A 72,089-nucleotide genomic window follows, 5' to 3' on the forward strand; every position below is an offset into this window, starting at 1 on the left:
AGTAAGCCTGGGGAGACCAACGCCTTGGCCCCATAAAGCCCTTTTCCTAAACAGCTGGCCACAGCTGCCCAGAGCTAAGCCTTGCGGTAAATTGGCCCAGAGCCCTGAAAACTGAGGGGCTGGGGCATGGGGACCCGAGGAGGGGAGGAACAAAAGATGCTCCTGGAGGCTGAAAAGAGCCTGCTCATCCCACCGCCCCCTGGCTGTGGGGCCACGCCCCTCATGCCTCCGTGTCCCCGGCTGTGAAGCACACAAAGCCCCCTCCCCTGACATTGTACAGTGACGGGACTGTGCTTGTCAGACAGCCAAGGTCAAGGTCTGGCGTGGGCGGGTCCCACGCAAAAGTCCCGCCCAGAAAGCCCTTCCCAGCCTCTCCTACGGCATCACCCGCCCCTCCCCCCACACACCTCCCCCCCCACCCCTGGCCCCAGGAGCATGCACACCCGTCTGCCTCCTCGTCCCCGTGCTCCCTGGACAAAGTACCAAGTGCCAGTGCCTTCACGGGGGCTGTGTCTGACTGAGAGCCAGGCTATTGGCAGCTCAGTCAATGTCCCCTGAGATGGCCGCTCAGGCAGGGGGACGCTTTTCCAGGTTTGCTGCAGGTAGGTTTTATTTTGACGTCATTTACCGAAATTCTCCCAACAGGTTACGGCAGAAGAGCAAGAACGAAGTGGCAGGTCTCCATGTGCTCGCAGGCCAAGCCCTGGATGCGGAGAGAATAAACGGCTCTCGAGCATCTTTCCTGCTGATGGCAGAAAAACATCAGTTTCTGATGGCTCAGGGTCATCAGGTTTAAACTGTCACCTTTGGAGACGTACCCAGTCGGATCAGAGATTTTCCCCTTTCCTTCTCCAGGAAAGGTGTGAGGAATCTAGAGGAAGAGGAGCAGATCATTCTGACTTCAGGGAAGGATGGGTCCAGCCCACAACCATCCTCAGCACCTACTGGCCTCGGTCAGCTTCTGGCTTTGTTTTTGTTGCCGGGTATCTGAGGCCAGGGGCTGCCTTGTTCCTGGGCTCCCCATTCACAAGGTCCTCCTAGGTTCAGGAGGTTCTCCTGAGTCCCGAAGCACTCTGTCAGCAGCCCCCCACCCCTCAGGATTGCAGGTCCTACCAGAAGCTCTCTAGACAGATGCCACTGTGCAGGCGTGTGGGACAGTGAGGCAGGGAGACCCCTTGCTCAGCCGCTCTTGGTGCAATCAGCGCGGCCTTGCTCTCACCCCTCACGTTCCCCCAGGGCTGTTCTAGCTGCTCCCCCGCAAAGCTGATCAGGGAGGGCCGGGGAGATCCTCTGGGTGGGCAACTGCCCAGCTAAAACCCAGGTTTTACAATAGTAAGTGAGAAGGAAGAAAAGTATGTCTGCCGCAGTGGCGCCATAAGGGTGACATTCTCTATTTGCTCCATTATCTAGAAGACAAATGAGACCCTGCGTGGGGGGACAGTGTATCTAGGCTTACAGTCAGAAAGCAGGGGAGCCAGGAATCCCCTCAAATCCTGTACTTCTTGCTATGTCACCGTCCATTACACCCCCTCCCGGTGTCCCCAGCGTACCCCACATCTTCCCTGTGCATCGCGTGGTCCCCCTCCTCTACTGACTCAATGTCCCTATTAACGTCAGTTAGGAGAAAGTGACCCCAGATGGAGCCACAAGCACCCAATGGGCAGAAAATGAAATGGAAAATCCTGTCGGTCCTTCTGACGGTTAAAGTAAAATTTTATGTGAGCAATACACTCTTGCTCTGATTACCATGCAGTATAATTGTATTCTGGTTTTTCTGGGCCCACTGAACCCCCTGCTTTTTTAAGTGTTCAAATGCTCTGCTTGCCAAGATAAGTGATTATAATTGACAGGGCATTGTCAATCTATAGCAAAGCTGATTTCATTAAGCATGCCAAGGGCCAGCTCTGGGGGCAGGTAGCTGAGTGGAGAGGGGTTTTGATCTCACTCTCTCCCTCTGGTACAGTCCACACTGGCACCAAAGGCTGGAGGGCAAGAGAACAAAGGGAATGTTATGTCTCTGAATTCAAATCTTTCCCTTTGAAATGAGGCAGCCAGAATGGCCAATAAAACTGTGGAAATGGATTTCTGGCTGCATTTGATGTTAAGCCTTTAGTGTCAAGCGCCTGGTCTATCGGTTCTGTGTTCGTGCCCCATCCTTTCTTTATTCCCTTTGCTCCCCTTGTATCCCCCCTTCTCTGGATGGCCTTGTGGGGAATTTGTCCTTTCATAAATAATTTCTTAAAGTTGCCGGATAGGCAGTTGCATCCCATTGCTGCTTTGACGTGAAAAGAACAAATTAAGTCTTAAAAGAATGGTGACTTGCTCTGTGTCAGTAATAGAGCTAGTCTCATATAGATTGACTAAGACCAGAATTCTCCTGCTTCAGTCTTAAATTCTCTGTTTATTACTGCATCTCTGTGAACAGAGTTGCCATCCTTTTACACTGAGTCATCATAATCCCCATACCATCACTTTCCACCTAGAAAAGACAGTTGGAGAGAAAGTCCAAGGTTTAGAGGCTCCTCCCTCGTCATCTGTAACAGGATATCTGTGACAAGGCGCCGAGCTTTCAACTTGAGTGGTTAGCCTAGTCCTTAATTCAGAGGGAAGGATGCGGCCCATCCGTGGCGCCATCCCCGCCGTCATCCTGAGCTGTTTTCAGGCTGGGGGAGGTGATGAAAACAGAGCTTTGAGTACCCAGACCATAGTCAGTTTCTGGGATCCCAGTGAACCAGAGTGTAGCCTCACCCACCCTACTTACATCCCTCAGTGGGATCAAACTAATCGACCCCTTTTACACAGTGGTTTGTGGTTCCTGGTAAGAGGAAGGACCCGGTAAAAGTGAAGAGAAGAGCAAATGAGATGTGGAATTTGAAAAACTGGTTTCCAATCCTGATGCTGACTCTTACTGGGTAATCTTGGGTCACTTACTTCTCCTGCGGCTCAGACATCTGGCTGTAAAAATGAGAGCCGTAATTCTTCCCCTATCCTGAGTTCTAAGTGAGGCTGGATATAAAAGCCTTGTTTAAACTCCAAACTATCATACAAATGAGGGCCAGCATCATTGCAAGAATATATCCATTAGCATCATTCGATCTTCATGACAGGTTAGAAAGGACCAGAACACCTTGCAGCAGCCACAGAGCCAGTCAGAGTTCCATCCCAGGAATAGAACCAGTCAGGTATGCTGGAAGTCATGAAGAACTCTAGGTAAAATGTACACAACATCTTCTTAAATGCTCTAAACAGCTGGTAAGGTAATAGGAAGTTAGGTCAAAATCTAAGTGGGAGTTAGAGAAAGAAGACCTGAAAAGTCACTGTTGTCCTGAGGACATTTGGTATACCTGGATAACTGGATCTTAGTTTTTCAGAGCCTTGGAGGATACAAGGGACATAAAATAAAAACCAGAACCTATTCAAGGTGGGGAATCCAAGAGAAGACCTTCTTTATGGAAAGTCAGAGTCTCAAAGGGTACAAGGGTGAACTAGATGGAAACACACATACACACGGGACATAGTCCTGGTGCTGAGCAGAGAAGCCTTTAGATGGTCAATTGGGGACCTTTAACACAGCCACAGCCTCCCTCTCTAGCTTCATCTTCCTTTACTATCTGCTTAATCGTCACCCCTGAGCTGCTGTGACACACTTCCCCATCTCTGCTGGCCATTTCCTACCCCTCCCCTGCTGTACCTTCCATTGGCTGAACATTCTGTGGCAAGAATTTTCACCAGATACCCCTCTCCACATGCATGTCCCTTCTTAGCCATACACCCCGGCTTCACTCCACATCAGTTAAATCCCTTCTAAAAATACTCCTGAAAAAAATCAACCTTTGCCTGCTTAGGTGTTGGAATTTCTTTCCAAAATAATAATAATAATAAAAGTTTGATTTTAATTGTAAGCACATCTTCTAGAAATAGCTTCTACACTTTTAAGGACCGTAACCATGTCTAGGAGAAGGGAGTGGTCATGGAGAGGGGGTATCATCTGGGGGCACCAACCCCTGGCCCAGCTTCTTTCTTTGCTCTCCTTGGTATGGTGATTGTTTTGACCCATTTCACAGGTGTGACCAGCATCAGACCCTCTATGGCCCTTCTCCTTTCATAGAGAACCTCAGATACCAAAAAAAAAGAAAGATGACCTGGTCCAATCCTTGAGTGTTGCCTTGGCCTCACCCAGACCCAGAGGATCAGGACCAGGTCTGAGGCCACACAGCACACCAGCAGATGACCTGTGAGGTCCCAGTCTTCCAACTTGCAGCCAGGCCCCCTGGCCACATCACACCATAGCCAGCGGGAAGGGCTCTCCCCAGCCTTTGTGCTTGTTCCCAGGCAGTACCTTCTTTGCTGTCGTGGCATCCCTAGAAGGTGGGCAGGGCAGCCTTTATTCTGTCCTTTTACAGAGGAGAACAAAAGACTGGCAGCGAAGTTACCCAGCCAAGGCAGGAGAGGATTGATGAGAGAAGAAACGTGGATATGAGAAAGTGAGCTCAGAGTCTAACGATGGTCTCCCTCGGGCGAACTTAGAGAAATGCAAGTTGCAGTAAATTGGACCTTAAATTGACTTTTGACAGTGGAGCTCTGCTTCCCAGACTCAAGTCCACTCAGTGTCTGGACAAGATGGGTCACAGATTCGATAAAGCAAATTGAGTTAGGTTTATAGGAAAGGACCTCCCTGTTGCTGGACTGATGGGACATCAATGGGGAAGAAGAAAGGATGGAGGGGAGGAGGATAGAAGTACTTTACGCTTCAGCCCAGACGAAAAATTGGTCCTGAGATTTTGAAAACATCATTTAGGATTAGAGGGGTCTGTAAGTTCAAAGCTTTCAACTCATCTGATTTTTGTTTTTAAGATGTGAGGATTTAAATTCACCCTCAGAGAAAGAGATGATTTTATTTTGTGAAAAACAACACCCAATGAATTCTTTCAGATATGAAACAGAGGCCCACAGGTGATATAACAATATCTGTGAACCACACTATTCTATATTCAATTCAACATGTATTTATTGAGCACCAACTGTATGCCAGACACCATTCTAGGCTTGGGACTGCAGTAATGAATAAAACAGACAAAAATTCTTTTCCTCATGGAGAAGGCAGGTGATAAATACCAGCAAATAGGTTTTATAATATATATTAGGTGTTAAAAGCTGTGGAGAAAAACAAGGAAGGAGGTCAGGGAGTCCTTGGGTAGGTGTCAATTCAAGTATAGTCTTCAGAGACGGTCTACTGAGAAGCTATCATTTGAACAAAGACTTACAGAAAACCTTCAGGTAAAGAATAATTCAGGCATGGAGAACTGCAAGTGCAAAGCCCTGAGGCAAGTGAGGGAAGGAGGGAACTTGGAGATGAGGTTCAATGGTAGGACCTTGGGAGGATGAAGATGGAGAATAAATGCCACATGTGTCACACTTGATGTTAGTCAAGTCTGAATGATGAAGATACCCAAGTCAAGTGGGGATTGACGGGATTGCCCTCAACAAGCAGAGAGTGAGGCCATTCCTGAGAAGGGTGGGGTCTTCCTGGAGAGAGTGGACATTTCCTCTCTCCTTCACTTTGGGAAAAGATCAGTCATAAGAAGAGGAAAGAAGAGCAAGAGATCCAGGCCTACGCTGGAGGGGAGCTGGGCCTTGAAGAGGTAGACAGAGGGCATACACTGATTCCTCAGATGGACAGAGGAACACCCACCCAGTGGGGTATCTGAGATGACCCCAGGACAAGGCAGCAAGAGGAAAGGGCCTTGTAGGGAACCTGAGGATGATGTCAGCCTGCAGATGCCCATTCAAGGGTGCCTGCACATTATTCCCCATGTTATTCTTCCCTCCCATTATCTCTGGACTTCAGGAAATTCAGAAATTTCTACCTCTGCTTGCCTAGGGGGAATCTGTTTCAGAACTGGGCCACAGGGAGCCTTGCACAGAGCCAGCAGAGAGATACAGAGCATAGGTCTGGGCCACACTGGCTACAGTGCCCAGAGGCCACTGGCACAGGCTTGGGGAGTATGGAAGCCATTTCCACAAACTTTAGGGGGACTCAGATAAAAGACAGGAGTCCTTTTGCCAGGCTGGAGAAGGCAGGTATATTCAAAAAAAAAAAGAAAAAAGCATAAACCTGCAAGGGTTAGGAAAAGAGCATCAGCAGAGAGTCAATGAACTTCTACAAGATGGAAGGAGAGAGAGGAGGAGTGAAAAAAAGAATCAAAGCAGAAGAAACCACACTCCAGAACACTCATGGAGGGGCTTTTGGCAGAGGAGAGAGAAGATGGACTTAGGAGCTTTGGACAGGCTCAGGATCAGAAACATCATGTAAGAAAAAGCAGGTGTGAGAAGTGGGGTTGAAAACAGAAGATGAATTGAACTCTTTATTTGCCCATCCACACAGAGAAAAAAAATAGCCAATATCTACTCCCATTTTTTTTAATGGATAAATTTTCTTTAAAGCAATTAAATGGGAAGAACTAGGAGTGCTGGTATAAGCACCAGTACCTGAGAGCAAAGACCTCTAGATTTGGGGAATAGGCACCCCCCTATTAACATTCAGCCCTCTGACCTGTCACCTCAGACAGAAGCTTGATTGTCAATGAGTTTTGTCCAAATACACTGAGTCCCTGATTGGTTTTCTAGTATCTCATTTGTTTACTTATATGATTAACCAAGGATCATCAGACATTTTAGAGAAATTAAACATAAAAGAGAGACCAAAATTTTTTTTAAAAAATGAAAAACTGACTTTGGAGGAAACAAAGATAATTCAGAGAAAATAAACTTGTCTTCTCAGAGATATGCAAGAACATTGCATTCATAAGGAAAGAACAGAATGCTACATAAAAGGAACAATCATATAGTAAAAAAGAGTTCTGGGAACTTAAATATATGACATCAAAAAAGGAAGAAAATTCAATAAAAATGTTGGAAGGTAACATTGAGGAAATCTTCTAGAATGCAGAACAAAAATTCTATGAAATGGAAATACAAGAGCAAAGTAAAGAGGAGAGGCATAGAAGAGCAATTTAAGAGATTTAGCATTGAACAAATAAAAGTTCTAGGAAGACAAGGTGGTTAAAACAAAGGTGAGAAGAAATTTTCCAAAAAATAATAATAATGCAAGAAATTTTCCAGAGGTAAAGGATAAAAATCTTCAGAATAATCAAGTCCCTTGAGTGATCAGTACAATGAATACTCTAAAATATTCATAACTATATCATTATTAAATTTTAGGAGCTCCATAGATAAAGAGAAAATCTCCAAATTATCCAGGGGTCATCTTCAAAAGAAAGGGAATAAAACCAATATTATATTTTTCATTAGCACAACTAGATCTAAGAACACACTGGTGAAATTCCTCCAAAGTTCTAAGAGAAGATAAGTGTCAACTGAGACTTTCATATTTTGCTAAACTATGACTAAAGGGTAGTCATAGAATAATGACATTATCAGACATATAAATATTTATAGGGAAGTTTATCAAAGTTATGCTCATGAAATGGAAGGGAGTAAAAAAAAAAAAAAAAAAAGATGCATAGGACATAGTATTCAACCCAGGAAAGTGTCTGGTCGGCAGCTCTATGGAACCTAAAGTAACTGGCCTGGCTTAGAGCAGAAGAAGAGAGGGGAGGAAGGAGGGGGTCATCTGTAAAAATGAGGTAGATTCCAGGAATTTGAATAGATTCTTGAGAACTTGAAACACCTCAAGGAGGTAATAAATACAAACAAAGCAAGAAAATAAAGGAACCAAAGCTGATAAACACAAACCAAGCAAGAAAACAAAAGAACCTATTAGAAACTTTAAAAAAGAAAATGAACAGTAATCATAGTAATAATCCTAGTACTCTTGGCTATGAGGTGAACGATATTTTACTCTTGGCTATGAGGTGAACGATATTTATGGTCACAGTAAAGTAAACATGATTTGCTTCATGGATGTTCCACTTCTGGAATCAACCTGTGGAGAAAGCTTGGTAGACTGTAATTTACAAAACAAAAAATAAATTTTATCTATCTTAACATGATAAAAGTGAAAGTACAGTTGTTAGAAATGAGAAGCAGAAGAGAGGAAAGTGGGAGAGGAGGTCCTAAGAGAGGTTGAAGCATCATACACTCATCTCATAAATTGTGAGTCAAATGTTACTGTAGGTCACTGAAGGAATAAAAACTATGTACGTGCGATTTAAACTAATAAAGAAACTAAAAGATTGTGTGTGTGTGTTTTTGTGTGTGTGTATAAAATGAGTAGGGGGACAGAGATGTGGGTGATGGTCCAAATGAACAAATTCTTTTGTTATGGGAGGGCCCTGATATATGATATCTAAACTTGATCAATCAAAAATAACATCACTTTCATATATATTTATATATATATATCTTATATATATTATATATATATATATATATATGTATATAGACACAAGGTAAAACAAAAGCAAACAAGCAGAAATAGTTAACAGAATTAAAAGTGATTTACTCAGGAGAAAAAGGAATCCCCAGCAACCGGGTAGGACGTGGGGCTTGAGGGGAGTGAAGGGGGAGAAGAAGTGGAGGTGGGATGGGACCGGCACCCCTGAGGGGTGGCTGGGGGAGGGGAAGGGATCCCATGCCCAAAGGGGGAAATTGGGGGACCACTGGGAGGGCAGAAGATCAAAAGGGAAAGTTGCCAGGTTTCCCCTGCCCTCTTGGGCCCCCGGGAGCCTGCTGAGATCCCAGGCCTGATCCTGTGCCCACCAAGGCCCCCTCCAGCCGGGAGGATCCTGAGGGAGTGGGAGGGAGGGAAGGGGGAGCAAAAGTAAAGGCCGGACCTCTGGGACCAGCACCCCTGAGGGGCGACACGGGGAGAGGAGGAGTTCCTACACCCAGCAGGACCCATCCATCTTTAGGGGCCCAGCAGGAATGGGGGAGACCCTGGGGGAGACATGGGAGGACACAGAGGAACAGAAGGGAATGCAGGCAGTGCATTCCCTGTCCACTTAAGCACCAGGGAGCCTGTTGGGCTCCCGGGCCTAATCCTCTGCCCTCGGAGCCTCCCTCTTGCAATGCAGAGCCCAAGCCCCGCCCCTGCACCCCACTCAGGGCCCCACCTCTACACTCGGAGACCCCATCTGAGACCCCCTCCAATGCCCAGGGCCTAAACCCCACCCACACACTCTCACCCAAGACCTTACCTCCAAACTCTGGAACTCCACACTCCAGAGGCAGCCCTTTGCATGTGCTGCCTCTCCACTTCTGGGCAGGTCCTAAGCAGAGGCCCTGTCCATGCTTGAGTGCCCCACCTAGAACCCTCCTCAAGGCCTTTAACGGGTGCCTGGGTTCTGAGCCTAGGCCCTGCCCCACGTTCAAACGTTCCACCCACCCACCTAGGTCACGCCCCACCCGAAACCCTGCCTAAGTTTCGTCTCCACCTAAACTCCGCCCACACCATAGGCAAGGGTTTTGTTTATTTTTTTTCTTTTTTCCTCTTTTATATTGGGGTTCTGTTTTACCTTGTTGTTGATTCATTTATACTTTTATTTTTTCTAATAAATCTTTTAATTTTCTAATTTTATTTTATTCTTTATACTTTGTTATTGTTCTGCACCTTTTGGCTTGTTCCCACCACCCCCCCTTTTTTTTCTTTTTTCTGGTGAGGTTTTGTTTTACCTTATTGCAGCTGTTTCAATTATATTTTTATTTTTCCTAATATATTTTTTATCTTTCTAATTTTATTTTGCTTTTTATTCATTGTTATTGTACAGCTCCTTTTTTCTTTTTTTTTTTTTCTTCTTTTTTTTGCCTCACCACATGGCTTGCAGGATCTTGGTTCCCAGGCCAGAGGTCAGGCCCAAGCTCCTTTGGTGGGAGCTCCAACTCCAAACCACTGTACTAACAGAGAACCTCAGACCCAGGGAAAATTAATCAGAGTGAGGCCTCCCAGAGGTCCTCATCTCAATAGCAAGACCCGACTCTATCCAACCACCTGCAAACTCCAGTGCTGGATGCCTCAGGCCAAACAACCAGTAAGACAGGAATACAGTCCCACCCATCAAAAAAAAAAAAAAATGAAGCAACAAAAAAATATGTTACAGACGAAGGAGCAAGGTAAAAACCTACAAGACCAAATAAATGAAGACAAAATAGGCAACCTTCATGAAAAAGAATTCAGAGTAATGATAGTAAAGATGAAACAAAATCTCAGAAACAGAATGGGCAAAATACAAGAAACATTTAACAAGGATCTAGAAGAACTAAAGAGCAAACAGTGATAAACAACACAATAACTCAAATTAAAAATACTTTAGAAGGAACCAATAGCAGAATAACTGAGGCAGAAGAACGGATAAGTGACCTGGAAGATAAAATAGTGGAAATAACTACCACAGAGCAGAATAAAGGAAAAAGAATGAAAAGAATTGAGGTCAATCTCAGAGATCTCTGAGACAACATTAAACACAATAACATTCGAATTATAAGGGTCCCAGAAGAAGAGAAAAAGAAAGGGTGTAAGAAAATATTTGAAGAGATTATACTCAAAAACTTCACTAACATGGAAAAGGAAAGAGCCAGTCAAGTCCAGGAAAAGCAGAGAGTCCCATACAGGATAAACCCAAAGAGAAACACACCGAGACACATATTAATCAAACTATCAAAAATTAAATACAAAGAAAAAACTACTAAAAGCAGCAAGGGAAAAGCAACAAATAACATACAAGGGAATCCCCATAAGGTTAACAGCTGATCTTTCAGCAGAAACTCTGCAAGCCAGAAGGGAGTGGCAGGACATATATAAAATGATGAAAGGGGAAAACATACAACCAAGATTACTCTACCCAGCAAGGATCTCCTTCAGATTCGATGGAGAAATCAAAAGCTTTACAGACAAGCAAAAGCTACAAGAATTCAGCACCAGGAAACCATCTTTACAACAAATGCTAAAGAAACTTCCCTAAGCGGGAAACACAAGAGAAGAAAAAGCCACAGAAACAAACCCAAATCAATTAAGAAAATGGTAATAGGAACATACATATCAATAATCACCTTGAATGTAAATGGATTAAATGCTCCAACCAAAAGACACAGACTGGCTGAATGGATACAAAAACAAGACCCTCATATATGCTGTCTACAAGTAACCCACTTCAGACCTAGGGACACATACAGACTGAAAGTGAGGGGATGGAAAAGGATACTCCATGCAAATGGAAATCACAAGAAAGCTGGAGTAGTAATACTCATATCAGATAAAACAGACTTTAAAATAAAGACTATTACAAGAGATAAGGAAGGACACTACATAATGATCAAGGGATCAATCCAATAAGAAGATATAACAACTATAAATATTTATGCACCTAACATAGGAGCACCTCAATACATAAGGCAAATGCTAACAGCCATAAAAGGAGAAATCAACAGTAACACAGTAAGAGTGGGGGACTTTAATACTTTACTTACACCAATAGACAGATCATCCGGACAGAAAATAAATAAGAACACACAAGCTTTAAATGGCACAATAGACCAGATAGAGTTAATTGAGATTCTTAGGACATTTCACCCGAAAGCAGAAGAATACACTTTCTTCTCAAGTGCACACAGAACATTCTCCAGAATAGATCACATCTTGGGTCACAAATCAAGCCTTGGAAAATTTAAGAAAATTGAAATCGTATCAAGCATCTTTTACAACCACAATGCTATGAGATTGGAAATCAATTACAGGGAAAAAAAGAACAGTAAAAAACACAAATACATGGAAGCTAAACAGTGCACTGCTAAATAATCAAGAGATCACTGAAGAAATCAAAGAGAAAATGAAAAATACCTAGAAACAAATGACAAGGAAAACACGACAATCCAAAACCTATGAGATGCAGCAAAAGAAGTCCTAAGAGGGAATTCCATAGCAATTCATGCTCACCTCAAGAAACAAGAAAAATCTCACAAAAACAATCTAACCTTACACCTAAAGCAACTAGAAAAAGAAGAACAAAGAAAAGCCAAAGTTAGTAGAAGGAAAGAAATCATAAAATCAGAGCAGAAATATGAAATAGAAACAAAGAAAACAATAGCAAAGATCAATAAAACTAAAAGGTGGTTCTTTGAGAAGATAAACAAAATTGATAAACCTTTAGCCAAACTCATCAAGAAAAAAAGGGAGAGGACTCAAATCAATAAAATTAGAAATGAAAAAGGACAGATTACAACTGACACCACAGAAATACAAAAGATCATAAGAGACAACTACAAGCAACTATATGCCAATAAAATGGAAATCCTGGAAAAAAGGGACAAATTCTTGGAAAAGTACAACCTTCCAAGACTGAACCAGGAAGAATTAGAAAATATAAACAGACCCGTCACAGGCAATGAAATTGAAACTGTAATTTAAAATCTTCCAACAAACAAAAGTCCAGGACTAGAAGCCTTCACAGGGGAATTCTATCAAACATTTTCAGAGGAGTTTGCACCTATCCTTCTCAAGCTCTTCCAAAAAATTGTAGAGAGAGGAACACTCCCAAAAACGTTCTATGAATCCACCACCACTCTGATACCAAAACCAGACAAAGATATCACAAAAGAAGAAAATTATAGACCAATATCACTGATTAACATAGGTGCAAAAATCCTCAATAAACTACTAGCAAACAGAATCCAACAACACATTAAAAGGATCATACACCATGATCAAGTGGGATTTATCCCAGGGATGCAAGGATTCTTCAATATACACAAAACAATCAATGTGATACACCATATTAACAAATTGAAGAATAAAAACCATAAGATTATCTCAATAGATGCAGAAAAAGCTTTTCACAAAATTCAACACCCATTTATGATAAAACTTTCCAGAAAGTGGGCATAGAGAGAACCTACCTCAACATAATGAAAGCCACATATGACAAAACCACAGCAAACATCACTCTCAATGGTGAAAAACTGAAAGCATTTCCTCTAAGATCAGGAACACGACAAGGGTGTCCATTCTGGCCACAGTTATTCAACATAGTATTGGAAGTCCTAGCCACAGCAATCAGAGAAGAAAAAGCAATAAAAGGAATACAAATTGGAAAAGAAGAAGTAAAACTGTCACTGTTTGTGGATGACATGACACTATACATAGAAAATCTTAAAGATGCCACCTGAAAACTAGTAGAACTAATCAAAGAACTTGGTAAGGTTGCAGGATACAAAGTAACTGCACAGAAATCTCTGGCATTCCTATACACTAACAACAAAAGATCAGAAAGAGAAATTAAGGAAACAATCCCATTTACCACTGCAACAAAAAGAATAAAATACCTAGGAATAAACCTACCTAAGGAGGCAAAAGACTTGTACTTGGAGAACTATAAAACACTGATGAAAGAAATCAAAGATAACCAACAGATGGAGAGATATACCATGCTCCTGGATTGGAAGAATCAGTATTCTAAAAATGACTATACTACCCAAAGCATTCTACAGGTTCAATTCAATCCCTATCAAATTACCAATGGCATTTTTCACAGAACTAGAACAAGAAATTTTACAATTTGTATGGAAACACAAAAGATCCTGAGTAACAAAAGTAATCTTAAGAAAGAAAATGGAGCGGGAGGAATCAGGCTCCCTGACTTCAGACTGTACTACAAAGCTACAGTAATCCAGACAGTATGGTACTGGCACAGAAACAGAAATATAGATCAATGGAACAGGATAGAAAGCCCAGAGACAAACCCACACACATATGGTCACCTTATCTTTGAAAAAGGAGGCAAGAATATACAATGGAGAAAAGACAGCCTCTTTAATAAGGGGTGCTGGGAAAACTGGACAGCTACATGTAAAAGAATGAAATTAGAACACACTCTAACACCATACACAAAAATAAACTCAAAATGGATTAAAGACCTAAATGTAAGGCCAGACACTATGAAACTCTTAGAGGAAAACATAGGCAGAACACTCTATGACATAAATCACAGCAAGATCCTTTTTGACCCACCTCCTAGAGTAAGGGAAATAAAAACAAAAATAAACAAATGGGACCTAATGAAACTTAAAAGCTTTTGCACAGCAAAGGAAACCATAAACAAGATGAAAAGACAACCCTCAGAATGAGGGTAAATATTTGCAAATGAAGCAACACACAAAGGATTAATCTCCAAAATATACAAGCAGCTCATGCAGCTCAATATCACAAAAACAAACAACCCAATCCAAAAATGGGCAGAAGACCTAAACAGACATTTCTCCAAAGAAGACATACCGATGGCCAACAAACACATGAAAAAATGCTCAACATCACTAATCATTACAGAAATGCAAATCAAAACCACAATGAGGTTATCATCTCACACCAGTCAGAATGGCCATCATCAAAAAATCTACAAACAATAAATGCTGGAGATGGTAGGGAGAAAAGGGAACCCTCCTACACTGTTGGTGAGAATGTAAATTGATACAGCCACTATGGAGAACAGTATGGAGGTTCCTTAAAATCTAAAAATAGAACTACCATATGACCCAGCAATCCCACTACTGGGCATATACCCTGAGAAAACCATAATTCAAAAAGATACATGTACCGCAATATTCACTGAAGCACTATTTACAATAGCCAGGACATGGAAGCAACCTAAATGCCCATCAACAGATGAATGGATAAAGAAGATGTGACACATATATACAATGGAATATTTCTCAGCCATAAAATGGAACAAAATTGAGTTATTTGTAGTGAGGTGGATGGACCTAGAATCTGTCATACAGAGTGAAGTAAGTCAGAAATAGAAAAACAAATACCGTATGCTAATGCATATATATGGAATTTAAAAAGGCGGTACTGATGAACACAGTGGCAGGGAAAGAATAAAGATACAGCCATAGAGAACAGACTTGAAGTCACGGGGTGGGGGTGGGCAGCTGGGATGAGGTGAGAGAGTAGCATTGACATATATACACGACCAAATGTAAAATGGATGGCTAGTAGGAAGCTGCTGCATAGCACAGGGAGATCAGCTTGATGCTCTGTGATGACCTAGAGGGGTGCGATAGGGTGGGAAGGAGGCTCAAGAGGGAGGAGATATGGGTATATATGTATACATATAGCTGATTCACTTTGTTGTACAGCAGAAACTAACACACCATTGTAAAGCATTTATACTCCAAAAAAGATGTGAAAAAAAGAAATATATCTCTACTGTATGATTTTTTAAAATACGAATTTAATAAATATTTTCAGATATTTTTTAACTTATTTTGACTTCATGTTTTAATGTGAGATTGGGATGTACCAATTTCATATATGATTCTTGAGATGTTCTTAGTTTGTTGTTGCTGCTGCGGTCTATCACTTTCATCTAGAAATGATTTTAAACTAAAATCTATACGCCTCTGTTTCACTTCATTCATAAATCAAACCCAGAAAGCAAGTTTTAAGTGAGTAAAACCACTAAGGATTCATTCACCTATCATTTATTGGTTTATTGAGTGCCTATAAGAAAAAGGCTATTTTTAATTCTGCTAAGGCTGCCAAACTCCATTTCTATCCTTAAGGTAACATATGGGATTCTTCCCCAACAGAAGCCCACAAAGGAAAGATGCAGAGTCCAGGTGGCTTTCCACACACCCTCACCCACTCCTGGGTTTTAATCCACTATTTATGGAAAGGACTGAAGTCAGGATGTTGGGAATTTTAGACCCAGATGTTTCATTTTCTCTACTTGTATCACCTAGGCAAGTCATCTCTCTGATCAGGACCTCTTTCAAATATAAAATAACAGGGTTTGGAATGGTTGGGATCTGAAACATCAGACATTGTTACCCTGAGCTAACTGGTTAACCCCAGCAGCAGTGGAGTAGTCAATGGGAGGTAGTCTGACCCTGGAGGCAGAAGAGGCCAACTGGTGTTATTAAAGAGGACTGTTTAGGCACCAAAGCACAGCCTGCAGAATGCACCTGAGGAATCACGTGGCAGCCTGTGAAGCAATCCCATTTGGGGGAAAGATCGAAGGCCTGGGGGTCTAGAGACCCAGGGTTTTGTTCCAGCTCTGCCAAAACGTGGCTAGATGATCTTGAACAAGTCACTACAGCTCTGTGGACCTAAGTGTCCTCACCTGGAAGATTAAAGCATTCAAGTAGACAATCCCTAAAGTCCCTTCCAGCTCTGACATGCTCATTCCATGATTGCATGACCACCAAATTAAATTAAAATCAGACCTTTTGCTTCACGCCGTGTGTTGGCGAAGACAGGTAACACGCCCATGTGTACATGAAAAAACCTCCAACAGCGGATCGCTCAGCTTCTTGTTTTTGTTGGGATTTTATTTTTTATCCTTTCCTGAGCTTATCAGCCCATGATCAAGGGCTCCTTCTCCAATGCAGGTGCTTATCTTCCCGCTGAGGCCAAGGGCGCATCTTAGTAACTTGCAGTGTGTGAGGCAATGCGGGCGTTTCTGCCACTGTTAAGCCACCACCTCTGGCTACAATAAGGCGTTGCCTGATAAACAGACTTGCTACATACTCATCTGCCTGGGAAGGAGAGAAATTTCCTGCCAGCCCTCTCCTGCCAAGGTCTGCACTGGCCGTGTGCAGGAAGAGTCTGATGTTGGGGCCATCTAAGATGCTGCCCAATTTGGGGAAAAGATGGATGAGAGAGATGGCTCTGGTATGGTGGGCTTCCTAGGCACCTGAACCCAGGGCCTGAAGGGTCCTTGAAGGAATGCCAGAGGTAAGAATAGAAACCCACTAGCTGGGAGAGTGGGGGTCTCCTGGAAAACCAAGGCTGGGCTGGGCTTGGTATCGATGTGTCAGGGAGAAATGGCCTCGAGATCTGGCTATTTCTAAAGCCCTGGATGACTCATTCTTTCAAGGAAAATTTCCTAAGATCTGATATTCACTTAGCATGGAGGAAACAGATGAATTAATATATAGGTCCTTCCCATCAAAGGGCTCCCAGTCTGGTTGTGAGAGGAAATGGGTAAATAAAGTAAGTAATTGCAGTACTTTTAACACCTACTGTGCATAGGCACCATTCTCAGTACCAGAGAAATTTAAGTGAAAGATGTCTGATCCCTCAAAGCTTAAATCACCAACTTCCTTCTGATCAACTTCCTGGGGTAAGGACCACAGTTTGCAGAGTGCTTCCCACAGACTGGTCTCCATGCTGGGTGCTCTTCATGTTTCATCTGGAGCCATCCAAATGGTCCAGTGAGGTAGTGATTACAACTCCTACTTCACATATGTGGAAACCAAGGTCAGAGAGGCTGGGAGACTTTACCTGCACCTCTCAAACAGCACGTGCCTGGGGTGAGGGTGGGCCCAGGTCTGTGGGTCTCCAAAGCCTGACTTCCTTTTACGATAATGTTCTGCCACAGCTCAGCCTTTCCCAAGTCCAGAAACGTCATCTTTCCCACACTTGCTCTCAGCGCTCCTTCTCCTTTACTCCCTTGCTCAGGGAAGGGCATCACCTTTTCAGTCAGTATAGGGTAGGTTGTGCTGCAGTAACAAACAACTAAATATCCATGACTTAAAGCAAGGATTTATTCCCCACTTACTCTCCATGGCAACATAGGTAGGTTGGTGGTTCGGCCCGACATCATCACTCAGGTCTCCAGGTTGGTGGAGTTTGCATCTCAAGGTATGTTTCCCTGATCACCAGTGAAGGAGACGTGAAGAGCTGGAGGACATCCCATCAGCTATTAAATACTCTAACCCAGAAGTGACATATGTCAGTTTCACTCACAACTCATTGACCAGAACTAATCACATGGCCACAATTAACCGCAGGAAAGGAGACTGGATATTGACTAGCAATAGGGATGTCTGCCAATATCATTGCTCACCCAGGTCCCCAAGGGTGAAACCCTAGTCTCCCAGGATTGCTGAATTTTTTTCTCCCTTAGGCACGAAGTAGGGGAAACAGACCCAACTGTGGAATCCCACAGACTTACAGAAGTTGTGGGACCTTGCTACTTAACTTCTGTGGACCTCTGATGTCTTATTTGTAAAACAGGGGCAATACTGTAATGCCTTTATCACAGAGTTATGGTGAAAATTTACAAGCTAAAGCATGTAAGACATGCTTGATAACCACTAGGTTTCCCTTCCCACCCACACCTACCATCATGCTCCCATATAAGTCTTCCATCCTCTACTCTCAAGTCTCCATGACTGGCATCTCTCACCAGCGCTACTGCAACATTCACTGGTCCCTCTGCCTTGAACTGCATTCCATCCTCCACCCTGGCTGCCTGGTGATCTTCCTAAACCCCAAATCTCACTTTGTTGTTTCCCTGCTCTTGATTCTTTTATGGTTCCTTGCAGCATTCATGACATAGTCATACCCCAATCTATCTTTCTAGCCTCTTGATGTCCCCACATACTCCCCATCCTCCATACACATTGGACCATTTCCCATCCCCTGAAACTTCCCTCATCTTTTATACATGCACATCTTTAACCAATGATGCCTTCTACTTGGAGTGGCTTTTTACCTACCTCATCTGACAAACTCCTATTCATACTTCAAAAGTCAGCTCACATGTCACCACCCAGATGAAGGCTTTCACAGATACACCAACAGAGTTAATTTTCTTTCACCTGCTGTTAGCCTGAAATTGCACCATCAGCATTCCATTGAGTCAAGCCAAAGTTTCTTCATTCATTTCTCTTTCATAATGGCACAGACAGCAGACCAAACCCTGACTTTGACTTCAGGGCTTTTTTCAAGCTTGCTTTATAATCTTAGAAATGTCATCTCCCATTTGCAACTATCCCCTCTTGGAGGGATTCGCCACTTGGGGAGCTGCTACAGAAATATCTTGACCTCTTCATGATCACCATCTGCCCTGGGCTTTTTCCATCTGACGATCCATCCGTTCCCAAAGTAACAGAGACTGGGAATGACCTCACCCTTCAAGAGGGACCCCTCCTTCTCCACTCCTTGGGTGACTTTCCCATTGTAGACCCACTATATCCTGAGCTGTCACAGAAAGCACAGCATTGCCATGACAAAAGTTATACACATAAAGAGAGCAACATAAGAGGGGACAGGGGGGAGTTATTCCATCCCAAACAAACCCCATAATGGACACAAGAGTTTTCATCCTTATACCCTTAAGTGTGGGGACAGCCGAGGCTGTGGTAGAACTTCACATTTATCCACACAATTCTTTGGCAAGTTGTCTTCAACAGATAAGACATGTGAGGCACAGAATGGTAACATGACTCACACAGGGTCCTCCTGTAATTTCAAGTCCTGGGCAGAAACAAGCCACAAAGAGTCCTTCTGGTTTCTAGTTCATTGCTCAGAAATTCATGGAAAGGCAAGCCATGCAGCTTGATCATAATCCATGAGTGTGTGGGCAATTAAGAAGTGACAGGAGAGTGCAAAGGAGTCTTCTTAGCCGCAGGAAAATGATCAACCTCCATCAACAAGAACAGATCCCCCAAAACACACCACGAAGGGAAATAAAAATGGGTTCCTGATGGTCCTGTACAATATGGTACAAGATACTATTTATGTAAATATGTAAAGAAAGGCTTAGTCACAAAAACAATACTACATATTGTGTGTGTGTGTGTGTGTGTAATTTTTGTGGCTTGGAAGGAAGGACCTCAAACTTATAATAATGGCTACTTTTGTGGAAAAGGGAATGGACCAGGATGGGAGTAGTGGTCATGGGAGACAGCTGGAGATTTATCTAAACAGTTCTAATAGTTTTTAAAGTGTCTGCTGGCAGACTCTTTCAGCTATACTCCTAGAAAAGGAACTGAAACAAATATGAAAAAACGGCAAATGGTTAATTTGGGGTTTTAGGAATGTAAAGTGACTGTAATATTTTTTCAAAAAAAAAACACTCTCAAAGAATTCTGAGTTCAGATCCCGTCTATGCTGCTAACAAGCTATGAGACTGTCAGTGATCCCCTTACCCTCTGTGTGCCTGTTTCCTCACTGCCGTCTGCAGGGATTGGGTGGCTCCCAGGTCTTAGCCCTCTGAGCTCTGCACACAGGCGGGTCAGATCCCTGCCTAATCAGTTGTCTTTTTCCAGCCAGATTGAAATTAAGCCATGTTTTAGTTTAATTTTTTGTGATGTTTCATGTGGAAAAGGTATCAGTTGTGCACAGGCTAAAGGCAAGAAAAAAAGGAAGGAAAGAGATGGGAGAAGAAACAATCAACTCCAGATTCATGGTGAGAGGCAGCCATGGGGTCCTGCAGACTCCGCCTCTCTTCTACTTGTGTGTGCGTATCTGCATGTGCACATGCGCACGCACACACATCACATGGCGGGGCTGTAGAAGTGACAACCACCAGCCTGCTTCTGCGGAATGACCCCCAGGGATGAGATGTCTCCATCCAGGGACCAGTTCAGCCCATTGGCAAGAACCTCCCTCTAGAGCCATACATCCCAGGACCTCCAGCTCCTATCACCCAGGGTGATATGCAGAGAGGATCACATGTCCCATCCACTGGAGTCCACACAGTGTAGGCCACTCCAATCTACCTATTTCCATGCCACCTCCCAGTGAGGTTGGACTAAAAACCCTCACTTGCATGAAATACTCTGAGACAGCTGTAGTCTGATTGGATCCCAGGGGCCACCAGCCAGAGAGGAAGAAGTGAGGCTGGACTCCTACTCCTAGTAATAATGAAAAGCAGAAATCTGCCCCGTGTGGCTGGTATTGGGCTGAGCACACCACATGCTTTTTCTCACTAGTTCCCCATCAGCCCAATGCCATAGGCAGAAAAACCACAGTTTGGAGTGATCTGCCCAATATACACCCTGCCAGGCCAGCAGCCCGGCCCAAGTTCAAAGCTCTTTGCCCTGGAAGATGTCCCCACATCTCTGCAGTGCAGCAAGTTTGGAAGCCATGTGGGGATGGGTCCCAAGCCCTCTTTGTCGCATTCACACCATTTCCATTTAGAACGTTCTCAACTGTTCGAGGCAATAAGCAGCAACAATTCAGCCATCAAGATGCTTGTAGGAGGAAGAAAGGCCACTTTGGGGTCATCAAGAGAGCTGTGCAATCTCTTGCCTTCTTTGTCTGTAAATTGGCACAAGGATGCCCACCTGGTGGTGCTCCAGGGAGGATCAGGTGAGACAGCAAGCGAGAAGATGCTCAGTAAATTCCTCCCACTTCGGGTCAACCTGGTAACAGTTACAGTGGCCCTGACCCGTTCTCTCCTGGTGGCTGAGCCAGACCGCGTGTTCCAATGAGAAGCAAACTTGATGACCTGACCCTGGCTGCCTCAGGTCTAGCTGTGCCTGCAGAGTTGCAGGATGTGGTCAGCTCAACAGCAAGGCATGTAGAAAAGAGCTTCCCAGAGGCCTTTGCAGCAAAGCCGCAAGTTGGGGAGATAATTTGTTGCCTTTGCTGTCTTTTCATAAGGCTGCCTCTTAAGGCTACCAAAAGGAAAAAAAAAAAAAAAGTCATGTTCTTCCAAAATGCAATTCCTTCTCATGAAAGGGTAAGCATGGAAATTATTAGGTCTAAGAGACAATCTCCTTTGCCAACTATGAAATCTCACCAGGACATTGGACGGTCTGCCCAGAGAGAAGAATCTGAACTCCTTTATGAGAGCACCAGGCAGTCCTTTCGGTATTAGTAAAACATACCTCATCCAGTCAAGGAGCAAAACCAAAACAGCTTAGAAGAGCTGCTCGGACATCAAACCCATCTTACAAAATAGGACTTTGATGAGTTCCATGTAAACGAATCCAAAACATGTGATTTAAAGGTCCTCAAAGCAGAGGAGGCTTGGAAATGGGTAGAACTGTCCTTTATAAAACCACACTTGGGGCCGTACCAAACACAAACGTTTGAAAGGTTTGTAACTATGGTCTGGAGACCCAGCCATTAATTCTGCAGCTCAGAGTGGACTCTGGTTGACTATAGGAAAAGCTAATGAAATCCACAGATGAAGCCCTGCTGGCATGACCCACCCATCTGCTCAGGTGTCTGCAAAGGGAAGTGGCACCGACACCACCTCTCACACCACACCTTACTTCCTCTTTCTTGTCATTCCCAAATCAGTGTGGCTTTGGAGCAAAGGATTCCTAAGTGACAGGGAGGGTAGGCTGCATGCTGTCTTCACTAAGCCTCTGCCGTGTGTCATTAAGGTCATACCTCCTCTCGTCTCTGGTTCTTCCTTCAAGACCAGGACTCATATCATAGCTGGGCGGCCAGGAAGGAGGGGCTGGAGCCCAGAGCTTTTGAAAAATAGCCAAGATAGGTAGTGGGAATGGGACCAGAGAGGGAAGTGACAGGAGACAGGCACAGAGTCACAGCCTCATTCTCAGGAGGCTCAGGACAGTGAGCAGGACTCCTGTCGGGGAGCAGACCTTGTCTCTGAAGCCTAAGCAGAGAGAGAGATGGAGAAGACAAGAGTCCAGATGTTAATGTATACACAGTCCAGTTCGCTGGGAAATAGACTTCGAGATTCTGAGAGTTGTATTCAGGAGTGCCCTTGGGAGCAACATGTCGGGAGGGGTAGAAAAAGAGTTGAGGAAAGCAAGACTGGACAGAGGGAAAAGTTGAATTGTGGTTCAGTTATAAGGGGAGCAGATGCTGATCCCATAGGAAATTCTAGATCTAAGATGGACCTTCAGAGATGGTCCAGTTGCAGGCACAGGTGCTGGGCTTTTGTACCCTGGCATTATCCAGTCATCCATCAGGATGAGGGTGTGTAACCTTGGCCAAGGAAGCTTTTTGAGGCTGAGGGCAACGTCCAGAGTGGAATGATATAGCCAACACTCCAAACATCTGAGAAGGCTATTGCTCCTGCCCTGAACTGGGATCTCGGTCACTCACCACAGCATCTACTACAGTCCATCCCATGTGCCACCTGGACCCACTAGTTTCATGCACTAAGTTCACTCTATCTGGGAATAGCTGTTCCAGGATTCTGGTTGGTCTCTTTTTCCTGGGAAAAATGATAAGAGGAAGGTTATGGGACGAACTACAGCTGCTGCTGCTGCCCAGGTATCGTAGCCACATCTAATACCCCTCATTCCATCCTCTGCTATGTGTCCTGTATGCTGTGATTGTTGGCCAGCATCTCTCTGGGTCCAGGTGGCTGACTTGAGATGAACCATCTCATTTCACCAGCAGTAAAATCTAACTTAAGGAAGCAAGGGAAGTAGGACTGGACAGAGGGAGATGCTGAATTCTGATGAGTCCCACTCCATCCTAATTAGGGAGCTGACCCTGGCATAGCATATCTGCAGGCTTTGAGGGTTCAACTTCTTCTGAACACTCTGCCGCTCTTATAATTAAGACCTGGGCACAGCAAAGGAAACCGTAAACAAAGCAAAAAGACAGCCCTCGGAATGGGAGAAAATATTTGCAAAAGAAGCAACTGACAAGGGATTAATCTCCAAAATATACAAACAGCTCATGCAGCTCAATATCAAAAAAACAAACAACTCAATCAAAAAATGGGTGGAAGACCTAAATAGACATTTCACCAAAGAAGAAAATCAGATGACCATCAAACACATGAAAAAATGCTCAACATCACTAATTATTAGAGAAATGCAAATCAAAACTACAATGAGGTATTACCTCACAACGGTCAGAATGGCCATCATCAAAAAATCTACAAACAATAAATGCTGGAGAAGGTGTGGAGAAAAGGGAACCCTCCTACACTGTTGGTGGGAATGTAAATTGGTACAGCTACTATGAAGAACAGTATGGAGGTTCCTTAAAAAACTAAAAACAGAGCTACCATATGACCCAGCAATCCCACTCCTAGGCATATATCCGGAGAAAACCATAATTGAAAAAATGTATGCACCCCGATGTTCATTGCGGCACTATTTACAATATCCAGGACACGGAAGCAACCTAAATGTCCAATGACAGATGAATGGATAAAGAAGATGTGGTACATATATACAGTAGAATATTACTCAGCCATAAAAAGGAATGAAATCTGCAGAGATGTGGATGGACCTAGAGATTGTCATACAGAATGAAGTCAGTCAGAAAGAGAAAAACAAATATCATATAATATTGCTTGTATGTAGAATCTAGAAAAATGGTACAGATGAACTTATTACCAAAGCAGAAATAGAGTCACAGACGTAGAGAACAAACTTATGGTTACCAAGGGGGAAGGGAGGGTGGGACGAATTGGGAGATTGGGATTGACATATATACACTACTATGTATAAAAAAGATAACTAATGAGAACCCACGGTATAGCACAGGGAACTCTACTCAATGATCTGTGGTGACCTAAATGGGAAGGAAATCCAGAAAAGAGGGGACATATATGTACATATAACTGATTGAATTTGCCATACAGCAAAAATTAACACAACAAGTAAAGCACCTATACTCCAGTATAAATTAAAAAAAAAAAAAAAAAAAAAAAAAGACCTGGGCCTGATCCTCAACTTGTCTACCCTCCAGGAGGATGAGTCTCTTTATAAGTTTCCCTCTGGCCATCACACCTAGCCTTTAACTGATGCTTAGTCACCGGGCTATAGCCGTGCCTTGTCTCTCTGTAATGCAGTGGTTGCCCCCAGCAATAAGCATCCAGTTCCACAGTACTTCTAATTACTATCCCCTCCCTCCTCACCTGAGAAATTGCACCTGCCAGGGCCTCCTTTTCTCTAATATCCCATCCCATTTCACCACCAACAAAAGGATTGACAATTGCCATACTGCAGCATGCCAGCGGCTATCCACATAGAACCTACAACCAGTGATGGGGTCTTCACTGCCAGTCTGCAAGCAGGAGATGCAGCTCCAAAATCCTATTCTAGAGTCCATGTCCTAGGACAACTTCATTAACACTGGTTAATGGGTTCCCAGGTAACAGACCCTGGAATGAGATCTACATGCTGGCAGTTTATTGAGAAAGGCTGAGCAGAGGGAGAAGTTGAACTGTGATGCAGTCACAGTAAAGTTCTCAGCCCACCCCATGGGTTATCCTACTCTGAACCTGGGATAACCCATCAGAGATGTCCTGAATTGAGATGAGGGGGCCAGGCCTTTATATCTCCAATCACAGTCACTATATTGGACCTATTGGAGGAGAGAGTCACTCTGGGCTAGGCAGCTTCCTTCAGGCAAGAGCAATTCCCAGAAAGGGATACAGTTCTGAGCCAGCCCAGGCCAATAACCCCGGTAGCTAGGAAATGAATTCCTTGGTCCTAAAAGTGTCCACATGTCATGAACCACAATATCCACTACAGGGTCTGTCCTCCCCGGGAGACAAGAGGAAATTCATCACCACACAATCAAGTATGAAATTTCAAGCCATGTGAGGTGCTATGATGGGTTTGTGCATCAAGGTACATGGAGCTCCATGCACTCATCGGAACCTCTGAGCTCATCTGGAGGGTTAGGGAGGACTTCCCCATGGAAGAGGACTTGAGCTGATAGACTCCCCAGGAATGAGTAGGCAAGGGGTCAGTGAACACAGGAGGGGGCAAAGCCATCCAGCAGAAGATGGCCAGGTGTGAGCAAAAGGTGACGTGCGGGCGGGAGGGAGGTACTGATGAATCACAATAAGGTCAGGGTAGCTGGGCTGAGAGCAAGGGGGACCCTAGCCTGAGATAAGCCAGGTCCAGCAATGCCTGGGGAGCCACAGTAGGGACTTTGTTCTTTATCTAAAGAGCTACTGAGGATGCATTGAAGGGTTGGAGAGGAGCATCAGCCTGAGGACCCAGCACACAGGTCCCTCAGGTGGGATTTCCTACTCGAGTACCAGCCCCTAGAGATCTCAATACTTGGAAATGTGGATCCATGTGTGGTCAGTGCTGTCTGCTCTAGACATAATATGACCCGGCCTGAAATGGCTCAGGACATGGTTAGGGGAGGGGTCAGTAGAGAAAACTGGTCAGGAAAACAGCCCGGAGTAAGACCTGGCTGGTGTTAAAGGAACATGTGAAAGATTGGGGAGCAATAACCACGGAGGTCAGGCTGAGTCCTGGCTACGGTGGGGGCAGCGCCATGGAGGGTGGGCTGCTTTGGGGCAGAACAGGCCCAGGTGGCTTCCGGGCAAAAGTGGCTGTGGAGAAAGGCACTGGCGGGAAGAGGGTGCTGCATGGAGTGCCCCGTTCCGGGAAGTGGATTCCGTAGAGGAAGGAGAAGAAGGCTGGTGGGACCAGGTCCCAACATGCTGTGCACCAGGCTGAGGAACCTGCCCGTCGCCAGGGAGAGGTGAGAGCTAGTAGCCTCTGGAGGCCCCATGTGGGATCAAAGATGGCAACTCTGCAGGCAGTGTAGTGGAGGCTTGTGGTCGGCAGAATAATGGCCCCCAAAGATGCCCATGTCCTGATCCTCAGATCCTGTGAATCTGTCACTTTGGATGGCAAAAGGGACCTTGCTGATGTGATTAAGTTAAGGATACTGAGATGGGGCAGTGATCCTGGGTGATTTCGGTCCAATGTCGTCACAGAGATCGTCATGATACAGGCAGGAAGGTCAGAATCAGAGATTTGAAGACACGGTGCTGCTGGCTTTGAAGGTGGGGAAGATGCCACGCACCAAGAACTGACAACTTCCAGAAAATGGAAGTCAAGGAGATGGAATGTCCCCTAGAGCCTCCAAAAGGAACCAAGTCCTGCAACACCCTCTTTTGGTCCGATGGGACCCATTTCAGGCCTGTGACTGCTGGCAAGAGATGAGGGGTTGGTGGACATTGGGTTGTGGGCAGTGGGGAAGGAGAGGAAGCCAGAGATGTGAGAAGCAGCCATGGGAGTGGGGGGCACCAGTGGCCGTAGATAGTGAGAGAGGGAACCAGCGTGGCCCACAGGTTTTTGGTGGGCACTGCTCATGCAGAGGGGAAAGGGAAGAGAGAAAGAAACAGGAACTGGAGGAAAGGGTGATGTCTAAGGTTGGTGACAATTCCTTTGGAATGGGATCCAACTAAGTTCTCCCCCAGATCGCCTTTGAGATGCTCTGAAGGTTGGGTGAGGGAGGAAGAGGAGGACAGTGCCACGTGCTATGATTCAGCCTCATGAAGGTACCAACTATGGAAAGGCTGGGAGGCAAGGAGACCAGGTTTAGGCCTGTGACACCAACCCTCTGCCCAGCATCCCCTCGGATGGGACACACCTGCTTGAGTATCTTCAAATTCAGGGTAACGCATCCCTCAAACAAGGGTGGGTGGGTTCGGCTCAGCTGCTTTCAAAGCTCTTCCTTAGTCTCTGCCGAAGTCAGCTTCCTATTGATGTGTGTCTCGTTTTCCTCTCCCAAGCCCCTCTGATGCCTGCGCCCTCTTTTCTCAGGCAGCCCCACCCCTGGAAAATTGTGGGCAGGATCGTGTACTACTCCCAGTGAAACAAGCCCACTGCCCTTCAGGCACGCACTCAATCCTTCCCCTCTTGTACAGGTGACAAGACCTCCCTGACCGCCCATTGATGGCTTTACTGTACCTATCCTCCAGTTTGCTTTTTTTTATTTTAAACTATGCCCACTCCCATCTCTGAACTGATCTAACACCTGAGGCATAAGGGAACAAAGCAGAAAAGCCCAGAGCTCCCATCTCCCTCGTTCGAAACTCTGAGCCCCTTGTACTGCAGCCTCAAATCCCATTAGCTTTTTATGAGCTGTCATGTCCTCCAATGGACCCCTATATTGAATAAGACCCCCAGGGCACTTCCCTCACGTGTTTCGACAAAGCTGAGTCGCCCCATCCTGACCTTGCACTTTGGTTACTTGAACCGATGCGTGAGACATAGCATTTATCCAGGTTCCACAGTGTAAAGGGTTTTGTGGTCGTGGGTCTGTCTTCCCCACTGGGTTCAGCCTCCTCCAGAGCAGCGGTTCTATCCTGTGCACATCAGAAACGCTAGGACCTGCCATAAAAAGTTACAGCCAGTGGGAAAGGGGAGAAAAGAGAGAGAATGAACGAAGAAGAAGGAAAGATGGGAAGGGCAACAAAAGCCAGAAGAGCAGGAGGGTGGTGGAAAGAGCAGAGGAGGGGACCGAGGGAACGTGTCACACCTGGAGGAGCTCAGGTAGGCCTGGGGCATGATGGGAGGTAACCTAGGTGGCAGGCATGGCTGAGAGTGGCAGGCAGGCTCAGGATCGTGGGAGCCCAGGGCAGGTCAGGGGAGGCTGTCACTTGGAGGTTCTGGACGGCAGAGCCAAGGCAGGGGAGGGGGACAGAGACCAGATATATGGACCGGAGAGGGGGGTGTGGCGGGAGGCAGGCACCATGCCGTTCAAGGCAGTGCCATCTGATCCGTTCAGCCTTGTGGGAAGATGCCCTGGCTGCTCTCTGCTGTAGTGGACATGGGGTCTCTAGGCTGCAACAATATGAGGCCAGCCCCGTCGGAAAGTGAGGTCGTGACTGTAACCAGGATTGTCACAGGGCCTGGAGTGAGGCTGGGCTGGGTCCTCCTGTGGGACCCATACAAGAAGCTGTAGGGAGCCCATGGGCTGGGGACACTGAGGCAGTGTGTGACAAAGAGGAGAAGAAGGAGGGGAATTAAATGAGATTATCTAGGAAAAACCCTCAACGCAGTGCTCAGCACTTAGTAAATATTCATTTTATGGTGACAGTGATGGTGGTGGTGGTGGTTAAAATGAGGGAAATCAGGAAGAAAAAGAGTGAACTAAGGAAAACAGAGCAGAAAGGAAATAATCTGGTATCTACTGAGGGTCTACTATATGCTCTCGGCACCTACTAGCTGCCTTCACCTTTTATATTTCCATTAACCCTGCTCAGCAATTTTATGAGATGGGTAGTCTTACCCCATTTTTTTTTTTTTTTTTTTTTCTTTTTGCGGTATGCGGGCCTCTCACTGCTGCGGCCTCTCCCGTTGCGGAGCACAGGCTCCGGACGCGCAGGCCCAGCGGCCATGGCTCACGGGCCCAGCCGCTCCGCGGCATATGGGATCCTCCCAGACCGGGGCACGAACCCGTATCCCCTGCATCCGCAGGCGGACTCTCAACCACTGCGCCACCAGGGAGGCCCAGTCTTACCCCATTTTACTGATGGGGAAACCAAGGCTCAAAGGGTGAAGACAGCTACCCAACAGCAAATTGCTAAGGCAGGATTCAAGGTTTGTGTGATTCGAAAGCTCCTGCCTTCCAGTGAGGAGGAGATACGGAAGCGGGTGATGACCAGCTCCAGGGAACCACCTGGCTACACACAGAGAACCCAGATATGGGTTTTGAACCCAGGGAGCTCCGAGGGTGCGGTGGGGCGGGAGGAGGTAGTCTGACCAATGACCCCATCAAATGCAGACCATGCCACCATAGAGTATACACAGCATCCCAGGAGCTCAGAAGAGGCAGGAAGGGAAGACTTCCTGGAGGAGGTGATATTTGAACCGAGCTGTGTGATGAGCATCCATTTTCCCAGAAGATGGGGGCCCATTTGGTTCAAGGCAGCATTTGGAAATGGGCAGCTCTCTGAGGATCTGTCTTATCCTCTCCCCTGTCCCTAACTCACCCACCTTCCACAGCAGAGTCCAAATCAGCAGTAGTTGCTCCAAATGTACTGCTAACATGACCCCCAGTCTTTGTTCCTCCTTCTCTCCAAGAAATTTTCAGACTCCATCATCCCTATCACAGGACATCCACTCTCTGGCTAGGAAAAGAGCTCTTTTGGCCAAGCCAGCTACTGGCAATGGGTCTCCACCAGAGGAGGAAGAAGATTTCTAGGTTTGGGGCAAGGGTATAAATCAATTGGCAGAGTACAATAGGAATAGAATAAATAGTATCTCATCCAAATCAGTTACATAATATTTAAAAAGCAGCTCTCAAATAGGAAGAGCATTTATCTATTATGAACATTTTCCATTTTTAGTGGTAATTGAAGTTTTTCATCCACAGCTCGTGCTAAAAGCACCAACACATTGTGATCGTCCCCACCCGTTCGAATGCAATTAGAGAATTTAATCAAACTCCACTGCAAGTGCGGTGCCAGCCAGGCTATTTTTGAATTTTTCAATCTAGCATCATTTGGGGACTTTTTAATTGTTAGTTGGGTTTATTTATTGAACTCGGGCTTAAAAGAAAAATAAACAGCAAGGAGGCAAGAAGTGGCTGGAAAGGCAAGAAGAATCCAATCTGTGCAATTTAATAAAGTCTGTCCTTGTTAGCTCCAGCGGTGGTGAAATTCCAGTGAATTCAAATTTCAACCTGGTCTCTAAACATCACATTATTTACATCTTTCATCTATTATGATATTTTAAATAAGATTGTTATAAAATTGCCCCAACTTTGGGCAACCATAGATCATAAAATAGGAATATTATTGCATTAAAAGAGAGGAGCTGTATCTCATTTAAAACACATAAGCACATAATTTCATAGATTTCATATCTGTAGCTGGATATCTACCTATGAACAATGACACTGTCCCAAAATTAAAAGCCTTCTGGCTATATATTTGTAAACACAATCAGATCACAATCCAATAATGGGCCCCTTTTGAATTAATGCGCATCACGTGGCCTTCCTATCATTACATTTATAACTTTCCTTTTGAACAGCTCACTGCCTTCTCTTTGTCTCCATAAAAATGCAGGGGTTTGTGTGTATTTTCTTGTTTCCTTCAGCTAATGGTATCTAAAACCATGTTTTTTTAAGGCAAGAAAATTTGATCATGATTGTGAAAAATACCGACAGAAAGAAACTCACCCTTTTATACCTGCATAGATGGAGAGCCGCCATCCAATTTCTCATCACTTCTGACATAAAACACTTTGCATTTTAAAAAGAAACCGTCACCTCGCTCATTTTTATGATAAAATGGGACTTATATTGTTAACCAGGAAAGTGCAGTGATTTTATATGCACATTAAAAGGAAAAGACTGTTCCTTTAATTTAGATCATTTAAAACAAAACTTTCCAAGTGGCAACATTTTCGTTGCAATTCATTCATCTATTGCAGTTCAGTGTTCATGGGAAAGCCTTTCCTGAGATACAGGGTTCAAAGTAAGTGAGTAAGGCACCCTCTTCCACAAACAAAGTCACATCCTGAGGGGACTGAAATGTTGTGTGATTTACTTCAGGGTATCTTAGAGAGTCCGGTGGAAGGAGTCCACACTGGGAGTCAGGAGAGCCAGTTACCACTGCTGCTCCGCTTTGTGTGAGACTTCCAAATGCATAAGGGGCACTCAGCCTCAAGTGACCAAAAGCCAACTCAATAAAGCAAAAAGTGGACTGTCTTGTGTATCTCCAAAGTCCATGGTGGATTGATTCAGGAACGGCTAGATCCAGAAGCTTCCACAATGCAATGGAAATCTAGTCTAGCCCCAACTCTTGGCTCTCTTCTCCTGTGTGTTGGCTTTATTTTGGGGATCCATGTAGTGGTCCTTAGTAGGTACAGGCTTGCATCATCCTTGCTGCTATTATGCTCGCAGAAAATAGAATTCCTGTTTATTGGTCACACCAGTAAAAGCCCCAGTGTTCACTCCCATGGACCACCTGGAGTACCTATCCCTGAACTAATCATGGTGCCCAAAACAATGGAATGCACTGTGAGCCCTTGTCCAGGTCACCTGCACAATCTTGGATTAGTAGAATGAAATAAGTCCCACCCAAATGACATGGATGGAGAGAGGGGCTATCACATGTCCTTAGGTATATTGGGGTTTCATAAAGTGATAAACCACTGGCTTAGGAAATAAATTCTAAAGTTCAGATACTAACCTGCTGCTTCCCACACATTCCTCTACAAATTAAGATTTTAGTTCAGATTTCTGACTTGAAAGTTAGACTTCTGTCGGAGTCATTTGAACCTCTGTTTCCTAGTCTGTAAAATGATTATGACACTGCCTCTCCCACAGATTGTTAATGAGATTATATATGTGAAAGTATTTAGCAGAGTGCAAATAAAGAGCATTATATATACTAAACCTTAACTACACATGATTATTATGAGATATTATGGGAAATGAATCAACAGATGACACCAGTCAGTATCCAAATGACTCATAACAGATTACCTTAGTCATATCTGCCTCTGTGTCTGACAGTTCTCAAGGAGAGAAGCATTGGGGTCTATAATATCATCTAATCATAGTTAAATAAATATGTCCTTTATAACCAAATTCAATGCGTATGACCTTGTCCTCGATCCCATCGTATGGCTCCAATTCTTTTAGACTTAACCTGAGTTCTAAAGTACTTCAGATATTCTTGGGAAAAGGATAGGAACAGGAAAGGTCAGTTTACAGCTGTTAGAATTTGAGTCCAGAGAATGGGCAGCTCAGATGGGTATCTCTCATTTTAGACTGGGGATGAAAAAAAAAAATTAGGTTTGCCTTTCTCCTGCATTGTGATTGCTTCACTTTGTTTAGAATGTTGACTTCATTTGTTTAATAAGTATAATACATGATCATTGTGAAAATACAGCAGCAATACATAAAAGTCCAAAAGGGCCAGTAAAAAAATTACCTAAAATTCCACCACTCAGAAACAATGGTAATTGATATCTGGTAAACGTTGTTCCAGCCATTATTCTATGTTCAAAGATAGATAAAAGGACAGAGAGATGATAAAGTGAAAGAAAGATAAGGGGACAAAAACATGAACATGTTATGCACATTATTTTTAATATTTAAAAGTACTAAACTCTCTTATATTTTAATTGACTGGAAGAAGAAAGAAGCCAAAGTAAAATTGAAAGACTTATTTCAGATCCATTTTCTTCACTACATGGGATATGATCTCCTTCCTAAAAGATCCCTCTAAATTAAGAAAAGAGATTATAGCACACTTTGAATTGGAGTCATCTTTAAATTACATTTTAATTTTAGACTTTAGCTCCCTGATATGAAGAAGGAAGAAATTAACACCATATACTTCTCCCTCCCTACCTCTCAACATACTTCTGTTATCTTACTATTGTCCAGCTTTACAATATTTATGTTTTGTTCAGTGAAAAACATTTCAGTTGGTCAGTCTTAGTCTTATATTTATTGATAATAACTATGATAGTTACCATCTAACCATGATGTCACCATTCCTGCATTATTTATTTTAGTTCATCTTTTTGTTGTAATTTGTTAAAATACAAAATAAATTAGGATGTTTACTTGGGGAAATAAACTGTGTTTATTTTCCCTGAAAGACTCCTAAGGTGGTACAATCTGTGAGTTTGTGCATGCTTGTCAATATTTCTAAAACCTTTATATCTGGATTTTAAGACAATATAACTTGGCTTAAATCTTTTTTTCTGATTGAAATAAAGAAGTATTTGTTTTGGGGTTTCTTAGGACTGGCTTAAAATTCTTGAAGACCACCTTTTATTCCTACCTTTACCACTTGGTAGACATTAGTCTTCTGGCGTTCACTCTAGTTGTGGAAAATTCTAAGATAACCCTTTTTTTCTCCTTTATATCTTAAAATTTGTATTTTCTCCTAGAAGCCAATAGAATTCTATCCTTACTCTTTTTTTTTTCTTCCTTTTTTGGCTGTGCCACACGGCTTGCAGAATCTTAGTTCCCTCACCAGGGATTGAACCTGGGCCCACAGCAGTGAAAGTGCCGAGTCCTAACCACTGGACCACCAGGGAATTCCCTATCCTTACTCTTGAAATTCAGATTTTTCACAAGGGTGTACATTGGTGTTGCTCACTTATTTCTATTTCATGTTTTCCTGGGATATCGTGTACCTTCAGATCAGCCCTTTATTTATCTAAGTAAAGTTTTCTTCAGTTATATCATTTAATATTTTTCTGTGTCATTTGTTCTGGTCTCTTCCTAAAGAGAGACAAATCTGTGCATTTGTCATATTTCTTTTCTCTACCTGTCTATTATAAAGATACATCATCTTTTTAATCATTTTCGTATCCTTGTACTTTGAAAGTGGGAAAGTAGTTTTGGTTGACACAATAACTAGGGCAGGGATGGGCATAACTGGCATTTGGGAGATGAGGGTTCAGAATCCTAAATGTCCTTCAACATACAGGAATCTAGCCCTATGATGAATGTCCTATTCAAAATGCCAACAGGGCTGAAAGAGTTAGCCCAGCCATCATGTCTTTGATGATGCTTTCTGTCATGTTAATTCTAATTTTTTTAAGACTTTTTTTATGTGGACCTTTTTTTTTAAGTCTTTATTGAATTTGTTACAATATTGCTTCTGTTTTATGTTTTGGTTTTTTAGCCATGAGGCATGTGGGATATTAGCTCCCCAACCAGGGATCGAACCAGCACCCCCTGCACTGGAAGGCGAAGTCCCAACCACTGGACTGCCAGGGACGTCCCTGTCATGTTAATTCTAATTTTTAAAGACTCTAATGGCGCTTTAATTTATATAGCATTTATCTTTTTCACATCAGTTTTTTTCTTGAGTTCTGCCAACTCACTTTACCTCCGCCTATGTTGTCTTATAATTTCTTCTTGTGCTCTATCTTGAAAGGATTATACTTTCAATAATATTTTCAATATTATAGAGAAGTATTTGTCTAAACTTTTTGACTATTTTGTGGGGCAATTTATGTTATATATTCCCTTGATGTACCTTTTGATGAACAACTTTTTCCCTCCATGTTTGCAGTTATTTCATTTTTAAGGTATAATAGGTCATAGCCTAGTTCCTCTGTGTAACTAACTATGTGTTGACTTAGAGCAGAGGGGAAAGATAATGAACTCTGGGCACTGCCTGTTGTCTGGAGCCTCTCTGTTGCTACATGTGGGATGTCTCTATCCTGAGAGATGTCTGAGGGATGTCTCTATCCTGTCTGATTTTCACAAGGGAACTTCCCTTTTGGGGCTTCCCTGGTGGCGCAGTGGTTGAGGGTCCACCTGCTGATGCAGGGGACACGGGTTCGTGCCCTGGTCCGGGAAGATCCCACATGCCACGGAGCGGCTGGGTCCGTGAGCCATGGCCGCTGAGCCTGCGCATCTGGAGCCTGTGCTCCGCAACGGGAGAGGCCACAACAGTGAGAGGCCCGCGTACCGCAAAAAAAAAAAAAAAAAGGATTTCCAGTTTCAAAGGGTATCTGTGCATCTCAGATCCGTTTTGTAGCTGCATAACCTCAATCCTCAGTTTCTCAGGATAAACCTCAGGCTATTATTATTATCCTCACAACAATTCCATGAGGGAGCTGTCACTGTCTTCATGTTACAGGTGTGAAAACTGAGAAAGCAGTTAAACGGCTTTCCCAAGCTTTCCCAGGAAACCAGTGGCAAAACTAACTTTTCAAAACCCAAACCTATGCTCGACCATGTTCCCAAAGCTGGAAAGATAACCTGTAGAGCGCTCTTCACCAGACACTTTCAGATTCACTAGAACTTTGAATCAAAATGTACCCATTTTAGAGATAAAAAAAAAAGCTGAGTCCTGTAAGGCCACATGGCTAGTAAGTCACAGAGTCAGGACTGGAACATGAACGTATAGCAATCCAGTGCACCTGGAAATATACAGATGGACCCGTTGATGTATGTCCCAATGCACCTGAATATGGGGACAGAGAGAGAGGAGGCAGGGAGGTGACAGGAAGGCAAGTGGATCCTACCCACCTGTGTAAGCACAGACGAGTCATTTCACCTCCTTGAGCCCCCACAGGAAGTGGCCATCAGAACCGCATCATCAATGTTAATTGAACAAAAAACTCTGCAAAACAATCTGCTCTCTTCTCTCAGCTCTGTTTTTAAAAATGTCTATCCATCAGTGCGTGCGTCTGTAAGGTCATCTCTCTTTCTCAGATCTAACTGCTTATCTGTCTAAACATCAGGAGAGCGTAAACAAAACATATTTATGTGTCTTTTTCTGGGTGGCAAGGATACAGGTGATTTTAATTTTCTTGGTGCATTTCTCCAATTTCAAACTTTCCTGTAAAGAAAAAAAACGTGTTATTTATATTACCAAGGGAAAACACAAGTCTTACAAAAATAGTGATCTTGTCGGGTTGTTGCAGGATGCCTGAGACAATGCGGGAGCGTGATGGAGCCAGGGTTCTGCAACCCCACAGATGTGAGTTCATTTCCCTGTCCCTGGCCTCTGATCGCCGGCACGCTTCCTGTTGTCTCTGGACCTCCTCTTGCTCGTAAGTGGAATGGGGACAATATCGATTCTTGGATCGGCAGGAGGGTTTAATGGGGTTACCTATTTAAATGTCTCTCACGGGGTCGGGTACACGGGAGTCACTCCCCCAATGTCAGTTCCTTTGCCTTCGCCGAAAATTCCAGCTGTATCGTCTGCAAGCCTTTGAGACGTACAGGCCAAAACTGCAGCCAAGGAGAACTCCTGAACAACACTGTTTATTTATACAGCGAGAAGATTGAAATCATTATGCTTTGACTGGCAGCAGCTATTTATAGGCCTTGTTCCCAGCGAGCTGTTGGGATCAGGGCTCTCCCCAACAAATTTACCAACTCCCGGGCTTGGCCATAAGCTCCATGGTTGTCTGTGTGGGCCTCTGCTTCCCAACCACGTGAAAGAGGAATCCCTTCCCTGTTCTATTAAGTGAAAATCGTTGCCTACAGTAAACAAAGAAGGAGAGGGAAGGGGCCAGAGAAAACCCTCCCAAAATGATGGGGAGGAGCTTGGCATCAGGAGCAAATGCCAGCGTCCCTCCGCACAGCTCAATGTGCTGAGTCTAAGGAGGACTAATTATGGATTTCATCACAGGTCCTGGATCTGCCAGATGCTCATCTCTCTGTGAGTCCTTGGACATCACTCCAAATGCTGATGGAGCACAGATTCTGGATAAAGCACCGGGGTGTGTATTGTGGGTGTGAACAGACAAGATCGGGATAAAGCCTGGGAAAGGACATGCCAGGTAGGGAAATCAGCAGGGGAAAGGTGGAGAGGCGGGAACAGTGAGTGGCTCCACTGGACAGAGCATGGGACAAGAAAGAACCAGCACAAGGAGGTTAAATAAAATCCACCAGGAATGCTGGCACCTAGTAGATGCCCCATAGATGCTCACTGGCCAGATATGTATATACTTTGGGAAAAATTAGGATGGAAGGAGGTCTCCAGAAAGGAGAATGTTGAAGCTTTATTTTTTTCCTCGAACCTTCGGCCTTCCCCAGTGTGCAGAGCTACAGGAAACCAACCTGGGTCTAGTCCTGGGGGGATGTGGGGTCCATAAAAGTCCCTTCCGCCTCCAGGCCAACTGAAGCCATTTTCTGAGGGCCCACGTACTCTGCAAATACCTTACGCCAAGTTTTCCATCAGGGCATTGAGTAAAACCCAGACTATTTCTCTGATATATTTTTTTTAAACTTTCCTTTAAGTTCAACATGCATTTGAATTCAGGGGAAACATGGACCACATGTTTTTAATCTATTGACACTTAAATCATCAAAATGTTGGAGGCTGTTGGTTTGGAAGCCAACAGGAACACCAGAGCCTTTTTAAGACTTTCTTCTCCTTCTCTAGCAATCAGGAAGCAGCCTTTTTCCAAGAGGAAACCAAATCTCGACTCCAAAGGGGCTGCTGCGTTCAGTGCCAAGCCTGGCATGCTCCAAGGCCAAGCTGGCTTCAGACCTGTTGCAATGGCCGAGGAGAAGGGGTGTGCAGGCTAAGAGGCCCCCCTCTCCTCACCCACCCTGTGCCACCAAAGACTCGGAGGAGAAAGGGAGGAAAAGGGAAAGAAAGAACAGCCACGGGCTTGAAGGCCAAGGCCCAGCAAGCGGTGGAACCACAGGCCAACCTAGAGCAAAATGCAGATCCTGGTTCCAGACACGTGCCCTGTGTGGACCACGGGCCGCTTCATCTCTGCTTCCACTTGGGAGAGTGGAAATCGAGCCCCACTGCACGGAGCCGTTCCATAAGAGGAAAAGAAAATGAAGTAAGATGAAACAAGAGTAGATGCAAATATACATCCGGAAACACACATGCCAGGAACACACCTGACCGGACAGTATTCTATTCGTTTTTCCCACACTAGGAGCCAGACCCTGCCTCTGATCATCCTGGCACCACCATCCCACCTGCCGGCCTGTCCCGTCTCTGCCTCACTGGCTGGAACAACTTCGGCAGGGATACTGCAACTCGGGCCACCAAAGGGTGAATTGATAAAGGTCGGAAGCCCCCCAGAGCCAGGACCACAGAGAGTCTATTGTGTAGTGAACAGAACTACCTTCTGATGTCAACGAGAGATCCTCGGTAAGAAATGGTCCAACAGCAGCAGCCATAATTGGTAACGGTCCATCCCTGTCCACCTAAGATTTATTTTGTGGCCCATTTCCTGTCATTTCCCCAGAGCAGGGGTCTGCTTATGTGTCATGGTGACACAGCCACCCCCTACCATCCCTGGCCTGAGAGAGAGCATCCCAACTCGTGCTCTCACCCATGGAAGCATGTTTGGGAGAATTGTGTTTATATTGGTGTTAGAGCTGAGGTCTAGATGAGCAGCCCTCCCAGGCCCCCACCCCCAGTCAACACCCCTGTCCCCAGCACCTACAAAAGTCTGGGAGAACCCATCCCTATTAAGTAATTTGCAGTCTGAAGAAATGGACAGTAGCACAGACCCTGGTGTCAGACAATTTAGGTTTGATTTCTGGCTCCATCACCTCTGAACTATGTGGCCCTGATCAAGTTACTGAGCATCTCTGTGCTCCAAAGCCCTCTACTGTAAAATCGGATAATAATAGTCTCCACTTGATAAGACTGCTGTGAAAATTAAATTAGGATACGCAAAGCACCAAGAACAATTTCCAGCATATAGTGACCCTGTGTGTGCTTGCTAGCTTCACTGTTAGTATTATTGGCTTAGAGTGACAACATCTGTGGGCACAAAAAAAGCACATGGCACAGAGGAAGCTCTCAACAAACATTAGTTGTCTTCCTTCCTCTCTGTTGTGTTACTCCTGCCCACCAATAGCAAACTCTGACCATCTGGGAAGCCTGAGATCATGGGATTTGAATGCTGGGGGCAGTGGCCAGTGGTGAGGTCAGATGCTCTTGTCCAAGTAGTGCCTTTGGGATATTTTGCCTCTTTTTATTTTTCTTTGTAATTCACCATCAACAGTTGAGTCTCCAATGCTCTGAAATCTCCTAGGAAGATGTTCCCACTTATGTCAGCAGCCCATCTCCCCAGAGTTGAAGATGCAGAGAGTAAATGCCCTCAACAGTCTGGACCACCCAGGACAGCGCCCTTGACCAAGCAGCCCCTCCCATCAGCTAATTGAGGCTTGGAGAGGAGGCCAAAGGATGCTGGGCGGGGTAGGGAAGGAGATGGGGAGATAAAAGGGGAGTTGGTCCAGGAGGAACTGCAAATCTTAATCTTTTCGTTCTGCCGTCCCATCCAGAAATGAATCATCACTATTTGATTAAAAGTTGTTTTAAGATCGTCAGAGAAAGGTTACATTAAAAACAACAGGTCTGGCAGCTAGAGGAAAGGGTGAGCAAGGCCCTGTCTTGGACACGAGAATTAAGCATCAGAGTCAACCAAAGGTATCTCAAAGGAGCTGAACATTTCCCAGCACTCAAAATCTTAAAGAAAAAAGAAAAAGTGTTGCAATGGCCATTGTGTCAGGGAGCCATATATCACTCTGACAGTTGGGAACAGCTCTGACCAGAGAACAAGACGTGAAGACAGTCTTGGTGGATCCCGTCTTTCCTGTTGCCGTGGTGGGGATGGATGCAAGTGCGGACGGGTCAGCTCATTTGTATGGAGATGAACCATCATCATCGGCCCCCTCCTCTCACCACCAGCTGCACAAGGGATGGGCAGGTCTCAACCTCTGGCCCAAGAGCTGACGCCAAGGGAAGGGTAACTGGATGCCAGCGGTCAGCCTGAAGTAGAAGATGCAACATCAGCCGAACTTGGGTCCAACCCAACACAGTTAAAGAATCCGGGGTCGCGGGAGGGAGGAGTGGAGAGGGAGCTGAACCCAAGGCACAGGCACAGACCACCAGCCTTGGGTGCCATGGGCGCCACTGCCGACCAGGAGCCTTTTTTATTTATTTATTTATTTATTTATTTAAGGCTGTGTTGGGTCTTCGTTTCTGTGCAAGGGCTTTCTCTAGTTGTGGCAAGTGGGGGCCACTCTTCATCGCGGTGTGCAGCCCTCTTACTGTCATGGCCTCTCTTGTTGTGGAGTATAAGCTCCAGACGTGCAGGCTCAGTAGTTGTGGCTCACGGGCCTAGTTGCTCCGCGGCATGTGGGATCTTCCCAGACCAGGGCTCGAACCCGTGTCCCCTGCATTTGCAGGCAGACTCTCAGTCACTGCGCCACCAGGGGAGCCCCCCGACCAGGAGCTTTGTGTGCTCCCTGCAGAAACAAGGACAGTGACGGAGCCTGTGCTGGTTGTCAGCAGGGATGGTGAGGCTTCCCCAGACCAGGCCCAAAGCAGGAGCTGAAACGAATACCTGTTCAGGCTGAATCTGAGCAGTTTCCTCCTCAGCATCCCAAGGCCCTGTTTCCCAAAGAGTCTATGGTCTCTGGTGATTTGGAAGAGAGAGAGGGACAGACAAAGAGATACAGAAGGAGATGGAGAAAGGAGAGAGAGCAAAAAGAAAACGAAAGAAGGGAAAAGGGAGAGAAGAGAAAACAAAACCAAACAAAAAGACAGGAAAAGACTTTCTGTGGTTGGACAAGTTAGAGAACTGGAGAGTTAGACAAAGTTAACGCCACGATGACAGCAGATCTTTTTCAGGTCCTTAAAGTGCTGGCGTGCCTTGTAAATCCCCAGGGAGGTAGCGTCTGTCTCGCCCCTGCCTCCTTGACCTCCTTCCCCACACACCATCCTTCGAGGCACACACATGATGGGTGAGATATGCCATAGAGGGGGCTGCAAGGAACCTGCTCTTGGAGGGGCTGCAGCCAGGCTGGACCATGTTGAGCTGGGTTGTCCTGGGCACCTGGGCTGCGTCACTGTGAACGAGATGCCTAACTTCTCTCTATGCTTTATTTTACTCATCTGAAAAGATGGAATGATAAAACCCAGGCCCTCAGGTGCCTAGGAGGGAAGAAAATGGGCTCAGGGATGCGAAGAGCTAAGCATGGACTCGCCACTCGGAGGGTAACTTACACTGATTACACTCTTGGACCATCATATGCCCTGGCTGCCCATGGAAGGGTACTGACTGGTGATTAATAGGACCCTCACCTCACCAGGACCCTCACCTCATCCTTTCCAGAAAGTCCAAGGCAGGTCTGGACCAACCAGAACGTGGTCTCTCATCTTGGCTGGAAAAAGTCACTTTGCCTTTTTGAACCTGGGTTTCCTCATCTGTCAAATGGGTCTACGAGTGCCACCTCCAGGGCTGGAGCTGAAAGAGGACAAGAAATGAGACCTGGCTTGTCAGCTTCAGAGAACCAAGTGGCCAGGAGGGAAATGGATGTGTTCTGAGGGGGTCCGGGGAACTTTCCAGGCATCTCACATCACACACACCCTCGCGCCGGGCACCTAGAAACCTTCCAAGCAGTCATTCTGAGGTCAGGCCTGGGAGGCAACACAAGAGACAGTCACGGGTGAGAAGATAAATGAGATGGGAAGCTGTTTGTCTCACAAACAGGAGTGGATGTTCAATCAATCCATCCAGAAGCAAGGCCAGGATTTATGACCAAGTCCTCTCTCCCCACCCGGAAAGTCCTTCATATTTTATAATCTGGCACGTCTTTAAAGGCCTTCAGATGGAACCAGAAACAAGTTCAGTCCTGAGTAGCACGGCCACGGCTTAGATGAAGCAAGATCTACCTTCCTGAGACCATTTCACTCCTGGGACAGACACCCTGAGCCCTGCAGGTGATTTGAACAAGGCCCCCAAAGAGCAATGGAAAAAACAGTATAAGTTCAAAGTCAGAAAGTGCTGCCTTCAAATCCAAGCCCCACAGCTTCGAATCTAAATGTCGTTTGCTCACCTTTCCAAAGGCGTCTTCAGGTTGCCGTGCAGTCCGTGTGGGAGCTTGGGTCACTTCCCCACCCTCCACCCCCAGCTGGGAAGCCAGGGGCTCAAAAATGGGTGCTGAGCCTCCCAGAGAAGCTCCACGGCCCGGTCAAAGGGCTTGGCAAACAATTTAGGCGTTTCCAGGAAAAAAAACGGAGCCCAGCTTGGGGCCATGGAAAGAACGGTCCCCAACGTTGAGTCAGCCTTGAGTCATGAGCTAAAAACATGCTTTTGCCAACTGCAGCTCTAGGCAGCCATAATTAATACAGGGCTGATGAAAACTGCATTTTTCACTCAACAGAGGAGGGAATTTCAGGTAATTAGACATAGCCTCATGGATCGGTAACTCGCCTCTACACATGAGCTCGGGCCGCCATGTCCAGGCCCTACCTCCAAAAATAACTTACGCCAACATTAACCAACAAGATGTGTCTGATTTCAAAACATTACCATTCCTCCTTAAGTATATTGAGTGTAAACTGCTGAATACACTAAGGCCCTTAATTGGTTTGTCCTAATCCGCCACCTCTCTGAGAGCATCTTTGTACCTGGGCCAGGCAGCCACCTTGTCTTTGAGGATGACTCTTCTCTGAGCTGACCCCAGTGCAAAGCATCCTGTGGGCTGGAATGAAAGTGGGGAGATGTATTTTGATCCATCATCCGTTCATTCATTCATTTACTCACATCACAGCTACTGGGGGCCCACCATGTGCCGGGCTCTGGGACAAATAAGGAGCTAAGTGCCCAACGTAGAGGAATTTACACTTGTTGCGGGTGTTAGAGGTCTAGGTGTGTTGCTTCCTTTACAGACGGGAACGCTAAAGCCCAGACTTGCCCAGGTGCACCCAGCAAGTGGATGGCGGAGTGAGGGAGGGCAGCTGGGTGCCTGCCTCCCAGCAAGCTTGGAGGCCTCAGGAATCCCGGCTGTGCATGCCCCCTCTCCTGTGAGGCAAGGACCGCCCCTCCAGCCCCCACTGGGCACACAGAGGTCACCAGGTGTGGCTCAGTGGAGACCAGGAATGCTCCTGCCAGGTGATTACTTGCAGAGAGAGGTCCTTCCCGCCAGGCCGCTGACTAACCACCCATCCCGCCGTCCAGGCCCTGCCCGCCTGCAGGACACTCCTGGGAGAGCCTCCCCTGGTTCCCATGACTAAGGTGGCCCTCCCAAGACAGCGTTATCCTTCATTCCTTGCCGATGTCGCAATGTCCAGCCAGATGAGGCAAGAGGGATATTTGGTGTCTACCAACACTTCCAGAGATGCCCAGGGAAATCGCCCAAAGCCAGAATCCCTAAAGGGCTGACTCCCAGCTCCCCTGGTCCCCACCCGTCTTCCTTCAGCATTGAAACCCCCTTTCCTGTTTTTTTAAACTCTCACAACCTCTACAGAGAGATGGAAATACAAATAGCAGTTCACACTGGCTAAGCAAGACACGAGGCCCTTCGCATCAGCACCTGGGGGACGGGGGGGACAGGGGGTGCCGTCGGCGCAGTTTTGCACATTTGGCTCCAAGGATCAGAGACTTTAAGGAATTTCCAAGGTCACCAAGGAGTGCAGGCAGATCTGGGTCTGGAAACAAAAGGCGTCTCTAATCACGACAATAATCATACCAGCTCACAGTGGGAGCTGACTCTCTGCTCAGCCCTTGTGGGTGTTCTCGTTAATCCTCACAGGCCACACAGGAGTGAGGAACCCTGTTCGCACCCAGGCCCTCCAAAGCTCCAGCACAACCAACTGCCTGCTGGGCGGCCTACGGGCAAGTGGCTTCCCCTCTCTGGGCTTCAAGTTTCCTTCAGTGAAATGGGCCATGGATGCCTCCCTCACAGTAAAGGGAACAAGAGGACCTGGTCGGGACAATGTTCTCTTCTCTTTTTGTCTCTGCCTCCAAGCCCACATCTTGCTGAAAACCCACATACTCTCAAAGCTTGGATGAATCCCATCAGTTCTGGAGACCCCAGGAAGAGCAGCCCAGTCGTAGAGAACTGTGACTCTCATGCTAAGGAAGTGATGTTCTCTTGTTAGCAAAGGGAGCCATGAGGGATTTGGGGCCAGTGTACTAACAAAAACTGGCTTTAGAAAGATACACTTCACAGTGATTTGAGCAAAAGATTTGACCCAGGAGAGACCTGGAGAGACGAGGAAGAGAGGGCAGGATTCCAGGTAAGAGATGAAAATAGCACAGAAGCCATGGATGGAAAAGTGACTGTGGACATAAATCCAACAGGACAGGGTGTAGGGCCGTTATGGGGGGACAAAATGGCCCCCAGCTGAAAACCAGTGTCATCTATAAAGGGACACTTTCAAATTCAAGCCCTCAAGTTCCTCACCTAACACTCATAAGATTTTTAAGAAATAACAGTCATAACAGTGAGGGCTTTGCACTCAGGCCCCAGGACAAAGCTGCCTCATGGCTCCCCGGCCACGAGGCCATAGGTAAGTGGCTGCACATGTTGCCTGCTACAGGGTGTTCGTGTCCGTAGAATGGAAGTGGGGGGGGGGAGGGATGGAAGACCCCAGGGACAGGGCTCCCACCTGCACAGCCAGTCAGGAAGCGACACGGCCTTCCCAGGAGGGTCTGGGCCATTGGGCCGCTACCAGTTTCTGGCCGGAGTCCCCGTGACAGAGCTGGCAGGGATGTTACTGCTTATAAAAGAGGGTGGATCCAGGTGAAGCAAGAGTTGGGACCTGCCTGGGAGGCTGAGAGCGGCCCTGAGCCCTGCCCGGCTGACGAGGAGCTCTCACTTTCTAGAAATTTCTGCCTCTCCCGAGACAATTGCACCTCAAGCGTTCACAGGACTCAGGGCCCTCTGTATTTCCTGATTCTCCTTGTCTGGAGGCAGCCGGCGTGGAGTGAACTTCCAGTCTATTGCATGGAACTCAGCCAGCTCTGTGAGGCCTCAGGAGGGTGGCCACCCCAGGCCGCCGCAGCCCTTCTTGGGAAATCGCTTGTCCGAGTCCATCTCATCCACCACGGGCAGGTATTTATCAGGTGGGTGTTGGCAGAAAGGATCCAGCTGGCTAAAGAGTCAGTCATAGGATTACAACACTGGGAGGTGCTTGAGAAATCCTCGTCCACTTTGCTCCAGCCCAGAGAGGGCGAGAGATCAGGAGACACGCGGACAGCTCGTGTCCTGCCTGCTGACAGAGACCAAGAGGAAGCAGAGCCCAGAGAGGCGGAGCTGGCCTCCTGAGAGCTCAGCCAGTAAGGGGTTGCACTCAGCTCTCCCCGACTTCAAAGCTGGTTCCAGAAGCCGGCACCCCCTTCCAGCTGGCTTTACCAAGGGGTTCGGTTTGGGGCCATCCCCCTGAGCTCACGTGGAGCCCTCAGTGAAAGCCTTTTTAGCTAAAAGCCCAACCACGTAATCCCACCTGGCATTTGAACCAACTTCCACTGGGCGACGCACATGGGAAACCGGCCATCGGGTAGCATGGCCGATGGATCCAGTCAAGACGGGAGAACACATTATAGTCATTAAAAATCATTAGGATGGTTGGGCTCTGAGGTCAGATCGGCAAGATAAACATGCTTGGAGGAACTAGTTCTGCCTTTTCTTGCAGCCGCTCCCACTCATCCAAGCCGGGCACCCAGACAGCTAGACTCCCCCAAGAACCTGCCACAGGACTCTGGACAGTGCCCTGCTCTGCTGCAGTGCTAAGCAACTTCTTGAAAAGCATGTTAGGGACTCAGTTAGTTTTCCGTGGTCTTTTGCAAATGGGCAGGATAAAAAGACACCCCACCCCCAAAGAAATGTCCTTGGATCAGTTTCCTCTGAGAAGTCCTCGAGCCCACCTGTGCCACCCTTTACACTCAGAGGCAGAAAGAGGGATGCAGTTCTGCGCGGGACAAATCACTCTGGGTTGTATCTGCTCATCGCTATCCCCACAAGAGACCAGCAGGCACTAAAGGGCAGGGACCACCTCTTAGTACCAAGGCTGCTGCCATTGGCTCCACGCACCAGGCATTTTACATGCATTAGCTTTAATCCTCACCAACAACCCTACAAGGGAAATATTATTATCCTGATTATCCAAATGAGGAAACTGAGGGCTACAGAGTTAAAGTGACTCACTGGAGGTCACGGTTAGTAAATTGCAGGGACCTATCCGACCTGAGTTTGCCCTTTCCCACAGCCCCAAGCTCACTCCCTCCTCTTTTCAGCAACCCAGGGAGCAGCACCAGACCTCACACATAGTAGGTGTTGATTAGTTGTTTGCAGAATAAGTGAATGAGTGCGTAATGAATAAAATAAATTTGAAAACTTCAATTACTTAATTTGCATCTTCCAAGATGAGTACATCAGTGCGGCTGTGAGGAAGAAAACAGACTGTTGATTAAATAATCTCCTGGATTTTTGAACTCAGTGAAAACAATCTCTAAATAATTTTGTGACTTTTGGCCTCTTCTTAGCACAACAAAAACATTTTAATTAAGGCTTATTCCTAAGCCAACTTTTCTTTCTTAAGAGATGGGGAGCATTTAATGTTCACTGAGCATCTACTATGGATACATACACCACTGTCAGCACACTCACTCTTCCCAGCAACCCTGCAAATGGGTATTGTTACCAGGTTTCAGAGGAGGAGACAGAGGTTCAGAGTGGTTACATGACTTGCGTGGGGACACACAGCTGGGTGAAGACGGGAAGGTCCAAGACCTGGACTGTGTGAGTCCACACACTGCCTCCAAACACCTTTTAGCCGCAATCAAGCTTCCTCTCTTAACACGGCCATCTGCAAGCCAGACTTTTTCCAGAATCATCCTTCATCCAACAGGCCTTCTAAATATGTGCTCCTAGGGAATCAGAGAAGCAGAGACACCCAAAGCAAATGAATAAAGAGAAAGAACCCAAAAGTCGAAAAAGAAGCTACTTGTTTCCAGCACTCATTAACGTTTAGTGTCATTTAAAAAAAAAACAAAAAAAAAACAAGGGCTTCCCTGGTGGTGCAGTGGTTGAGAGTCCTCCTGCCAATGCAGGCGACACGGGTTCCTGCCCCCGTCCGGGAAGATCCCACGTGCCGCGGAGCGGCTGGGCCCGTGAGCCATGGCCGCTGAGCCTGCACGTCCGGAGCCTGGGGTCCACAACGGGAGAGGCCACAACAGTGAGAGGCCTGCGTACCGCAAAAAAAAAACAAGATTGTCTCTTGTGGTTTGAGTGTTGACTATGGAACGGCAAGTGGGGGGTGGAGAGGAGACCTCAACCTTCTCAGTATTAGGGCCGCAATGTCCAGCCTTGTCTCTCCCAGCAAATGAGTCTCCCCCAGGAAATGTTTCCAGTGCCGGGAGGGGCTCCAGTCAGTCAGTTCTGGCAGAAGGGGCTGTGCACACGGACGCAACCCTCCCACACGCCCCCATCCAGGGGATCCCTACCCCACCCCTGCCCCCAGCCCGGCGGCCAGCCCGGGGGCCCGTCAGGGGCATCCTTGGCAAGCGGCCATCCCAGCGGCAGCTGGAACCTGGCTACTCTCCACGTGGGCAGTAAGAGTCATGGAGCAGTGGATCCCTCACTCTGGAACCAGGCAGAAAATGCCCTGTGTCTTGTCACCTTCCCACCCTGGCTGCCAGGAGCCGGCCCAGTCTTGGAGGTGCTGAATAGACCGTTTGTGGCGAGATCAAAGGGCCACCTGCGGGAAGCGCCCCACTGCCTGGAACAGGCCCAGGCTGCGTCCTGCCCCAGCACCCGCCTCCCACCTGCCAGACCCGGGATCCTCCAAACAGCCCACCTTGGCCAGGCATCTCTCCACCCCCGCCTCCTCCTGACGGTTCCCTTTCTAACTACACCTAATCACCACCCCCCAAACGCCAGGCTCTCGCAGGCCTCCCTGCCTCGCATGAGCTGTTCTGTTTGCTCCCTTTCCTTGCTTTCGGCAGCCAGAGGGCTCAGGCACCAAGTTAGGCAGAGTTCCTTCCCCGGCTCCTCAGGGGGGTTCAGGGCTCGCAGAGGGCAGAGAGAGCTCCATCACTGCCGCCTGGTTCCCCACCAGGCTGCCCTGGGCGGGGAGCTCCCCGGGGGCCTGCACAGGCCACAGGACTGCATGGAGACCTGGAGGTCCCGGCACAGGCCTTGTGCGGTTGCATCAAACTCTAGCGGACTGAACGGGAAGGCAGAGGACACCTCCACCTCGTTCTCGGAGAGAGAGACTCAGTAAAGAATGGATGAATGTGCACCGCTCAGAGACATGTCTGGAAACAAGCTTAGATGGGACATTTAACAGTGAACCCCATGAGGACCCAGCCCTGCTGCAGCCCTGTCTTAACCACATCGTCTCTCACTAGGACCATTGCCCACTGGACAGCTTCTGCTCTCGTGCCTCCAGTTAGTCCATGCCAAAACCACTGTCATCTTTCAAAAGGGCCAATCAGATCATGTGACACGTCCCCACCAGAAACAAGCTCTTGGCCCTCGCCAGGGCTTTGAAGGTACAGACAGAATCTTCACCCCAGCACACAAGCCTTGAAGCCAGGCTCCCAGGTTCCCATCTTTTGGAGATGGAGGCATTTGGCTTTTCCTACCTTTTTTACCATTTTCTTCTTCCTCAGTTTTCCCCCGAGTCCCCCCAAGATGTCCCTGAGCCTCTGGCACAGTGAGAAGGTCATTTGTACCAGAGTCCCCAGCTCTTACTGGCAATACCTTGATAATTGCCTGGCTCCCTCACTCGAATGTAAGCTCCGTGGGGCACGACTTTGTCTTGTCCACAATGCTGGGCACACACACAGCTGCTTAATGCGCACATGTGTGTGAACAGCCCTCCACCTTGTCGACCGTCTCTGTAGAGGTGACCCTGGGAGATGCGAGATGGCTTTAACGCTCTCCATCCGCTCCTGATCTGTCTGGTTCTTTCCCCTGTGATCTCCCCGGGGCAGAGAGCATGATCCGTTCACCTGCCCCGCCCCCAGCCCAGAGCTGTGCTCCCTGCCCTTGTATTTGAACAAATGAAGGAGCAGCAGCTACTGTGTCAGAGGAGCCCACAGGCCCGACATGCCATTCCTGTGTGCTGCCCAGAACCCCCAACCGCGGGGGCCAGTCTGAGGCCTGGGGACCTGCCACTCTGCCCCATTTGATTCTCCATTGGCCCTGCCCTAGCCCTCCTGTCCCACCTTTTCTGCAAGCGAAAATCTCGACTGAGTTGAAAGTGAATTGTGGCCAGTTGGGTCGTGAAGGGATGGAGACCTACTCTCCTACTTGGAAGAATGTGCGTTTGCCTCTTGGCAGAGAGGATATTCCGATGGGTCATTGTTTGCACCACCCCGTCTCTGGACGGAACTCCAGCCCCAGACCCCACCCTGCAAGGCAGAGAAGAATGGTTTTAGGGGTGAGACGTCACCTTTCAAATCCCATCCCAAAGGCCACCTGCTCCTGGAGGTCCTTCTGGTTCCCCTGGGGAAAACCGCGGAGGGCTCTGGCCTCCCCCAGTGCATCACTTACTCCTGCCCCGTCATGTGTGACCCTGTGCTTTTATAGTCTGATGGCCCTGTACCCATGAGTGTTCCTTCAGGAGGGGACTATGATCTCTTCCTTTTTATGTCCATCTGTTCTTTTAACCAGCCAGGCCTTTATTCTCTGCCCCATCCTGGGCTGGGCACCGGGCACACAGAGTTGAGTTAAATGTGTGCCCTCCAACGGTTGACAATCTAGTGGGGGTCGGACAATCACCCCTCACCACACAGCATGATCAGAGCTCTAAGGGTGCCAGCACCGGCCTGTGATAGCAGAGAAAGCCCCTGACCAGCCCAGAAGGACACGCAGGTCGGGAAATAATTCTTAGAGGAAGTTAACATCTGAGTGGGGTTTTCAAGGATGCATAAGAGTCTGTGGAGCCCTAAAGAAGGGAAAGTGCAGAACAAGGTCAGGAAAAGTTGCCAAAGTGTTCAGTCTGGCTGACTACAAGCGGCCCTGGACAGCCCCATGACATGAAGGGGCCCATAAAGCACGCTAAGAAATTTCTTCTTCTTCTTGTTTACCTTTCCAAGGTACCAAAGAAGGGTTAGGCCAGTGTGTGCGACACAGAAGGTGTTGAGCAACCAGACGTGTGCTGTCCATTCTGCTGGATCTCCCCCTGCTGCCTCCTAACCCCCGTGAGATTAGAAGCTTCTGGATGCCAAGGTCCAGAGACTTGTGTATATTTGTGTGCATCCCCAGAGCAAGGAACACAGTCGTGACACTTCATAGACACTCACTCAATATTTGCCTTGACCAACAATTGCACGATGCCTTGGGTTTGGCCAAGCACCTGTGACACTGGGTAACTTTTACCTGCCCCAAGCCTGCCAACGTGCTAGGCACTCTGTATGTGCTACTCACCTGATGTCATTTGTCACCAGTAACAACACAACAAGATTGACATGCCACCTCTATTTTGCAGGTGAAGAAACTAAGGGTCAGGGGCAACTGGCAGGTCTATCTGACTGTGTGACTCTAAACTTCCACATCGGTTCCCATTTCACAGGTTAGACAAACTGAGCTCACCTCCCTTGCCCAGGTAGAGAACAGTGAATTCAGAAAAAAAAAAGCCAAAGCATGACTTGCTTGACTTGGCAGAGTGTCCAGCTCAAGAGAGTTGGGTACACACGCATTTCATCACTTGCGACCCTTTCATGGTGAATCCTCCGGGGACCCAGCAGCTGACCAGCTCCAGGCGTTCTGGCTTGCTGAGGCCAAGCGGGCTCTGTCAGCCTCTGTCTGCCAAGGTCCTGGCCACCAGGGAGGGCCTGGCACCCTCTTTTCCACCCCCTGTGCAGCCCCGACTTGGGGAAGACAGCCTCCCAGCGAACTGCCTGAAGCCCAAGAGGTGAGATTAAAGGCATCCAAGTCGGCCCCCACCCCACCTGTATCTACGAGGCCACAGGGCCTCGTAGATTTGGCCTTGTCACAGTCCTGTCACCTGTGCCTCAGTTTCCACACCAATGGAAGGGAAAAACCACACAGACCTTCCTGGACGTTGGGAGGATGAAGGGAAGTACCAGCAGCATCGACCAGCCCAGCTGCATCAGAGACTCCTGAGGGCACCTTAAAATGCAGGTTCCAAGGCCGGTCCTGCCATCTGATCCTGGGGCCCAGGGAGCTGTATATCTAATGGACTCTGCAGGTGATTCTGGTGGGAAGCCAGGTGGGGGATGCAGTGAGATCATCTCATCTACAGTGAGGCCGTCTCACTGTAGGAGACCCTGACACTCCCAATATCCATAGGACCCGGGAAATGTCGTTAGTCCCTCCAACTCCAGCCAGCCTTAAGCCTCTCTCTGATGGTATCATCCGTCTAGGGACCAGGACAGCCCCCCTCCCTCCCCGCCCCCCACTATCCCATCCGTTTTCTCTCCGACAAAAACCTCGGACCCTCTCCCTCCGTTCCCCTCTCCTCCATCCCTGTAGTGGCCACTGGGACCAAACCCTATTCACTCCTCACTTGACCTCCACTGGAACCCCTAAAGACTCCCCGGTCTCCAGCCTCCCCCAGTCCATCCATCTTGCCATATTCCTCCACCCCATACATGGCCCTGCTCCCATTACCCCTTTTGGTGGATGCTAACATCCTGTAAAATCAGACTCTTTCACCAGCAAGGAATTGAGTCAGACTTCCCAACTCACCTGTCCCTCCTGGGCTACCACCACCCAGGGCTCCCATCAAACCCACACTCCTGTTCCTCTTCCCTGCACCCCCTACTTCCAGCCGGCATGCTTTCTCCTCTCCAGCCTCACTCCTCCTCCTGGACCTCTACCCGCTGCCACCAGCTCCACCAGTCCCAGTTCTAGCCCCCCATCAAGGCCATCTCAAAGGTCACACCCTCTACAGAACTGCCCCTGGGTCACTTATAAGCACTGGGTGCCAGTGCCACTGCGGTCCCCTCACAGGCCACACTCCATCCCTGCGCTCCTCTTCCTCTCCCCATCCGCCTTCCAGCGTCCTCCTCTGGGCCCAGGAAGCTGCTCTGCAAACTAATAGCCCTGAGTCTCCAGCTCCCTCCCTCGGGCGCAGGCAGGCTGCTCCACCCCCACCTCCCCAGGTCTCCCTCCTTCCCTCCCTCCCCACCTCCAGCCCAGGGCACTGGGCACTGCAGTATCTCTTAGAATCTCCCTTCTCCCTGCTCACCCCTTTGCAGATGGCACATCTGCTCAATTCTCCCGAGATGACCCAGTTCGAGGGTGCCATTTCCTGCCAGGGCTTGACCAATACACATCCTGTACCAAAAACAGTCACATTCAAATGGCCACGTCAACTGGGCCCTCCAAAACCACCTGCTTCCTCGGGTAAATCATGCCATTTCTCCATCCAGCTCCTGGGGCACCACTATCTCCCTTTCTAGACCCCCAGGATGTCCAGTGGTGAGCTCAGCTTCTGGGGAGGAGGGAAACTCCCTTGTCTGGAAACAGGAAGGCAGGGCTGGCCCTGAGCTGTCGGAACATTGGAGCCCATGCCCTAGAGAGGACAGGGATGTGTGAGTTTCCCAATTAATGCTCACTTCTAGAGGATGCTTCTGCAGACCCCTGAGTGGGAGAAAAGATGGGGAGAATGGAAGAGTGGGAAGGAGGAGGTAAAAAGTCCCTGATATTTCACCAGACCCCCATGGGCAAACAGACACCTGAGGGGCTGGATTGGGTGCACCCCACCCACTCAGCATCTCGGGGAGAGAATGGGTGAATAAGTGACTTGAAATTCCTGCCAACTCAATGCTCACAGGTATATGATCTAATAATAATCAGATTCTAGAAAGATTCCAAGTTCCATTCTACTCTGATCCTTGGAATGGCCCAGAAGAAATTTGACAGGAGCATGTCATAACCCCCCAAATCTCCTTCTTGGTTTCCCAGCCACCGTGCACTCTGAAGACGCTTGCTCCACACTCAAACCCCACGAAGATCAAAAGATCCCTGAATTCAGGTTCCAAAGAGACACAGACGTTATTGCAACATCCTGACCCACCTCAGACATAAATTCCATTGACGTTCCATGAAATAGTAAGTACATGTTTGAATTAATACCAATGTTTATTGGGGTTTAACGAACATCCACACCAGTATGTATCTCTGAGCTTTATCTACATGTCCCTTATAGAGTTATTAAAACCCCCAAATATAATTTTAATCAGCAGCAGCATTGTAATTAACCACAATAATGAGTCCCGTTCAATCGGACTCCTCAGATTCAGAAAGTAATTGCTCATTCATGACACTTAATTTGAAGTGTTACCACAGATTTGTATCTCCTGAAGCCACAAGAAGTTAGATCATAGTATTTCTTGTTAGAACTTAGAGAGCAAGTTCGCTTCAGAGGGAGGATGGAGACCAGGTCCAAGAGAGGCGGGAAGAGATAGGAACAGCTGGGAACCAGTTGGGTGGCCTCCAAAGAAGGAAGATGAGTGTGGTCCCCGGAGTGAGAACACCTCCCTGCTCTCGCCAGCACGTCGGCTTTCTGCAGCGTGACCTGGCACGGGCTTCCCATGGCCGGGAGTCCCCAGGGTTGAACTCTCCCAGGGATGGAAAGCTCATTACCACAGAAAGAAAGGTGCCCTGTGTAACCTTGGAAAGTGACTTCTTCTCACCCCACCCCGGCAATCAGAGACTAGCCTCTTAATTTAAATATGCCATCTCCATCAACAGGAACAAAATTATTTTAAATCGGTGTCATTCCACCAAATCTCTTCTACCTGCACAAAAATCACCCCCTTACTGAGTGCTTAAGGCCAAGGTCCAGCGGGGCACCTTGCCTGCTTCTGGGCAGTGTGTCTCACCTGGGGATGATTTTTGGCCCCAGCACATTTGGCTGAGTCAGGACGTTTCGGGTTATTACAACTCAAGGTTACCACTGGTACCTACTGGGTAAAAGGCAGCAATACTGACATTCTACAGGCAACATTTAGAATGTTGCTTGTAGACAGCAATACAACATTGGGACAGCAATACAGTATTCTACAAGGTACAGGACAACCCCGTGTCCCCCAACAGACTCATCCAGAATATCAATTGTGTTGAGGTGGATAAAACTTGTTCTAGATCTAGATCTGGCCCCAACTCATTAAAGAATAAAACGGGAATGGCAGATAGTGTTCACGTATGGTCTAATTTGATCTTTACCGTGTTAGTATCCCCATCCTACAGATGAGGAAACTGAGGCCCCTGATGGTTAAATAACTTGTCTGCAGTCGCACAGAAAGTATCAGAGCTGAGCTGATCCATGATCCATCTGCCTCCCAAGATCTTTGTAAGACACAACACCTCATCCCGGGGAGCATAGTGAAAAGGGTTAACTCATCAAAAAAAGGCATCCCATTCCTAAATGTTTATACAGTTAGTAACAAAACCTCAAATTATGTGGAGCAAAAGTGTTAGAACTGCATGGAAAAACAGACAAATTCACAAGTTTAGTTGAAGGTTTCAGTATCCCCTGTTCAATCATTGACTGAACAAGCAGACAGAAAATCATTAATAATACTTGAACACTATCAACCAACTTGACCTAATTGACATTTGTGGAGCACTTCACCCAACAGCAGTAGACTACATGTCCTTTCCAAGTGCTCATGAAATAGTCCCCAAAAGAGAGCACATTCTGGACCATAAAACAAGTCTCAATAATTCAAGTCATACAAAGTATGTTCACTGACCACGAAGGAATTAAATTGAACATCGATAACACAAAGATATCTAGAGAATCTACAAGCATTTTGGAACTAAATAGCTAACTCATGGGTCAAAGGAGAAATCAGAAGGAAAATTAGAAAGTAGGTTGAACTAAATGAAAACGAAAATAATCAAAATTTATAGGATGTTGCTAACGTATCGTGGTAAAATGCATAGCTTTAAATGCTATATTAGAAAAGATGAAAGAAAGGTCTCAAATCAGTGATTTCTTCCACCTTAAAAAGCTAGCTAAAGAAGAATAAGTCCCAAATGAAGCAGACAAAAAGGAAATAAAATAATCAGAAGGGAAATCAAAGAAATAGAAACCAATAAAATCAATAGAAAAAAATCAATAAAACCAAAACTGGTTCTTTGGCAAGATCAATAAAATTGATGAAACTCTAGCCAGACTAATTAGGGAAAATAGAGAGAATTGTCAATATCATAAATAAGAGAGGTGACATCACTATAAATTCTACAGATACTAAAAGGATAATCAGGGAACATTATTAAAAATTTTATGCCAAAAACTCAACAATTTAGATGAAATGGACAAACTACCAACATTCACAGCAGAAGAAATAAATAACCCAAACAGCACTTTAATTATTAAAGACATTGAAATTTTAGTTTAAAACTTTCACAAAAGAAAAGACCAGGCCAGATGGCTTCACTGGTGAATCCTACTCAAACATTGCAGGAGATAATATCAAACTCTTCCAGAAAATAAAAGGATGAACATTTCTAAGTGCATTCTATAAAGCTAGCACAACCCTATTATGAAAACAAGATTAAGATACTAAAGAAAACTATAATGCAATAGCCCACACGAAAATAAATGCAAAAATTATTTCTTTAAATTTTTACATATGTAAAAGTACATCATGACCAAGTGGGTTTTCTCCTGGCAATACAAGGTTGGTTTAATTTTTGAATATCAGTCAATGTAATTCATCATATTAACAGACCAAAAAGTGAAAAACCATATGATCATCAATCAATATATAAAAGCATCTGGCCAAATCAAGCATCCAGTTTTCAGCAAACTAGCAATAAAAGGAAACTTCCTCAATCTAATAAGGAGCATCTTCCAAAAACATATGCTAGCATCAGATTTAATGGTGAAAGACTGACTTCTTTCATCCTAAGATCAGGAACAAGTCACAGAACTTCACTCTCACCACTTCTATTCACCACTGTACTGGAAGTTCTAAGCAGTGCAAAAAGACAAGAAAAAGAAATAAAAGGAATCCAGATGAAAAAGAAGATGTAAAATTGTTTTTATTCATAGGCATGATAGTCTACGTAGGAAATTCTATGTAATATACAAAAAAAAGCGACGAACAAATAAGTGAGTATAGCAAGGTTGCTAGATAAAAGAATGATATTTAAAAACTAATTATATTTCTATATACTGGCAACAATCAGATTGAAATGAAAAAAATAATTACAGTAGCATTAAAAAATAAGAAACACTGGGGGGTAAGTCTAATGAAAGATGTACAAGGCCTGAGCACAGAAAACTACAAAATATTACTGAGAAAAATTAAGGTCTAAATGAATGAAGAGATTTATTGTAATCATGAACCAAAAGATTCACTCTTATTAAGATGTCAGTTCTCCTCTAATTGATCTATAGATTCAATGCAATTCCCAACTAAAATCCCAGCAAGCTTTCTTACAGAAATTGACAAACTGACTCTAAAATTCTTACGGAAGTGTAAAGGGCCTAGAATGGAAAAAAAAAAAAAAAACTTTTAAAAAGAAGAATATAATTGGAAGATTAACACTACTTGACTTCAAGATTTTTGAGTCTGCTGTAATAAAGACAGTGTGGTATTGGTGTCAAGATAGGCAAATAAATCATATTCTAGAAGTAAACCCACATAATTGAAATTGATTTTCAACAAAGATGTAAAGGTAATTCAGTGGAGGAAAGGTAGTCTTTTCAATAAGTGGTGCTAGAACAATCAAAGAATCATGTGCAAAAAGAAAAAAGAGCTTCAATCCATACACCATATACAAAAATTAACTAAAAACAAATGATAAACCCAAATGTAAAACATTAAACTATAAAACTCTTAGAAGAAAATTTTTGTAATCTTCAATGAGGCGATGATTTCTTAGCTACAACACCAAAAGCACAATTGTTAAAGGAAAAAGAAAAACATAATTGACCTCATCAAAATTAAGAACCTGTGCTCTTCAGAAGACATTGATAAGAAACTGAAAAGGCAAGACACAGAATGTGAGAAAATATCTGCAAATGGTATATCTGATAAAGAACCATCACCAGAATATATAAAGAACTTTAAAATCTCAATAATAAAAAACTAATTTTAAAATTGGCAAAAATCTGAATAATTTACCAAAAAAAAAAGGACAGCAAATAAGTATATGAAAAGATGCTTAACATAATTAGCCATTCGGGAAATGGAAGTTAAAAGCACAATGAACTACCAACCTCTTAAGATGTCTAAAATTAAAAAGACTGACCACACCAAGTGCTGGTGAGCAACTGAAACCCCTACATTGCTGGCGGGAATGTAAACTGGTACAATCACTTTGGAAAATAGTCTGGCAGTTTCTAAAAGTCCAGCCATTCATATGACCCAGCCATTCTACTCTCAGGTATTTACCCAAGAAAAATAGGGAGAGAGATATGTTGGTACAGGGTCTCATACATGATTGTTCATAGCAACTTTATTTGTATTAACACAAAACTGGAAACAATCCAAATGTCCACTAACAGGTGAAGGGATAAATAAATCATGGTACAGCCACACAACAGAATACTACTTGGCAATAAAAAGGAAGGAACTATTTCTACTTGTAACCACATTGATGAATCTCAAAGTAATTACGCTGAGTGAAAGAATCCAGGTGTGGAAGAGTACAAACTGTACGCTTCCATTTAAATAAAACTCTAGAAACTGCAAGCTAATCTCTAGGGATGGAAAGCAGATTGGTGGTTGCCCAAGGACGGGGCAGGGAGAGGTGCAGTGGGGAGGGGCAGGAGGGAGGGTTTACAGAGAAGCATGGAGAAACGTTTGGAGGTGATGGATATGTTTGCTACCCGGATTGTGGTGACATGGGTCTATATGTATGTCAAAACTTATCAAACTGTACACTCTAAACCTGTGTGGTTTATCATTTGTCAACTATACCTCAATAAAGCTGTCAAAAATTATGATGGACTGTGCTTCTTGGACCCACAACCCAGGTCCTTTCACCTGAATTACTCACCTGGGTCTTACACTAGTGGGAAATTCCTGATAAATGAATGTCTCTGTGTTTCTGCCAGTTACTCTACATTACAAGTTGAAAAGAGATCCTCATCACAGTCAAGCATCCTGGCAGCCGGCTCTGACATTTCACCTTGAGGCCCTGGACTTATATTCCAACCATCTCCCCAAACAGCTCTAGGAGTTGCTTCAGAACCTGGGACTCAGGCACAGTTGTAGCTCCAGGCTCACATCCAGCATTTGCACTGCAGTGCTCTCTGCTCACAAAGAACAGTGCCCCTCCCTCCAACCAGGGTCAGACTTGCAGCCCTGTCAAATGTTAAGATAGCTGTGTGCAAAGTTCGTACAAAAACATAGGCATGCACATTCACACATTTGTCCCAGGGAGAGGCCCTCCAATTCTCCCTTCAAGACTTCCTTTGGGCTTTGTTGCAATAACCATGCTTATTTACTTTTTTTGTTCATGCATAAGACCTAAGGCAACATCTGGTGCATGTTTGGGTTTTTTTTTCCAACCTGCAGTAGATTTCACAGTTGGGAAGGAGAGATAATGAAAAAAAAAAAAAAAAAATGCTGGCCGACTAGAAAGGTGACAGAATTACCGAGCTAGAAGGGACTTCACGACGATGGTCTGGGCCAATTCACTCATCTACAAGTGAGGAACCCAGAACCCAGGGGCTAGATGGGATCTCCCTAAGGTCACCCAGTAAGTTAGTGGCCAAGATGGAATATAAATCCCAAATCTTTCAACTCTCCCCTCAGGCTCTTGCTTTTATGCTGCAGTTTGAGAAAGAGACAGAATAACCAGGAAAAGCAGACAGAAAAACCTGAAAAAGGACAGAGAAGTCTGGGACTATTTAGTGTTAGTGAAAAACAACAGTCCTATATGGAAGGCACCAGAGTGTTCCAGTGCGATATCAGCTGATGTCCCAACGGGAACCAGGAATTCCATAGACAAAGCTAAGTCATATTGCATTGCCTCTGACTGAGAGGAAATTACTTCCCATCTAAAGTGGTTAAAACAAAAGGTGGCCAGTGCCTAGATGGCTGAGACTATCAGCTGAGCACCACTTCCAAAGCGCTTCATCAGAAAATGAGTGTTGGAGCACATACTTCCTATAAATTTAATTTATCTATAAATGAAACACAGGTATTGTTGATTGAGATGAATACAAATAACAGTCCTAGTATTTTCTCCTTGTCTTCAATGACAAGTGCCTCGATGTACCCTTTCCCCTCTGAAAACCACCAACATAGAACATTCCATCAAATGGAACAGAGTCCCCGCCTGGGGTCTGGAGACCTGGAGCCTATTGCAGCCTTGTGACACCCCATCTCATCCAATCCTTCCCTGCATCGTGCAGACCTGGAAGCTGAAATGCAGAGAGATGAAATCAGACTTGCCGAAGGTCCCACTGTTAAGAACTCTAGGAGGCAAAATTTGGACTTGGACCCAGATCTGACACCAGGACTGTGTTTGTTTTGGGGGCCACAGATTCATCCCAGGAGAGCCCCCGAGGCATGTAAGCAGGCAGCATTCAGTGAAAATGGTTGATCTCCAAAGTTCCAAGGTAGAACAACCGGCTCCTAGAATGTCATGGCAAAAACATTAGCATCTAAACAACAAGATCCTACTGTATAGCACAGGGAACTATATTCAATATCCTGTGATAAACCATAATGGAAAAGAATATGAAAAGAATGTATACCTGTGTATAACTGAGTCACTTTGTTCTACAGCAGTAATTAACACAACATTGTAACTTAACTATACTTTAATAAAAAAAATTATTTTAAACATCAGTGTCTACAGCTTAGCTGGGGAGACAGACATCACTCCAAATAAATAAGCACTTAAAACTTGCAGTATGCTCTGGGAGGGAAATGCATGTAATGTGAGAGGAAGGATAGGAGGAACATTTGAATTGAGAAGCCAAGGAGGTAGTGGTGCCTTCTTTGCCTGCTTTGTGGATTTCACAAGGTGATGCCTCGGATGGATGTCGAGGGGAGGGAGGAAGGTTCACGGCACCCCTCCCCCATTGGCATTCTCTAACAGGGTTAAAATTCTCAACTTACTCCAAGTCAAGATGCCAGCTTCACGCAGCAGTCTGTAAAGGGGCTAACAGCCGATTTATGTTATTAGGAATTCTGCTGTGAACTTACCCAATTTGCCACCACTGTATGCATGTTTAATGTTTCCTGTTAGGAATCACCTCTGGTACTGTTCTGTCCCTGTCATTTCAAGCTCCCCTCTTCCCTGCCTTCTTTTTTTTTTTTTTTTTTTTTTTGTGGTACGCGGGCCTCTCACTGTTGTGGCCTCTTCCGTTGCGGAGCACAGGCTCCGGACGCGCAGGCTCAGCGGCTATGGCTCACGGGCCCGGCCGCTCCACGGCATGTGGGATCTTCCCAGACTCCCCCGCATCAGCAGACGGACTCTCAACCACTGCGCCACCAGGGAAGCCCCCCTCCCTTCTTTTTATGAACGTGGCACACCGATTAATATTCTGGCAGTTCGTATGATCATTCTCAATCCATGTGAATAACCACTTCCTATATTATCACTTGTTAGTTTCTGAAGTTTTTAGCCTACATTGGAATGTTCTTTCCAGCACGGCCCAGGGCTAGGCCTGGAGCTGCTGCTTAGTAAATTAGTAAAATGCATTCTCTCTACCCCTGGAGACTGCCCATTCCCCAAGCCCAAGCTGTGGCTCCTTCCCCAAGGATGGAGAGAGAGACAGGAGGGAAACAGACACAGAGACAGAGACAGAGCAAACAGAGGGACCGGAGCCACCAGAGACAGAGACAGAAAGAGAGAGACAAAGAGAGACAGGGGGAAATAGAGACAGAGAGAGACAGAGAAACAGAAACAGAGAGGAAAGCTCACCCGACATTTGAGGCATTCAGAACCCTCTAGATAGCAAACTGTTTTCATAAGGCACTTGGAAGAGGTGTGATATCAGAGTTCAGGTAAGGTGCCCCAGCAATGCTTACAGATTGCCTAACAGGGACATAAAGTTTTATTTATGAATCAGCATCAGAAGGAAGGAAGGAAGGAAGGAAGGAAGGAAGGGAGGGAGGAAGGGAAAACGGGAGGCATAGGAAAAAGCCCAGAGGGTCCAGGGGTCAGGACTGGTTACAGCTGTATCCCCAGGGCCTGGTGCATTGCTACGGAGCTCCAGAAAGATCTGGAACAGACACCCAGAAACCATAATCAGGCCAGGATAACAGATGATAAAAAGAGTACCCACCTTTTACTGAGCATCTATTCTATACCAAGTACTTATGTAGGTACTTCAGATTCATTAACTGCTGACTCCTAGCAAGGGTGCTTTGAAGTAAAGATTAATTACTCCATTTTATATGCAGGAAAGGAAGCCCAGAGTGGTGAAGTGACTTTCCCACAGCCTCATGGCTAGCTAATAACAGAGCCAGGGCTGAAACCCAGTTCCCTCCCCTGCCCTGACTGTCTCGAAGGATTCTTGTGTGGACCAGGTGACTGAAGACGCAGCGTTGGAGGAGGGAGCCAGAGATGCAGCCTCAGCACTTCACTGACCGAATCAGCAGGTTCCGCAGGGCCGGCCCAGCCCACAGCTTCAGATCTGCCAGCCAATCAGCGCGGCAGGAAGCTCCTTCTGCAACTCCTCTGCCCTTATCTCCCAGAGGGGCTAATCTGCAAGGCCAAGATCACAGCACCTTATCAGAACATCTTCACCTCCTGGGGACACAGCCCAGCCAGCTCAGAACAGCAATTTCCTCTAGATCTTCCCCCAGAAGCCCCGATCACAGGCATCACAAATTAAAACAAGAAACCCCAAAATGAAATTTGAGGGGGGCCCTCCCCTGTAGGGCTTAGCCTAGAGCAAAGGCCACAGGGAAATATATGTAGCAAAAACCTTTTCCTCTTTCTCCATCTGGTGAGCTCCTGACTACCCCATGAAACCCCAGCTCAAATGCCCTTTCCCCTGGAAGATTTCCCAATGCCTCCCCTACATCCTCTGACAATACTTTGTCCACTTGTCTCCCTGAATTGCAGTTGTTTGGTTTTGTATCTCCCCCACCAGACTATAACCTGGTGGATATAAATATAGACAATAAAACCAAGCCACTTAGAATGAATAAAAGATTTAATCACAGTTGATTAAGTTACTAGCTCTGTGACCTTGGGCAAGATGACCTTTCTGAACCAGCTGGCCCATCTTCAAAATGGAGATAACATAGGTCTATCACTGTGGGAATTAAGCAGTTCAAGTCCTAGAAATATAGCAGCCACTTCAGGAACATTAGCGCCACCCCTCCCTCCCCCCACCTCTCATGCCAGCATTATACCTACCACTCTGAGATTCTCACCAATGCTTGTTTAAAGGAATCACTGAATGGGTGGAATTAAATGAAATGCTGAGATTTTACTCAATACATGAGCCTTAGGAGAGCAAAGAGAGATCTGACTCAAGGAAGGGCCCCCAGCTCCCAGCCAAAGAAATGGGTCCACGCAGCCAGATCCTACCACTCCTGTTTCTTCTTCTTGGATTCACAGAAAGACTACATTTCCCAGCATCCCTTACAATAATGTTAGGATCATGTGACTAGGTTCTGGCCTGTGGAATGGGGCTTGACATAATGGGCACCTTTAGAAAATGAAAAATGATCCTCCATTCTCTCTCCCTCTCTCTCTCTCTCTCTGGCTGGAGGTAGGTGAAGGCCTCCAAAATAGTGGAGCTGCATGATAGAAGGAGCCCAGTTTCCTGAGTCAACACTTAAAGGAGAGCCACCAACCCTCAGTGGATGCTAACATGAGCAAAAAATGAACTTCTATTATGATAAGTCACTGAAATGCCAAGGTTTTTGTTATAGCAGCTAGTGTTACCTATCCTGACTGATACAGAAATAAGAGACAGAAAGGGGTTGAAAATCTTTTGAAATTCTAAAGTAGGTGGCATCAGCTTATCAATCAAGAGGTGGAAAGTAAAGAAACAGATATATTCGGATGGAGGGATGGACATCTAAGTTATACAGGGGTAAGCGTTTTCTAAGACAGTTGCCTATGATAATCTGGAGCGTAGAATCTGTGCCTACTGAATTTATGGCTCTAGAGAAAAAACTTGAAAACAGAGCAGCAATCTGTGTATGTCAGATACAGCTGGACACATCTGAGAAGGGATTATAAAGAAAGAGATAAGCTCAGGAAATAACTGACCAGTTGGCAAGCCGAATAGAAAGAGAATAGAAAGTCCAGAAATTTGGGGCCTTCCAAGGTTGGAAAAGCCACTGCTTCTAGTCCCAAATAGAAATGGAATTTTAAAAGTTGGAGGGGCAAAAGCCCAGGAAATCCTCTGAGTTGGATAAAGTGACTTAAAGCAAAGATCAGATTAAGGGTGTGTCCTTTCTGTTCAAGCTAAGGTAAGACTTTGGGTGTGGTTTCTGGTACAGAGAATGGGGCAAATCAAGCGGATCCGGAACTTACTACATTCTTGAGGGACATGCATTGCCACAGAAATCAAAAGTAAAAGTTAAAAGCCTTTCACGAGTCAAGACTAAAGACAGGTTTTGTTCTAGAAGAAAACAGGAGAAAATCTTTGTGACCTTAAGTTAGGTAAAGATTTCTTGGATATAGTACCAAAAGTACAATCTTAAAAGAAAAATTTGATAAATCAGACTTAATCAAAAGTAAGACTTAGGCTCTTCAAAAGACACTGGGGCTTCCCTGGTGGCACAGTTGTTGAGAGTCCGCCTGCCGATGCGGGGGACGCGGGTTCGTGCACCGGTCCGGGAGGATCCCACATGCCGCGGAAAGGCTGGGCCCGTACGCCATGGCCACTGAGCCTGCGCGTCCGGAGCCTGTGCTCCACAGCAGGAGAGGCCACGGCAGTGAGAGGCCCGCGTGCTGCAAAGAGGAGAAAAGAAAAGAAAAAAGACACTGTTAATAACTCAAAAAACAAGCCAAGGACTGGGAGAAAATATTTGCAAATCACATATCTAGTAAAGAACTTGTATTCATAATATATAAATAACTCTCACAACTCAAAATAAGGAAACAATAACAAAATGGACAAAAGATCTGAAGAATATCCTCAAAGAAGACACATGGATGGCAAATAAACACATGAAAAGATGCTCAATACCATGAGTTACTAGGAAAATGCAAACTATACACCTCTTGGAATGACTAAAACAAAAAAGAGAAATTACCAAGGGTTGAGAGGAAGGAAAACTACTGCGCTTCTACATGTTGCAGGCAGGGGTGCAAAATAGCACCTGTGCTTTGGAAAACAGTTTAGCCGTTTCTCATAAAATTAAACGTTGCCATATGACCCAGTAATTCCATTCCTAGATATTTACCCAAGAGAAACGTAGTTTCACATAAAAACCTATATGTGGATATTTATAGCAGGTTTATTCATGTTTCCTGCCCCAAACTAGAAACAACCTAAATTTTTTCAATGTGACATCCATTCAATGGAATACTACTTGGTGATAAAAAAAAGAATGAACTCTTGATAAACGAAACAATGTGGATACATCTCAGATGCTTTGTGCTAAGTGAGTGAAGTCTGACTCAAGCTACACTCTATTTGATTCCAAAACAGATCAGGTGGGGTGCAAACCGCCAGACACTAGCGTGAGCATGAGACAGAGTAGAGAGGAGTGCAGTCAGACAGAGCTGCATGCAGACACCACTTCGCTCCAGTAGTGACAGTGTGAGTTGACCTCTGGATCCCAGAATGACCTATGCCGTAATACACCATGCCCCACTTCAGAGGATCAGGGATGTGGGAGTCCAGGAACAGGGTCTGGGGATAGATGGGCAACATCTGGATAGTCTGTGGTTCATTCATTGAGCAGAGCCACAATCTGTCGTTCATTCACTGAGCAGAGCCGCAGTCTGAGGGAGTTTTCTATCACCGCAAGCATGAAGGGATTGGAGTGACCTCAGTCACCAAGAATCACCCCCAGCAGAGAAACCTGGTTCCCAAAACTGGGACCCAGTTAGAAAACCAGGACCTGGGACAAGGCCAAAACCTAGAGGCTACAAACAGTCCACCATGGCAGGGGTGGGTTAACCCCATTGAGAGGCGATGCTGAGCTAGAAGAGTGGAGAGTTCCTTTGTCCCAGCCCATACCAGCCAGGCAATGCTAGTGCTAGAGCGCAGCATTGGGGTTACACCTTCTGGTAGGAGTGAAGTGGTCCCAGGGAGGGGTGCTCAGGAGATGCAGGAGCCAGGCAGGACTCGCAACTGAAGTTAAGTTTCCTTATAAGAGCTTTATCCCACATACCAAAGTTCCCTAATTAGTAACAAGGGGTGTGTGTGCCTTGGTAGGAGTTCTTTGGTAAGCAGGAAATCTAAAGGTTAAAACAAGCCAAAGGAAGCATTGCTTTCAAGAACACCTAGATTACAGACCAAGCTATCAGTGGTCACCTCTAACTGGATGGGAACTAGATTGTAAGCTCCATGAAAATGAGACCCTAGTCTCTCTCTGCAAGTGTTTTGCACACTGCTTGGTCCCCGAGGTGTACAGACAGGTAAGCAGGTAAGTGTTCACTGAAGGCAGAGGTTATGGAAAACACATTTTATCCTTTGAATAATTAAATGGTCCTTCGTCTTCCTGTAGAGTGGTGAAATTTATATGATGTGTTGGTACTGTCTGATACGATTTTCCCCAAACCCTTAAAGGCAGATGTCCATTCTCTGCATTTGGCAGATGTAGAAAGGGAGGCTCAGAGTGTGAAGCGAAAAGAAAGCTGGCATCTATGGGGAAGGGTTCTCACCCTCAGCACCACTGACATTCATGGCCAGAGAATTCTTTGTCCTGAGGGCTGTCGTGTGCTTTGAGGATGTTTAGTAAGCATCCCTGGCGTCTCCCTACGAGATGCCAATGATAACACTCCCACACAAGTTGTTATCAAAAATGTCTTCAGACATTGGCTATGTCTCCTGGGGAGTAACCTCCCTCTCCGGTGAGGATCACTGCTGTGGGTGGTTAACTCACATCCCCAAGGCAGGCGTTGGCCCAGAGTCCTTTATCTCAAACCCTTGGGGCCAGATGTGGTTTTGAATCCAGAATATTCTGGGTCTTAGAAAGGTAAATACATAATACCCCAGGTGAGTCTGGGGCTGCCCTCCATCATCCCAGACGTTGCTATTCTATAGCAAAATGAATGAATATCCAAATTAAGCAGGATAAATAAAGATTACAAAGAGTCTCACATCAGTTCAGGTCAGGCATTGCTGCCAAATGAGTCTGCTATAAACCTGCCAAAGAATAGACTTTGGGGGCTTTTTGGATTTCAGAATTTCAGAATGATTCATGAACAAGGGGCACCACAGAGAGGTTAAGTGACATGCCTGAAGTCACATGACTCTTACTATGGACAGGGATGGGTTAAATGACATGCCCAAGGTCACAGGACTCTTACAATGGACCAAGATCTTTGCCAAGAGCCAGTACTCTTCACCATCGTTCCACACGCCACTCCCCTGATGCCTCTTCACCTGCTAGGGCCCCATGCTGGTGAACAGAGGACCTAGATGCAGGTCCTGGCCCTGGTCACATCCCACCTGTTCCCTTGCACTGTCCGGCTTCCCTTGGGACCACCCCCTTGATTTCATTAAACATGGTCTTATTTTTTTTTCTCGGGTTGTCTCAGTTTCTGACCAGGATTTCCACGTGGTCAACCCACAAGATGAAAATCAGTAAGGTTCGAGACCCAAGGATTTAGGAAACAGAGAGAAAAAAAGAGAGGAACCAGACGCAAGAGGGAGGAGATATGAGGATATATGTTTATGTGTAGCTGACTCGCTTTGTTACACAGAAGAAACTAACACCCCACTGTAAAGCAGTTATACTCCAATAAAGATGTTAAAAAATGTTTAAAAGAGGCAAAGAGGAGGCACCTCCTGCAGCCAGAGTCTCCACTGGAAGACCAGCTTCACAAGCATCCCACGCAGGTATGAAGGCGCATCCGACAAGGGGATGTGACACTCCCGCTGTCCTGCCGGTGAGACCCCACTCTAAAGCAGACCTCACGGGGTCAGGTCTGTTTATTCAAATATTTGTCCCCAAAAACAGAGCTGCAAAAACCATCCACCTCACCCAAGGCTGGGGACACGGACTTGCCTCCAGCTCACCAGAATCGAGTCTTCTGCTTTTGCCATGGGGACCAATCAGAGGGTGAGACAGCCCGTGGGGTGCGGAAGTCCATGATATCCGGCCATCTGGGGGCTCCCACTTTTCTCGGACAGTTGTGGCAAGGGAGATTTTTTTTCCAGAGCTTGGTAGAGCTCCATATGGTCGAGATCAAAGGTGTTGCTGGGTGCCTGGTCCTGCTTTATTTCCAAGCACTGCTGTTAATTAGAAAACAAGATCAGAGGCAGTATTAAAATCCAATTAAATTGATATGAACAGATTGCCAAGGGATGTTCGCTAATGTATAATTGAGCACCATGCAAATTTCGGTGGCTGGCTTTTGTTTTTTTCCCCTACACTCTGGAATGAATGATGAGGCTATGAAGTTTCCCTTCATTGTAAAAAACAAACAAGTTAATGCATTGATCTAGGGAGTATTGCCCTGGTGATTGATGAAAATGAGAGAGGAATAGTAAAGTGTGCCTTTTTGAAGGGAGGGAGCAAGGATCCTTTGATTCGTTCCCTTTTTCCTCTCTTTGGTTCCAGAGTCATTTCTTATGCCGGGTGTCAGGCCTAGCTTTCTGTTGACATTCCATCGTTAACGATCCAGAGAAAGTTCCTCTGGGTTTCAAGGATGGATTGGAAACAAATTTCGGAATTTGAAAACAAACATCACAGATGAAAAAAGGATCTACATGCAGGTAGGTTTTGTTTACATGTTAATTGCTCATTTGGGCCTTTGTGCATTAAAAAGAGAGATTCTGTCCTGATTTGGGCCCCTGAGCAAAACCCCCAGGATATGGAATCTGGGAGAGGATCCCAGGAAGGTGAGGAAAGGCTAGTTTTACCAATAAAGGTAAGAAGCCTCCCAAAAAGAAGCCATCCGCGTAAACATACGTCAGAAGTTGACTGTTACTGTTGCAAAATCAAATTGTTTGCTCACTGTGGATATGGCAGGTTTGTGAGCATGCTGTCAGCATAAATGTAAAAAAAAAAAAATTACCACCAAGGAATCCAAAAAAGACAACGGCGGATGGCAGTGTCTACATATTCATGACATGCTGGTAGCATTGGGGGTTTTGTTTTAACTCCCTATAAAGGAAGGAAAACCTAATCACCTCACTCCCAGAATTGCAATGGCTGAGCTGGGCAGTGAGGAAGACTCAAAGACACCCCAGACGCTGGCCTTGACCTGCGGGCGCCCAGGAAGGGGGCAGGAAGTGTAATAAAAAAGTAGCATGAGACACAGAGAGAGGTGAGGCAGCTTCTCAGCATCCGTAACCCTGCTGTTCCCTTTCCTTAAGAAGCCCTGGTTTTGCTCAGGGTAACACCTGCCTATCATGCAGTGCAGGGCTGGGGACCCCAGATCCAGGGAAGCTCCTGACAGGTCTAAGCCAGAGGGGCAATTCCACTGGATGTGACCCAGTTGGCCTCTCCCAGGGGCTGCTGGGAAAAATCTCCCTAGGTAATGAGAAGCATGGGTTGCTGCTGCCATCATCTTGCTACCAGCCCAAGGGTGACGCCCACACATCCAGCAGGACCCGAGAGTCCCAAAGAGTCAGAGCCAACTTGCCCCCCGGTTTTCCAGCACCTGAAACCCACATACCTCTGGATTTGTTCTTAAGTATGACAGCAAAGCCCCTCATCACATAAACCGCTATGGGCCAAATTTTCTGTTAAATGTTGCCAAAGCCACCCAACTGATCCGGGATGGGACCCCAGAGAGGCGTGTAAATTTCATGTCCTCTGTGAGATGTGGGAAGCTTCCTGAAGGAAACGGCCCTACGCTTCCTTGTCAGTATCCGCCTTGGAAGATGGGGGTAGGGTTGGCCATTTGGTTGTTCCACTGATTGATTTCAGAGAAGAGCTTCAGCAGAGGATCAGAGGACAGAATAAAGTCATTAGCAACCCCTGCTCCTTTTCACAGAAAAGAAGGGAAAGTGACATTTATTAAGCAGCCCAACTATGTACTTCCCAAATAACAACTCCCTAAAAAGAAAGGGTTACAGTACACAGAGTCTCTCTTTTAATCCTCCCAATAAATGTCTGAGATGGTTTTTACTACCCCCATTTTGCAGATGGGAAAACTGAGGCTTAAAAAAGTGAAGTACCTCGCTCTGCTACAATCTCTCCTAGCCCCCCCACATTTCCTTCATAACATTTACCACGTAGATAGACAGCAAATATTTTATACTTGTTTTGTTGATATCTATCTCCCTAGACTCTGAACTCCAGAAGGAAACGGAACATATCAGCCCGTTCACCACTGCACCCCTGACCTCATGCCTGGCAGGCATTCTATAAATGCTCTGTAGGCAAAGCCAACGTCACTTGGCTAATGAGGAGGAAGATGCCATCAGAACCCAATTCTGTCTGTCTCCAGAGACCAAGCCCATGACCACTAGCCCACACTCATTGCTAATACTCCTGTCATCCCAGCACTAGGCATGCAATCCCACACAAGGTGGGATTCACTGAATGTTTGTTTATTGAATGTCCCATTACACAACCAAGGCGGGTGGTGCCCACCCAAAGTGTGGAGCAGGGAAAATTGGATGAGGACTCTGGCCACCAGTATGTAGGATACCTGGGTTCAGGACGGGGCTATGTAACTGATGAGCTGTGTGGCCTTAGACAGGTCACTCCTCTTCTCTTCTCTGGGCCTTAGTCCTTTACGAGAAGAAGCATCCCAGAGGCACATTCCTCAAAAGAAAATGCAACTTCCCAGAGGAAGACATCCTTCTCACCAGTTGGTGATGCCCAAGAAGCCTTCGCAGAGCAGCCCTACACCACCTCATTGTTTGACATTCTGTGGAGCCCTTATCCTGCAAGGATGTGGTTAAACATCTCTAGGTCTCAGTCCCAAGATATCTGTGGGGTCCAGTGCGACATGTAAATGCAGAGACATTTATTCAAAAAGGAGGGTAACCATGCCCTGAGAGGGACTGAACTATAAGCTCTTTCTCTGACAATCTTCTCTCTCCACCAGTCGTGGTGTTTTTGTTTAGTATTTCATGTTTCGTTAAGATAAATTAAAAATTAAAATTATTAGCATTTGTTTTACCATTCGTCTTTATATTGTGCCATTCCAAGTTCAAATGCAAATATAAGAGCATTTAATTCACATGTGAAATAACCAAAATTACGCAACTGGTATTTTACAGCTTGTACATGTGTGTACATTTCATTCTTACCAGAGTGGTGGAAACTCTGCAGAAACTAACTCAACTGTTTCATCTCTCTTCTCCATATGTGCCCATTCTACCAAAGCACCTTGGGGGCCAGGAGGTCGCATTCCATGCGTGCCTTTGTACTCACTTTGACAACCTCCTGAACTTCCAAGCATGATGGGTCCACCCTCACTGTGCGCTCACGGGGCATCGTGAATGATGTGTATGAATACAGCAGGGAATGGGGACACGCAGTATAGGTATCTCCTCTGCTCACACACAAGCTCCATCGCCTCCCTGGATGTCACTTGCAGAACACAAGTTCAAAGATAAAACGAGTTTGAATTTTAAGACAGCCAGACAAGGCCCTTTTGAGTGTAGAGCCTGTGCGACTGCCCAGGTCACGTGCCCCTGAAGCTGGCCCTGGGCTTGGTGCTGCCGTCTCCACCATGTTTAATGGCCAAACCATCCAACCTAAGGCCTAGAACCCCCTAGGGCACCCACAGAGGGTGCAGCGGCCCAGTGCCAAGGAAGTCCCATGACTCATGAAACTCTCTACTCCGTGCCAAACAACTGGATTTTAAAAATCCATATTCCTCCCAGATGTTTAATCATTTCAAACACTAGGGTGAAACTGTTTTGTACTCAGCCTTAGTCCAAACGTGTTCTAAATCGATTCACCTAAATACATTTAGTAAGATAAAAATGAAGAATTGACTCAGGCGAAGGGACATTACTATTATCAATACGACGTCCTCTATCCCCTACCAGATGGTAAGAGGGAATCTTCAACCATTTGATTTTCAACAGAATACATAGCACTGCATTGAACATATTGGTGCCAAATAATTGCAGAATGACTAAATGAAATGTGCAGAGTCACCATTTTTTCTTAACTAAACAACACACCTACCAATGGACAGTTCATTTTTGAACTAATTAACCAAGCTCGCTAGTTAATTAACCAGCCCACTAGAACTTGAGAAAATTTTTTGGTTTTTTTGTAATCTACAAAGCCTTTTTATGTGCTTATCTCGTCAGATATTCCAAACAAGTTTCCAGTGGAAGCTATTTTAACCCCACTTGGTATCAGAAGGCCTGGGAAGGGAAATGACTTGCCCATCATAACATATAAGAGACAGAACAGGTTTCAAACCCAGTTCTTTCTGATGCCAGGATTTTCTATGACTTAAGCCTTTGAGATTATGAAGTACTCATCTGGGCCAGAGGAATAAAAAAAGGGAGGAAAATGATCTGGAGAGAAAAAAAAAAGTGAGGTTCCTTATAAAATGTAAATCACGAGTCCCTCTGGCCAGAGCCCCACAGAGACCCGATAGATGATTTGAAACCCCTGAAGGGTGTGATGGGTCAGCCTCCATGAGCGTTGCTCCCGTCAGGACGGCGCATTTGCCGCACATAGAGAGGAAAACACAACTGGAATCATTCACAGAAGGCAGCTCATGAGGCTTCCAAAGCATCTAATAAATGTAGGCTTCTCCTCTTCATCCATGCAGCCAATCGGGGTGAAGAGAGAACATGACCTGGGCTGGTACACTGGCCACCAGAGGTTCCTGCCAATGGCTGTCAACCCCTCACAGGCCAAGTCCACACAGCTAGCAATCTCAGCCTCTCCGTGTCCCAATTCCAAGAGAAATTTCCAAGAGGAAAAACAAAATGAAACCTGCAATCAGATGAGGCCGTGGCCAGACAAGCAGGGTCACAGGTCCTGAGCAGGTCAGCGCAGGGCCCCAGGTGGAGCACTGGTGAAGTGGGCCTCACAGATACTGGACCATCTCTCTGGAAGGACTGAGGTGGGCATCACACACGCACAAGTTCGCACATGACAGGTCCCCAATCTGCCACCGCAAAACCCCAAGGGCACCCACGCTCTGTAACTCGGAGCCTTCAGAGCCGGTTCCAAGGATGTCCATTCCTTCCACACTATTCCATGCCTGCCCGTATGCAGGCTTTTCCCTCCAAATCAATCACCACCTGCCTGGCGTTGTTCTCTGTTTCCCAGGCTCGAATCCTGGCCCCCTCTCGGGAGGGCCTCCTCCTCCTGTCTCTGCCAACTAGACCTCTCCTTTGCACCCCCCAGGGGAGATCTCTGCATATCGACAGGTGAACCCAATCCAAGGATGCTGAGAGCGCTGGGCCATCCTGCTTTGTAGAGGTGCTCACCCGTTTCTATCCTGCGGTCCTCCC

General features: G+C 45.9%; 1 long non-coding RNA gene across 1 annotated transcript; it reads right to left on the minus strand.

The window, feature by feature from the left end:
* Window positions 1-19,760: 19,760 nt before the first annotated feature.
* Window positions 19,761-41,842, minus strand: LOC308614271. The gene is made up of 3 exons (XR_014015370.1): window positions 41,708-41,842; window positions 35,408-35,720; window positions 19,761-21,363 (listed from the first exon to the last, which is right to left on the minus strand). It is a non-coding gene; the product is annotated as an uncharacterized lncRNA (long non-coding RNA).
* Between the last annotated feature and the right edge of the window lie 30,247 nt (window positions 41,843-72,089).

The sequence above is a fragment of the Mesoplodon bidens genome (genome assembly GCF_964165515.1).
Source record: "Mesoplodon bidens genome assembly, chromosome: 3".
In the NCBI taxonomy this organism is placed as follows: domain Eukaryota; kingdom Metazoa; phylum Chordata; class Mammalia; order Artiodactyla; family Ziphiidae; genus Mesoplodon; species Mesoplodon bidens.